This window comes from Amblyraja radiata, chromosome 40 (genome assembly GCF_010909765.2).
Source record: "Amblyraja radiata isolate CabotCenter1 chromosome 40, sAmbRad1.1.pri, whole genome shotgun sequence".
In the NCBI taxonomy this organism is placed as follows: domain Eukaryota; kingdom Metazoa; phylum Chordata; class Chondrichthyes; order Rajiformes; family Rajidae; genus Amblyraja; species Amblyraja radiata.
Window position 1 is genome coordinate 17,541,137 of NC_045995.1, and position 72,089 is coordinate 17,613,225.

General features: G+C 46.8%; 1 protein-coding gene across 1 annotated transcript; it reads left to right on the forward strand.

The window, feature by feature from the left end:
• The first annotated feature begins 20,774 nt into the window (after positions 1 to 20,774).
• LOC116967600 (zinc finger protein 229-like) lies at positions 20,775 to 50,316 on the forward strand. The gene is made up of 5 exons (XM_033014217.1): positions 20,775 to 20,821; positions 22,661 to 22,779; positions 26,817 to 26,957; positions 36,514 to 36,518; positions 49,222 to 50,316. The coding sequence occupies exons 1-5, from the start codon at positions 20,775 to 20,777 to the stop codon at positions 50,314 to 50,316; spliced, it is 1,407 nt and encodes a 468-aa protein (XP_032870108.1).
• Positions 50,317 to 72,089: the final 21,773 nt, after the last annotated feature.

Genomic DNA, 72,089 nt, shown 5'->3' on the forward strand with positions numbered 1-72,089 from the left:
TGTATTTGTTGTAAACTTTCGTCCCACATATCTTTCGTTATAGGGTGACCTATTTCATTTTCCCATTTGTATCTATATGGTTCAGTCGGTGGTACCTCGTTGTTCAGTAGGGTGTTATAAATATAAGCTATTAGTTTTTCAGTATTAGGATGCTTGTTCAAACATTCATCAAGAATTTCTGATTCCTTACTCTTGTAGACTTGTGTATTAGATTTTACATAATCTCTAATTTGTAGATATCTGAAGAAATAATTTGAGTGCAGTCCATAATTCTGTTGTAACTCTTGAAATGAAAGAAAAGTGCCTTTCCCATAAAGATGTCCAATAATTTTGATTCCATAATTTTTCCATTGTGTGAAACCTTTGTCCATAAATGATGATTTGAATAAAGGATTATTTACAATGGGAAGGCATAGTGGTATATTATTCAATTTTAAATCTATTTTTATTTGTTTCCAAATTCGTATTCCACTATGTATTATGGGGTTTTCTTTATAGGTTTTTTTGTGCAGTTTTGTGGGGGCAAATATGATCGGACCTATTTCAAAAGGTAGACAGTCTTCCTTTTCCATCATTAGCCAATCTGGTTGTCGATCCATTTCTTCCAACAAGAAATTCATGTTTTTAATATGGACTGCCCAAAAATAAAACAAGAAATTTGGCAAAGCCAAACCTCCATTTATCTTTGACTTACATAAATGTTTTTTACTTATTCTATGATTCTTATAATCCCAGACAAAACTTGTAACAATGGAGTCGACTTTTCTGAAAAAAGTTTTTGGGATATATATCGGAATTAATTGAAATAGGTACAGCAGTTGCGGTAAAAAAATCATTTTTATAGCATTAATTCTCCGAAGCATAGAAATGGGGAGTGTTTTCCAGTATTGAATATTCTTATGTAGTTTATTCAGTAAGGGTGGGAAATTTAGTTTAAATAAAGAGGTATATGTCTTAGTTACATAGATTCCTAAGTATTTAAATTTATCTTTAACTATTTTAAAAGGGGATTGTTGTATTGTATGTAAATTGAATTTTGTTATTGGCATGATTTCACTTTTATTCCAATTAATTCTATATCCCGAAAACTGACCAAATTGAGTTATTAGATTTAATAAGTTTGGAATACTAGTTTCTAACTTTGTAATATATATTAGTACATCATCTGCATATAAGGAAATTTTAATCCTTGTATCTCTAGTATTGTATCCATATATTCCTGGATGGTTTCTAATGATTTCTGCTAGGGGTTCGATTGCAAGAGCAAATAATAGTGGGGATAGTGAACATCCTTGTCTACAGCCTCTAGAGAGATTAAATTTAGTTGATAGCATTTTGTTTGTTAATATTCTGGCTGTTGGATTAGAATATAACAATTTAACCCATGTACAGTACTTCTCACCTAGTTGAAAAATTTCCATCACCGAAAATAAATATGGCCATTCTACCTGGTCAAATGCTTTTTCAGCATCTAACGAAATAATTGCTAGATCTGCATTAGGAATTCTATTGGAGTATATAATATTAAATAATCTTCTCAGATTATAAAATGAATAACGTTTTGGGATAAACCCTGTTTGGTCGGGATGTACTAAGCTCAATCTATTAGATAGAATTTTAGTTAATATTTTCTGATCAGTATTTAAGAGGGCTATAACTCTGTATGAACCTGGGTCTTCAAGATCCTTGTCCGTTTTTGGTATGAGTATGATTGTAGATTCATTTAGAGTTTCTGGGAGTTTCTGTTGAGTGTAAGCGTATTTGTACATTGTCTGTAGGCGTGGGGAAAGCAAATCATAATTTTTTTTATAAAATTCAAAATTGCAGCCTTTCCGTTTTTAAAAGATTTGATTGACTCTTCGATGTCTTTTATCGTAATTTCAGCCCCTAGTAATTCTCTCTCTTTCTGATCTAGACCCGCAAGCTTACAATTCTGTAAAAATGTTTCCATTCCCGTTGATTGTTCTGTTATTTTAGATGAATACAATTTTTGGTAGTATTGTGGAAATCTATCATTAATATCTTTAGGCAGTGTTAATGTTTCTCCCTTGTCTGTTCTAATTTTGTATATTGTTTTTTCCCCGTCCAATTTACGAAGTTGACGCGCTAGTAGTTTTTGTGGTTTATCACCAAATTCAAAATTTAATTGTTTTGTATGTTGATAAAGTTTTATAACTTGGTCTGAATATATCTTGTTTAATTTATATTGCAGTACTGCAATTTTATTGTGTTTTATCGTGGATGGTGCTGCTGCATTTTCTGTGTCTAATTGCTTTATTTCCATTTCCAGTTTCTGTTGTTTGGCCCTATTTTCTTTATTAAAAAATGATTGGGAAGAAATTAATGCTCCTCGTACAAATGCTTTAAATGTTTCCCAAAGAAGGAAAGCAGAGATTTCAGGGCTATATTTAGCCTGAAAAAAAATTAAATCTGTTTTACTAGGTATTCATTACATAACTTATCTTTTAAGATTTGGGGATTAAATCTCCATTGTGACTGTGTCTCTACCATTCCGTTTAGTTTGATCATAAATGTTAGTGGAGCGTGGTCTGAGATTATGATGTTATGATATTGCGAGTTATAGGTAAATGGGATAAGTTTTGAATCTACTAAAAAATAGTCTATCCTTGAGTAAGTTTTATGTACTGGTGAGTAAAATGAATATTCTCGGCCCGATGGATTTTCAATTCTCCAAACGTCCTTAATATTAGTGGTATTAATGTATGAGTTTAAAAATTCACTTGATCGAGATTTTAGTTTTCATTGAGTTGATGATCTATCCAAACAAGCATCCAATGTACAATTTAAATCTCCACCGATTATTAAGTTTTGTTGTGTACATTCCGGGATATTGTTAAGAATTCTCTTAAAAAACAGAGGGCTATCAAAATTTGGTCCATACACATTGAGGAGAGTCACCTTTTTTAAGTATAACTCCCCTATTATTACAATATATCTGCCTTCAATGTCTTCTATCGTTGATATATGTCTAAAGGGTATACCTTTACGAATTAATATTGCAACACCTCTAGATTTATGTGAGAATGAAGAGTGGTACGCTTTAGCAATCCATTTTGCTTTCAATCTGTGTTGTGCTTCCTTTTTAAGATGTGTCTCCTGGAGAAATATTATATCTGGATGGATGACATGATGAGGAAAATTGTCAAAAGCAGAAATCTTGTATATGAAGGAGACAAGATTAGCGTATTCAGAGATGATCCTGTGGAAGTTCCTAAGAAAAGAGCATTGTTCACAGAAACACGAAGAATACTGAAGAACATAAAGAATTTGAGATATGGACTGTTATATCCCGCAACACTAAGAGTTAGTTACGAAAAGAAGGAACACTTCTTCATCAAGCACACAGAAGCATTTGAATTTGCCAAGAACATCGAGGACAAGATCGAAGATTGAAAAATATTCAACACTCAACACCTACCTGGATACTGCTATCTCGCAGAGAAGATATGGAACTCTAAACTTTAAACTATTATATTTAAGAGTTGCCTAAAATTCGCAATAAGATTTGGGTAAATATCCTGCAACGGATATATAATACTTACATTTTAGTACTAACTTCTAACAACTATTAATAATCATGAATACTAACTAATGCTAATTATTGATAATTAGATTATTTAAATTAACTAAAAGTATGAAACATAAGTAAAGTGTGATTCAGATATTTTACAATGAAAAATGTATGGTGGCTCTCTCTCTGATGTTTTTGATTATTCTTTTATAAATGTTTATATTATACAAAACTAACATTTCAATTTGAGACTACTAATTATATCATTAATGGAATATAATCATTATTTCTTTCCCCCCCACAAATTGTTTGCATCGAATTGGAAACTTTCCTTTCAAGGAAAGTACGGAGCTAGTATTTTTATTAACCAAAAGCTACGGAAGTCCATAGATGCTTAGCCACATTAGGGTGGCTATCACTAACTGCACTAATTGTAGTTGTAGTTGCTTTTTTTTAACTTTCCACACTTTACTTATCCAATTTGCTATCACCTTTTTTAAATCTTATATCATATTATATTTTGTATTTGGAATGGAATTGCATATTTTATTTAAGGAGATATGTTCGGATGGAAAACAGACGTGACCTAAAATTCATCTACCTGATGTTCGAGTATAAGGTAGGGTTGAGTGTGCTGAATCATCTGCTCTACCACTTAATCACAAGATGCAAGACATGAATATAAAAATGGGGGGTGAGGGAATTAAATTCTGTAGTTGGAATGTTAAGTGAATTAATGAACCTATCAAGAGAGGCAAAGTGTTAGCTCATTTAAAATCATTGAAAACCATCCAAGAGTTTGTAGCCGCACTCGCACAATTCCTGACTGTAGATCCCGGGAATATCGTGAAATTCCTGTCTGAAGCCCACAGCACGACAGACGGGCGATTTGAAGTATTTCTCCGTTTTGTCGCTGGTCTCTCCTCCCCACGGGCAGCTTGGATCCTGGAGGAGTTTCTGGGTAAATTCCCTCATCAAACAATCTGCCGAGTGATTGACTGGGTGAAGGAGGAGGTTCAACGCCGAGCTGGAAACACAGAGAGTGAAGCTGATAAACGGAGCCTCCTGAACACGCTGCACTACCTGCTTGAGTCTCAGAATCCTGGACTGGCTCAGCAGACACTGGGATCTGTGGAAACACTTACATTCAGTGGACTGGGACTGACCCCGATTGACTGTGCGGTCCTGTCTCATGTCATCAGGTTCTGTGATACAATCAAACACCTCAATCTGGTGAACTGCCGCATTCAGTGTGAAGGTCTCCAGCGGCTGGGACCAGTTCAGCACAAGTGTCAGCACTTGGGGTAACTGTCCGTTTGACACTAACACTGAACTGTAAAATTGTTCCACTATTTTGTTATTAAGTCCAGCAACTTCTATGGGGCCGAGCGGCCGTCACTGTGCACGGGGGGGGGGGGGGCACCCCTCCTATTTTACCCTCCTCCACCCCCCCTTCCGGGTCACCAGTGGTCGACTCCATCCCTCCCTCGGGCCACCAGTGGTCGACTCCATCCCGCCCTCCCCCGGGTCACCAGTGGTCGACTCCATGCCCCCCTCCCCTGGGCCACCAGTGGTCGACTCCATCCCCACCCCCGGATCACCAGTGGCTGACTCCACCCCCCCTCCCCCGGTCACCAGTGGTCGACTCCGTCCCCCCTACCCAGGGTCACCAGTGGTCGACTCCATCCCCCCCTCCCCCCTCCCCGGGTCACCAGTGGTCGACTCCGTCCCTCCCACCCCCGGGTCACCAGTGGTCGACTCCATCCCCCCTTCCCGGGTCACCAGTGGTTGACTCCATCCCCCCACCCCCGGGTCACCAGTGGTCGACTCCATACACCCCACCCCCGGGTCACCAGTGGTCGACTCCGGCCCCCCCTACCCCGGGTCACCAGTGGTCGACTCCACCCCCCCCCCCCCCGGATCACCAGTGGTCGACTCCACCCCCCCCACCCCCGGGCCACCAGTGGTCGATTCCATCCCCCCCACCCCCGGGCCACCAGTGGTCAACTCCATCCCCACCCCCGGGTCACCAGTGTTGCAGCCGTTCTCTGCACGGGGAACATTTCCCAGTCGTCGTGGAATGAGAACAAATGGTGAAAGTCACCAAACACAACCACAGAGATTTATTCAATCACGTGCTGAGGTGCTTCCATAAATATCCATTTGGGAGTAGTTATCTATCTCAGCCCCGGGGTTTGTATCAGTTTGTTTCTTACTCTGTCTGGTTGTGTTTAGACTGGGAGGCAACGACCTGGGAGATTCCGGAGTGAAACTGGTGTCTGCGGCTCTGAGGATCCCGGACTGTAAAATACAGACACTGGAGTAAGTCCCAGACTGTGAGAGATTGTGTTTACACTCACTGGGTGTCTGGCACTGAACATTAATATGATCAGTAATTGTGTCACTGATAAACACTGGGGATTTGCACCGTCTCCTGTCTCTCTGTGTCCCTCACCCTCACTCTCTCTCATCTCCAGGCTGGACAATGTCGGTCTCACAGATTCTGGAGCCGAGGATCTTGCCTCCGCTCTCAGTACAAGCCCCTCACTGACGGAGCTGGAGCTGAGTGGGAATAAACTGGGAGATTCCGGAGTGAAACTGGTGTCTGCGGCTCTGAGGAATCCGCACTGTAAAATACAGAATCTGAGGTAAGTCCCAGACTGTGAGAGATTGTGTTTACACTCACTGGGTGTCTGAGTTAGATAGAGCTCTAGGGGCTAGTGGAATCAAGGGATATGGGGAGAAGGCTGGCACGGGTTATTGATTGGGGACGATCAGCCATGATCACAATGAATGGCGGTGCTGGCTCAAAGGGCCGAATGGCCTCCTCCTGCACCTGTTGTCTATGTATCTCTGACACAGAACATTAATATGATCAGTAATTGTGTCACTGATAAACACTGGGGATTTGCACCGTCTCCTGTCTCTCTGTGTCCCTCACCCTCTCTCTCTCTCATCTCCAGGCTGGACAATATCGGTCTCACAGATTCTGGAGCCGAGGATCTTGCCTCCGCTCTCAGTACAAGCCCCTCACTGACGGAGCTGTGGCTGGGACACAACTCCCTCACTGACCAATGTGTCCCCGCTCTCCGCCGCCTCATACTGACCCACCCGAGTCTGGAGCTGATCAGGTGAGTGTTTGTGTTAATGTTTAATGTGATCAAATAACAGGGGATCCGCGACCTTCTCCTGTGATTTTGTTCTGTAAGTGTTGTTGAAATAATAACCCCAGTCCCGGTTATTGACACTGTTGTTTCATCTGTTTATTTCCTCTTTATTCCTCAACTTGTTTCAGTCTGGAGATGAATAAGTTCAGTGAAGACGGACAGAACCAGCTGAAGAGTCTGCAGGGAATCAGAACCGGACTGAGTGTGGACATGTGAACATCTCTGGGTGTGAACGTCACCGCCCTGGGGACCGGAATATTGTTGTCCGATTCCCCGCCCTCCCCTTTAAACGGCCGCCCTCCCCTTTAACGGCCGCCCTCCCCTTTAAATGTCAACGCTTCCCGGGCCGGTCGGGCGGTGATGTCAGAGGTGACCCTGCCCACTGTCACATGACCCGGGTACGCGGCGCTGCTGCTGACGCTGGATATCCGGTGCTGCCCCCCAGTGGGGGACGGGGGAATTACAGCGGGACCTGCAGGATCCCGGATATGACTTTATCATCAGCGGCCCCTGCTCCTGCTGTGGATTGATGGTGACAACAGCAGCACGCTGCTTGATGCTGCCGGCGCCGACGGTGGCTGCCACGTTGTACTGCTCCTTGATGTTCATGTTGTCACTTGCGGGCGGAGCACCAAGGTAAATTCCTTGTATGTGAACACTTGGCCAATAAACTTCTTCATTCATTCATTGTTCAAACTGTTCATTCACACAGCAATGTCTGTTACTGCTTTACCGTCTGTAAATGAAACGTAAATAGTTTATTATAGTTTAATACTTGTAAAGTTTCTTGATGTCCACGTTGCTAATATTTGCTGAAATCAATAAACATTTGCCAATTCCAGATTTCCTGTCGGATTGTTGATGATTTGAGCAGAAATAGGCGACATTCCCACCTGTATCCACTCTTTATTCACTCCCTTCTCCCCCTCCACTCCCACACCTTTCTCCTCCCCTTTCTCTGTCCGTTTACCCTCCAGTGTTTTCCCCTACTTCTACCTTATCCTGATCAACCTTGTCCCTGCTCCTGCACCGTCTCGTATCTCCCCCCCCCCCCCGCCTGCTCCCCATCCCACTCCCTCTCATGTTGCCATCCTGCCCCCACTCCTGCACCCTTCCTCGTATCCCCCCCCCGCATGCTCCCCATCCCACTCCCTCATGTTCCCATCCTGCCCCCGCTCCTGCACCCTGCCTCGTATCCCCCCCCCGCCCGCCTGCTCCCCATCCCACTCCCTCTCATGTTCCCATCCTGCCACTGCACCAGCATCCACCCCCTTCCTATTCCTCAGTACTCCCTCCTTCTTGCCGTCCTGCCACCCTCCTGCTTCCATCACCTCCTCCTCCTTCTGCTTTTCCCTTCCTTGTTCCTCCCCCCAACTCCTGCTCCACCTCGTCATCACCTCAGCCCCCCTAGGTCTAACCCCCCCCCCTCCTCTGCCTACTTGCTACCCTGTCATGTTACCCCCTCCTCGCCTGCATTCCGTCCCCCTCATCTACCATCCTCCTTCCCCGCTCCTTCCCACACTCCTTTTCGCTCCACACTCTCCCTCTCCCTCTCTCCTTTAATGGTCCCCGCCTATAATTAGCGGATTGTGCCCCCAATTAATTATTTGTTGGTCAGTGGTGTCCCGCCTCAATGACAGGTTCCCTGTATTTTATCCACAACACCTTTTATTCACGTTCATAAAAGAAAGGAGCCTCCAAATACGAGACCATCTGAAATCATATACCCAAGAATATCATTCTTTGTTGCCAGACACACGAGACAAATGTATGAATAGAAACTCGGAGTCAAACAAGTTAATATCATATCTGTATAACACACTTTTAAATATAGAAACCCCATCGTCAGAAGTAATTAGAAGAGCTTAGGAAGATGAGCTTATCCTAAAACATTTTAAAGACAGATGGGAGGAAAACCTATATATACACAACTGTTTGATCAACATTAGGCATTCGTTAATCAATTTAAAATACTGTACAGACTCTATTATTCAAAGTCCAAACAGAATAAGATCTTTCCAAATGTATCACCTATTTGCGATAAATGTCTTCTTCAGGAAGCAACTATAACCCATTCCTTTGTCTCTTGTATAAAGTTACATAACTTCTGGAAACACTGAAAATAAAATTGGACCCCCACATGGAACTGATCAATCTAGGTACTTCAGAAGCCTGTACTGAGCTATCACTATTTCAAAGACGTTTCCTTCATTATGGCCAATTAAGGGTGAAAAAATTAATACTTAAATGTTGGAAATGTACATCAGTCCCTACTCTTAAGATGTGGATTATAAACATGTCCGAGATGCTACATCTTGATAATATTAGACTTGTCTTGGCAGAAAAACCAGAGCATTTTTCGAAGACATGGACATCATTCATTGATTTATTACAAGGATAGTATGGTGCAACACAACTTTGCATTTAAGTCTAATTATGGGTTAGGTGCGGTGGGTGGGGGAGGCATTTGAGGCAGAGAGAGGGGGAGAGTGTAGGGGATAGATATGGGGAGACAGAGAGGGGAGAGAGGGGGATATTTTGGAGGAGAGAGAGGGGGAGGGGGAGAGAGAGAGAGAGAGAGAGAGAGAGAGAGAGAGAGAGAGAGAGAGAGAGAGAGAGAGAGAGAGAGAGAGAGTGGGAGTAATTAATGGGAAGGAAAGTTCGAGAAGGGATAAGAGAGTAAGGTCAGGGCCAATTGTGAGCGGTGCGAGGGGGAAGGTGAATACGGAGGTCAAAGTGTTGTATATGAATGCGCGAAGTATAAGGAATAAAGTGGTCGAGCTTGAAGCTCAGTTAGAAATTGGCAAGTATGATGTTGTGGGAATTACTGAGACATGGCTGCAAAAGGGCCAGGGCTGGGAACTGAATATTCAAGGGTATACCTCCTATTGAAAAGACAGACAGGTGGGCAGAGGAGGTGGGGTTGCCCTGTTGGTGAGGAATCAAATTCAGTCCCTTGTAAGGGGTGACATTGAAACAGGAGATGTGGAGTCAGTATGGTTAGAACTGCAGAATTGTAAGAGTAAAAATACAATAATGGGACTAATCTACAGGCCCTCAAACAGTAGCCTGGACATAGGGCACAAGTTGAATCAGGAGTTAAAATTGGCATGTAGTAAAAGTAATGCTGTGGTTGTTATGGGAGATTTCAACATGCAGATATACTGGGAAAATCAGGTTGGTACTGGACCCCAAGAAAGGGACTTTGTGGAATGCCTCCGTGATGGATTCTTAGAGCAGCTTGTATTGGAGCCTACCAGGGAGAAGGCAATTCTGGATTTAGTGTTATGTAATGAACCGGATTTGATAAAGGACCACGTGGTTAATGAGCCATTAGGAGGCAGTGACCAGAACATGGTCAGGTTTAATCTACAATTGGAGAGGGAGAAGGGTAGATCGGAGATGTCAGTGTTACAGTTGAATGAAGGGGACCAAGGGGCCATGAGGGAGGAGCTGGCCAAAGTTGACTGGAAAGATACACTAGCAGGGATGACAGTGGAACAACAATGGCAGGTATTTCTAGGAATAATACAGAAGGTGCAGGATCAGTTCATTCCTAGGAGGAAGAAAGATTCCAAGGGGTGAAAGGGACGACCATGACTGACAAGGGACGTCAGGAACAGTATAAAAATTAAAGCAAAGAAGTACAACGTAGCAAAGATCAGCGGGAAGCAAGAGGATTTGGTAATGTTTAAAGAACAACAGAAGATAACTAAAAAGACAATATGGGGAGAAAAGATGAGTTATGAAGGTAAGCTAGCCAAGAATATAAAGCAGGATAGTAAAAGCTTCTTTAGGTATGTGAAGAGGAAAATATTAGTTAAGACCAAATAATCTGCCCCCTTGTTTTTGCCGCCAAAGTGGATAACCTCACATTTATCTGAATGCACTGAGGTCTAGTTTGGGAGAAAACATAGAAACCTAGAAAATAGGTGCAGGAGTAGGCCAATCGGCCATTCAATATGATCATGGCCAAAGCAAATATTGAATTGCTGCTTCGTGTTTAGAAAATATATCTCAATGTTCAAGATTCATCTTTGCTGTAATGAAGGTCAGAGTAGGAAATGTTGAATTTCTTACTCTTCAGTTACCTGTGGTGAGCAACTTCCTCCATTGCCAGGGCAACAGTGGTGCAACAAACATTACACATTGTGTAGGAAGCAACTGCAGATGCTGGTTTAAATCGAAGGTCGACACCAAATGCTGGAGTAACTCAGCGGGGCATCTTTGGAGAGAAGGAATGGGTGACATTTGTGTCCAGATCCTTTTTCAGACCTTACACATTGTTATCTTACTCTGACCGCTGCCTTTAGTAGAGAGAGTTCAGCTTTTGGAGCTGATGCAGTAGAATAATAGTGGGAGAATAACAGGTGTTGCCTTCATCTTCTGTGGAACAGGGTTGTATACAGCTCAATGCAAAAAGTGTGAATGAATTGATGGAGTGAATGTGAATGCTCCATTTAAAAAGAAGGAATGCACTGAGGTCTAGTTTGGGAGAAAGCAAACATTGGAATTGCTGCTTCGTGTTTGGAAAATATATCTCAATGATCTAATGCTTTTTAAATGAAATCATTCCATAGCAGTAATTATGCATTGATTAAAATCAAAAGAAGTGCAAAAGTTTACATTTGTAATGAAAAACAGAAGATGCTGGAAGCACTTGGATCAAGCAGCTTTTGTGGGCCGGACCAGTTCTGATGAATGGTCTGTTTTCTACCTGGAAGGCTAACTGTTTCTTTCCGCAGATGCTGCCTGACGGCCTATTGTTCTTTCATATAAATGTCTTGGTCACTGCTGCTGTGCAAGAAAATGGCAGACTGTTGTGCCTGGCAATGTCCCACATACCAATGGGATCATGAATATGTTATGTGCTTAGTTCAGGAAAGAGGTTTGCTTAAAAGACGTTATTGGGAAACAGCAGGGGATTCCTTTCGTCAACGAGGTGATTTCAGGATAAGAGGTTTACCCATTTAATTCTGACCTAGATTTTTCAGGCATGATATTGGAGGATTAATACATATCCCCAGACGGACTGGATCACTGCCATTCACCTGCCATTGTAACAGGTCCAGGACAAATGCCTTCTCGTTGGAAATGCACTCGCCCATGAAATATATGGATATCAATCATAGAAAATATGTGCTGGGGTAGGCCATTCGGCCCTTTGAGGCAGCATCATGGCTGATCATCTAAAATCAGTATTGTGTTCCTGCTTTCCCCCATATCCCTTTATCCTGTTAGACCTAAGAGCTAAATCTAACTCGCTCTTGAAAACATCCAGTGAATTGGCCTCCACTGCCTCCTGTGGCAGAGAATTCCACAGATTCACATCTCTCTGGGTGAAAACATTTTTCCTCGTCACTGTCCTAAATGGGAGTCATAAACTGTGACCATTGGTCTGGACGCCCTCAACACCGGATTTTTTTCCTGCATCTAGCCTGTCAAATCCCTTAAGAATTGTATATGCTTCTATAAGATCCTTCTAAATGCCAGTCAATATAAGGCAGTGATCCATTCTTTCATCATATGACAGTCCCGCCATCTCAGGAATTAACATTGTGAACCTACGCTGCACACCCTCAACAGCAAGAATGTCCTTCCTCAAATTAAGAGACCAAAACTGCACACAATACTCGAGGTGTGGACTCAGAAGGGCCCTGTACAACTGTAGTAGCACCTTCTTGTTCCTATACTCAAATCCTCTCGCTATGGAGGCCAACGTTCCATTTGTTTTCTTCACTGCCTGTTGTACCTGCATGTTTAACTTCAGTGACTAGTGTACAAGCACGCCCAGGTCTCGTTGCACCTCCCCTTTTCATAATCTGACACCATTCAGACAATAACTCACATATATCCACATTATACTGCATCTGCCATGCATCTGCCCACTCACTCAACCTATCTTTGTCACCCTAAAGCCTCAGAGCATCCCACTCGCAGCTCACTGCCATCCAGCTTTGTGTCATCCACAAACCTGGAGTTGTTACATTTAATTCCTTCTTCTAAATCGTTAATAATGAATTCCTTCCTCTACATAGAAAATAGGTGCAGGAGTAGGCCATTCGGCCCTTTGAGCCTGCACCGCCATTTGATATGATCATGGCTGATCATCCACTCAGTATCCCATCCCTGCCTTCTCTCCATACCCCCTGATCCCTTTAGCCACAAGAGCCACATCTAACTCCCTCTTAAATATAGCCAATGAACTGGCCTCAACTACCTTCTGTGGCAGAGAATTCCACAGATTCACCACTCTCTGTGTAAAAAATGATTTCCTCATCTCGGGCCTAAAAGTCTTCCCTCTTATCCTTAAACTGTAACCCCTAGTTCTGGATTTCCACAACATCAGGAATAATCTTCCTGCATCTAGCCTGTCCAACCCCTTAAGAATTTTGTTCAAGAAGGAACTGCAGATGCTGGAAGATCGAAGGTAGACAAAAATGCTGGAGAAACTCAGCGGGTGCAGCAGCATATATGGAGCGAAGGAAATAGGCGACGTTTTGGGCCGAAACCCTTCTTCAGTTCTTCCCTGAAGAACGAGGACATTTCTGATGCCCTGCTGTGGAACGTCTCATCCTGGGAGCAGATGCGGCGTAGGCGGAGGAATTGGGAGTAGGGGATGGAGTCTTTACAGGGGGCAGGGTGGGAAGACGTGTAGTCCAGATAGCCATGTGAGTCAGTTGGTTTGTAGTGTATGTCGGTCAGATGTCTGTCCCCTGCGATGGAGATGGTGAGGTCAAGGAATGGTAGGGAAGTGTCGGAAATGGTCCAGGTGTATTGGAGTGCCGGATGGAAGTTGGTGGTGAAGTGGATGAAGTCAGTCAGTTGTGTGTGGGTGCAGGAGGTGGCCACAAAGCAGTCGTCAATGTAACGGAGGTAGAGGTTGGGGATGGGGCCCTGGTACGTATTGAACAAGGATTGTTCAACGTACCCGACAAAGAGGCAGGCGTAGCTGGGGCCCATTCCTTGACCTCACCATCTCCATCGCAGGGGAGACTTCTGACCGACATACACTACAAACCAACTGACTCACATGGCTAACCAGCAACGCTACCCTGCCTCCTTTTCCTTTCTGTCTATCCCTCCTGAATATTGAATATCCCTGGATGTTCAGCTCCCAGCCTTGGTCACCCTGGAGCCATGTCTCCGTGATCCCAACTATATCATAGTCATTAATAGCTATCTGCACGTTCAACTCATCCACCTTATTACGAATGCTCCTTGCATTAAGATACAAAGCCTTCAGGCTTGTCTTTACAACACTCTTACCCCTTATACAATTATGTTGAAAAGTGGCCCCTTTTGATTTTTGCCCTGGATTTGTCTGCCTGCCACTTTTACTTTTCACCTTGCTACCTATTGCTTCTACCCTCATTTTACACCCCCCTGCCTCTCTGCTCTTGCACCCATCCCCCTGCCACATTAGTTTAAATCCACCCCGACGGCACTAGCAAACACTCCCCCAAGGACATTGGTTCCATTCCAGCCCAGGTGCAGACCGTCCTGTTTGTACTGGTCCCACCTCCCCCAGAACTGGTTCCAATGCCCTAAAAATTTGAATCCCTCCCCCTTGCACCATTTTTCAATCCACGTATTCATCTGCAATATCCTCCTATTTCTACTCTGACTGGCCTGTGGTACTGGTAGTAATCCAGAGATTATTACCTTTGAGGTCCTACTTTTAAGTTTATCTCCTAGCTCCCTAAATTCACCTTGCAGGACCTCATCCCTTTTTTTACCTATATCGTTGGTGCCAATATGCACCACGACAACTGGCTGTTCACCCTCCCCCTCCAGAATGTTCTGCAGCCGTTCAGTGACATCCCTGACCCTTGCACCAGGGAGGCAACATACCATCCTGGAGTCTCGTGTGCGGTCGCAGAAACGCCCATCTATTCCCCTTACAATTGAAAGCCCTATTACTATTGCCCTTCCACTCTTTTTTCCCCCTTCCTGTGCCGCAGAGCCACCCATGGTGCCATGAACTTGGCTGCTGCTGCCTTCCCCTGATGAGCCATCTCCCGCAACAGTATCCAAAATGGTATACCTGTTTAGGAGGGAGATGACCGCAGGGGACTCCTGCACTACCTGCCTACTGCTAAGCTGGCTAATGGCCACCCGTTCCCTTTCTGTCCTCTTACCTTTTACCTGCGGTGTGACCAACTCACTGTACGTGCTATTCACAACTTTCTCAACATCGTGGATGCTCCAGTATGAATCCAGCCGCAGCTCCAATCGTTCAATGCGGTCTGCAAGGAGCTGCAGCTGTACACACTTCCTGCAAACGTAGTCACCAGGGACACCGACCATATCCCTGATCTTCCACGTGTTGCAGGCTGAGCAAACCACGGGGCCAATCTCCACTAACATAGCTTACTCCCAAATTAACTCTATATTAAATATTTTAAAAAACTTTATCCTTTAAACTGTACCTTTACTAATAAATACTCTACACTTAACTCCCAGAACCCTTAACTTCCAGAATCCTTAACCTGAAAGCAGAAATGTAAACCTGGGGTTGCACCCAATCAGCTGCTTCCTCTGGTCCTCTTCCACCAATCAGAGGCTTCCACCTGACTCCTTCTCTGGAAATGAGATGGAACGTTGCAGATTTGGGTAACTCCTCCTCGCACCAACGGCTTCCCGCGCTGTTTTTATACTCACAGCTCCAGGTAACTCCTCCTCGCACCAACGGTTCCCCGGGCCTCTGTAAAAGCAAGCCCCGCGCTGTTTTTATACTCACAGCTCCAGGTAACTCCTCCTCGCACCAACGGCTCCCCGGGCCTCTGTAAAAGCAAGCCCCGCGCTGTTTTTATACTCACAGCTCCAGGTAACTCCTCCTCGCACCAACGGCTCCCCGGGCCTCAGTAGAAGCAAGCCCCGCGCTGTGTTTATACTCACAGCTCCAGGTAACTCCTCCTCTCACCAACGGCTCCCCGGGCCTCTGTAAAAGCAAGCCCCGCGCTGTTTTTATACTCACAGCTCCAGGTAACTCCTCCTCGCACCAACGGTTTCCCGGGCCTCTGTAAAAGCAAGCCCCGCGCTGTTTTTATACTCACAGTTCCAGGTAACGCCTCCTCGCGCCAACGGTTCCCCGGGCCTCTGTAAAAGCAAGCCCAGCGCTGTTTTTATACTCACAGCTCCAGGTAACGCCTCCTCGCGCCAACGGTTCCCCGGGCCTCTGTAAAAGCAAGCCCAGCGCTGTTTTTATACTCACAGCTCCAGGTAACTCCTCCTCTCACCAACGGCTCCCCGGGCCTCTGTAAAAGCAAGCCCCGCGCTGTTTTTATACTCACAGCTCCAGGTAACTCCTCCTCGCGCCAACGGTTCCCCGGGCCTCTGTAAAAGCAAGCCCCGCGCTGTTTTTATACTCACAGCTCCAGGTAACTCCTCCTAGCGCCAACGCTTCCCTGGGCCTCTGTAAAAGCAAGCCCCGCGCTGTTTTTATACTCACAGCTCCAGGTAACTCCTCCTCTCACCAACGGTTCCCCGGGCCTCTGTAAAAGCAAGCCCCGCGCTGTTTTTATACTCACAGCTCCAAATAACTCCTCCTCTCACCAACGGTTCCCCGGGCCTCTGTAAAAGCAAGCCCCCGCGCTGGATTTTATACTCACAGCCCAGGTAACTCCTCCTCTCACCAACGGCTCCCCGGGCCTCCCTGTCGTTAATAATGAATTAATTTGTCTAAATCGTTAATATAAGGTGAATTTATCAAGGTGATTGAATCAGGTTCCTGTTTATTGACAATAGCATCACATTCAACACCGTTAATCCAAGCAAACTCTTGAAGCAAGACTTCGTATCCCTCTCTGAAACTAGATCATTGACTCCTTGAACCATAGACTGCATTCAGAAAGGATTGGTAACAAAATATCCTCCATGATAATTCTCAATAACAGTGCAGCATAAGGCTGCATTCTCAGCCTCTTACTAAAATTCTGTTCTAACTCAATTTACAAGTCTGCAAATGACACGACTGTACAGGGCCTAATCTCAAACAATATGTTTCTATAACATCCATAGAATCAAATTGGCAGGGGTGCTGAGGAAGATGATTTCTTGGAATGTATGCTGGATAGTTTTATAAAACAACGCTAGTGGGAGTTGTGTACAGGCCACCTAACAGTAGTAGTGGAGTTGGGGATGGCATCAAACAGGAAATTAGAAACGCGTGCAACAAAGGTAAAACCATTATAATGGGTGACTTCAATCTACATATAGATTGGGTGAATCAAATTGGCAGGGGTGCTGAGGAAGAGGATTTCTTGGAATGTATGCGGGATAGTTTTCTAAACCAACATGTAGAGGAACCAACGAGAGAGCAGGCTATTCTAGACTGGGTATTGAGTAATGAGGAAGGGCTAGTTAGCAGTCTTGTTGTGCGTGGCCCCTTGGGCAAGAGTGACCATAATATGGTTGATTTCTTCATTAGGATGGAGAGTGACATAGTTAATCCAGAAACAAGGGTTCTGAACTTATGGAAGGGTAACTTTGAGGGTATGAGACGTGAATTGGCCAAGATAAACTGGCAATTGAATCTTCAAGGGTTGACGGTGGGATATGCAATGGAAGGCATTTAAAGGCTGCATGGATGAACCACAACAATTGTTCATCCCAGTTTGGCAAAATAATAAACCAGGGAAGGTAGTGCATCCACGGATAACAAGGGAAATCAGGGATAGTATCAAAACAAAAGATAGAGCATATAAATTAGCCAGAAAAGCAGCCTAGCGGAGGACTGGGAAAAAAATCAGTCCAGCAGAGGAGGACAAAGGGAGGGGGAGAGACAGAGAGAGGGGCAGAAGAGAGACAGTGGGACCTCTCTCTCTGTCCCCCCCTCTCTCACTCTGTCCATCTCCCTCACTTTTCCCGTTACACATCTAAATAAGCTTTTAGTCCTTTATATTCCTGGCCAGCTTCCATTTGTACTTCATCTTTTCAGCCCGTATTGCCCGTTTTGTTTCCTTCTGTTGTCCTATGAAAGTTTTCCAATCCACTGACTTCCTGCTACTCTTTGCTGTGTTATCCATCTTTTCTTTTAGTTTTATTCTATCCCTAACTTCTCTTGTCAGCCATGGTTGCCTCCTACTCCCCTTAGAATATTTCTTCCTGTTTGGAATGAAATGATCCTGCGTCTTCCGGATTATGCCCAGAAATTCCTGCCATTGCTGTTCCACCGTCATTCCTGCTAGGATCCCTTTACAGTCAACCTTGGCCAGCTCCCCTCTCATGCCTTCATAGTCCCCTGTGTTCTCTCGCTCTCTCTCTCTGTTTCACCCTGTCTGTCTTTCTCTCTCTCTCTCTCTCTCTCTCTCTCTCTCTCTCTCTCTCTCTCTCTCTCTCCTCTCTACATCTCTCTCTCCTCTCTCTCTCCTTCCTCTCTCTCTCCTTCCCTCCTCTCTCTCCTCTCTCTCTCTCTCTCTCTCTCCTCACTCTCCATCTCTCTCTCTCGTCCTCTCTCGTCATCATCTCTCTCTCTCTCTCTCTCTCTCTCTCTCTCTCTCTCTCTCTCTCTCTCTCTTTTTCTCGTTTTCTCTCTCTGTTTCTCTCTATCTTTCTCTATGTCGCTCTCTGTCCCTCTCTCTCTCACTGTCCCCCTCTCTCTCTCCATCCCTCTCAGTCACGGTCTCTCTCTTTCTCTGTCACACCCTCTCTCTGTCTCTCTCTCTGTCCCCGTCTCCCTCTCTGTCCCCCTCTCTCTCTCTGTCCCTGCCCCCCCGTCACTCTCTCTCTCTCGCCCTGTCCCTGTCTCTCTTCTGTCCCTCTCTCTGTATCTCCCCCTCCATGTCCGTCCCTCCCTCTCTCCATCTTTCTGTCCCTGTCCCTCTCTTTCTCTGCCACACCCTCTCTCTGTCCCTCTATCTCTCTGCCCCCCCCCCTCTCTCTCTCTCTCTGTCCCTCTCTCTCTGTTTGTCCCTCCCTCTCCTTCCTTCTCTCTCTCTCTCTCCATCTCACTCTCTGTCCCTGTCCCTCTCTCTTTCTCTGTCCCCCCCTGGCAGATGGAGTTTAATGCTGATAAGTGTGAGGTGCTACATCTTGGCAGGACAAATCAAAATAGAATGTACATGGTAAATGGTAGCGAATTGAGGAATGCAGTTGAACAGAGGGATCTAGGAATAACTGTGCATAGTTCCCTGAAGGTGGAATCTCATGGAGATAGGGTGGTAAGAAAGCCTTTGGTGTGCTGGCCTTTATAAATCAGAGCAGTGAGTATAGAAGTTGGGATGTAATGTTAAAATTGTACAAGGCATTGATGAGGCCAATTCTGCAGTATGGTGTACAATTTTGGTCGCCAAATTATAGGAAAGATATCAATAAAATAGAGAGAAAGTAGAGAGGAGTTTTACTAGAATGTTGCCTGGGTTTCAGCAACTAAGTTACAGAGAAAGGTTGAACAAGTTAGGTCTTTATTCTTTGGAGCGCAGAAGGTTAAGGGGGGGACTTGATAGAGGTCTTTAAAATGATGAGAGGGATAGACAGAGTTGATGTGGATAAGCTTTTCCCATTGAGAGGAGGGAAGATTCAAACAAGAGGACATGACTTCAGAATTAAGGGACAGAAGTTTAGGGGTAACATGAGGGGGAACTTCTTTACTCAGAGAATGGTAGCTGTGTGGAATGAGCTTCCAGTGGAAGTGGTGAAGGCAGGTTCGATTTTATCATTTAAAAATAAATAGGATAGGTATATGGACGGGAAATGAATGAAGGGTTATGGTCTGAGTGCAGGTTGATAGGACTAGGGTAGAATATGTCTTCGGCACGGACTAGAAGGGCAGAGATGGCCTGTTTCCATGCTGTAATTGTAATATGTTATATGTTAAATGTATAGTTATTGGACTTTGCATTTCGGAAAAGTCCCAGCAGAGAGGAAGACAACAAAATACTGAAAATATTGGGGGTGAAAATGATTTCAGGACATTGTTAGGAAAATGAAGGAAATGGTAGCAGAATACTTATACAACTGAGTGAATATAATTTTATGGAAGTGAAATTGTGTTCAACCAATTGATGACTGCTTTGACAAAAGTAACTAGCATGTTAGATAACAAGGAAGCCAATGGGTGTAGTACATTTTGTTACTCTAAATTTGGTCTGTGAATTGTCCCATAAAAGATTACCGCATTAGATAAGCACATGTGGACTTGAACGTAATAGGTTAAGGCCAGGTTGTCAGATATGGGGCTTTATGGTGGTCAATTAGGAAAACAGGAGATGCAAAGAGACCTGGGTGTCATGGTACACCAGTCATTGAAGAAAGCAAATGGTATGTTGGCATTCATAGCAAAAGGATTTGAGTATAGGAGCAGGGAGGTTCTACTGCAGTTGTACAGGGTCTTGGTGACACCACACCTGGAGTATTGCGTACAGTTTTGGCCTCCTAATCTGAGGAAAGACATTCTTGCCATAGAGGGAAGGTTCACCAGACTGATTCCTGGGATGTCAGGACTTTCATATGAAGAAAGACTGGATAGACTCGGCTTGTACTCGCTAGAATTCAGAAGATTGAGGGGGGATCTTATAGAAACTTACAAAATTCTTAAGGGGTTGGACAGGCTAGATGCGGGAAGATTGTTCCCGATGTTGGGGAAGTCCAGAACAAGGGGGTCACAGTTTAAGGATAAAGGGGGAATCTTTTAGGATTGAGATGGGAAAAACATTTTTCACACAGAGAGTGGTGAATCTGTGGAATTCTCTGCCACAGAAGGTAGTTGAGGCCAGTTCATTGGCTATATTTCAGAGGGAGTTAGATGTGGCCCTTGTGGCTAAAGTGATCAGGGGGTATGGAGAGAAGGCAGGTACAGGATACTGAGTTGGATGATCAGCCATGATCATATTGAATGGCGGTGCAGGCTCGAAGGGCCGAATGGCCTCGACTACTGCATCTATTTTCTGTTTCTATGTTCATGCGTGGGCCAGATATATTGTCAGTGCAGAGGGGCTAGGAGCAAGACAATGTTTGCATCCAGAGTCAAGGTCTGGAATAGTACTAGGTGTGCAGTCAAGGCTGGGACCAGGGGTGTGTTCAGCACTGGGAACCTAAGCAGGTAAGGGTTGTAAAGGGGGCCAGGTGTAAGGATGCATTCAGGGTCAGGAATGAGTACCAGCTGTGCAGTGAGACTCAGGTTGGTCAACATGGGCCAAGTGTTTGATTATAATCTGATTTCCGTACATGAATATACTAAGATCCTTCGTGTGCTGCACCTGTTGATTGGAGCTTGACTCTCATACGGAATGCAATTTAGCCTAACCTTATTCATAGTTAATCCATTTTAAAGCATATATATTGCATTAAAGTGTAAAAGATTTGCTACAGTATGCACCATATTGCAGTTTCAAGCTGAAGAATGCATCAGCTCCATACCTATGTGAGGGGGGGGGGATGACGACGACACCCTCCTCCAACACCCATTTCCCCCCCCCCCCAGTCATTACCCTCCTTCAGGCTTGGTCTCTCGCAATTTCTCACTCCCAACTCTCACCCAATGTTGGCAGCCCTGCTCTCCCCACTCTATGATCACTCTATGTAGGTACGTTACAAAACTTACCTTCAGCGGCGCTGCAGTTCCGTCACTGCCCGTGTCCACGATCACAGCTTCAATGGAAAAGCAACAGGGAACAAGATGCTAATTTCCGAATATGAAAATGGCCATAACATTTTTAATACTGAAGATATGAAAGTGAAATAGGTGTCAAATTAAACTTCTTTTTATGCTTTATCTGATGGGATAAATTGCAGACTTGATTTTTAAAATCTCAAAATGTTGTAACATTGCTACTCTATAACCAAGTGAGTGCAGCATTGTGTGTGTGTGTTTACCTTCAGTGTGAAGCAGCAGCAGCAGGGAGTGGATGTGAAACCATACATATTTAAAATGCATTAGTATAAATACAAGTCTACAGTGCATGGATAGATATGTCCGTCTCTCTCTCTCTGTCTGTCTATCTCTTTCTCTCCCTCTCTCGCTGTGTGTCTTTCTCTCTCTCCGTCTCTCTCTCGCCCCCCCCTTCTCTCTCTCTCTGACTTTTCTTTTGTTCTCTCCGTCTCCCTCATTACTGTCTCTCTTTCTCTGAATCTCGTTTTCTCTCTCTCCGTTCTCTGTATCCCTCTGTCTCTCTATCCCTCTGTCTCTCTCTCTCTCTAGCCCTCTGTCTCTCTATCCCTCTCTGTCTGTCTCTCTCTGTCTGTCTCTCTGTCCCTCGCTATCTCTCTCTCTCTCTCTCTCTGTCCCTCTCTCTCTCTCTGTCCCTCTCTACCCTCTATCCATCTCTCTCTCTCTATCCGTCTCTCTCTATCCCTCTCTCTCTCCACCCATCTCTCTCTATCTCTTTGTCTCTCTCTACCCCTCTCTCTCCCTGTTCCTCTCTGTCTCTCTCTATCCCTCTCTATCTCTCGCTCTGTCTGTCTGTCTCTCTCTATCCCTCTATGTCTCTCTCTCTATATCTACCCCTCTCTGTCTCTCTCTCTATCCCTGTATCTCTTTCTCTGTCCCTCTCTACCCCTCTCTCTCTGTCCCTCCCTCTCTGTCTCTCTCTATCTCTCTCTATCCCTCCCTCTCCATCCCTCTCTCTCTATCTCTCTCTGTCCCTCTCTGTCTCCACACTCTATGACCAAGTGAGTGCAGCATTGTGTGTGTGTGTGTGTGTTTACCTTCAGTGTGAAGCAGCAGCATCAGTGGATATGAAACCATCCATATTTAAAATGCATCAGTATAAATACGAGTCTACAGTGCAGGATAGATATGTCTCTGTCTCTGACTGTGTTTTCGTTCTCTCTGTCTCATTCTCTTTCTCTGACTCGTTTTGTCTCTGTGTCTCTGTGTCTCTCCCCCACATTATCTATCTATCTTTATATTTATTACTGTGTGTATTTATTTCATTCTTACGTTCTCTCTTTTTCCACATTCGCTGCCATTTTGTGTCCGTCCCGTCTTCACATTTGAAAATAAACCGTCATTTTGCAGCTTCCGGCTGAAACAACGGCCTCGCACTGGCGGCCACGACACGGCGCAGGGGGGACAGGGCGGGGTCAGTAACGGCTTCATCATCATCGTCCCCCTCACCCAGGATCTTATAGCAGAAGGTACACAAAATTGCTGGGGAAACTCAGCGGGTGCAGCAGCATCTATGGAGCGAAGGAAATAGGCGACGTTTCGGGCCGAAACCCTTCCTCAGACTGGTCGGCGACGTTTCGGGCCGAAACCCTTCCTCAGACTGCGGGGTTATAGCAGACACGTGGTTACGGTCATGGGCAGATTCATGGACGATTATAGGAGCCATTTTAGCAACCAGCCGCCGCCATTTTAGCAACCAACCTCCGCCATTTTAGCAACCAGCCTCGGCATTCGCCGGGGAGAAGGGGAGAGGGGGTGCTGGGTGAGGGGGTGCGCGGCCCGTTGCAGCGGGGACAGGGGAAGGGAGTAGTGCAAGTGGGGTAGTGGTGGCGCAGGAGGGTTGGGTGGGGCCGGGGGAGAGAGAGAGCAAAGATCTTATAGCGGAGCTGTGCTATAGGGTGATTTCACGAAAGGTCACTGGAGCATAGATCCTCACCCACGTGACCGCAAAATCCAACTGGGGTACACGCGTCACTTCCGGTACATGTTAGTGATGCTGAAAACACGCACTTTCACACCCGTTAAAAACCGCGAAAACGGCCCGTTTTTGAGCTGTAAATTACTGTGCCAGTCGGGGTGACCGTGAGGCACGGCTACCTAACTTTACAGTCCAGAAGAAAGATAAAAACTAAGGTAAATTCAAGAGGGAGCTGAAGGTGCAAAAACAGCGGAAGTGCTTAGCGGACATTTGCCGTAGAGATATAAAGATCGAAAATATCGGGAATTATCGCGTTTGCTCGCTGCATTTCATCAAAAGTAAGGCATTATTGACGTTTTATCTTTATTCATTTGTTATATGAAAAGATTAAAAAGTGAAAAATCCGTCAGTAAAATTGCAAAATCGCCCATGGTTCTCAGGTGGGGTTTAGCAAATGAAAACGCTTCTGAAGCTACATTTACCATTTAAATAATCGTAAACTATCAATGCGTTTTGAAATAAATGTTAGTCAGATGCAAGCTAAGGAATGGGATAATTGTCAGCTGTTAATTGGACAAAATCAGGACATTTTATTATTTGCCAAAATATATTTCTCAATGTTTCTTGTTTAAAGCCTGCACAATCACCCAAACTACTTATTTATTTGTCATCTAATAACAGACAAGCCTGCAGCATGGAATGATGTCAACAATCCTGATTGGGTACCCACTGTGAGCATTGAGAAATATATTTTGGCCTTGAGTTGAATTTACCTTCGTTTTTATCTTTCTTCTGGACTGTAAAGTTAGGTAGCTGTGCCTCACGGTCACCCCGACTGGCTCAATAGTTTACAGCTCAAAAACGGGCCGTTTTCGCGGTTTGTAACGGGTGTGAAAGTGCGTGTTTTCAGCATTACTAACATGTACCGGAAGTGACGTTTGTACCCCAGTTGGATTTTGTGGTCACGTGGGTGAGGATCTATGCTCCAGTGACCTTTCGTGAAATCACCCTATAAGATCTTTGGGAGAGAGAGGTGGGGGAGGGGCTGGGTTGCAGATAGCATGGGGAGAGATGTGGGGTTGGGGGTTGGTGGGTAAAGATACTACAGCATAGGAGGGGGGGAGACATTGTAGCATGGGGGGAGGCGAGGGAGTGCCGGGTGGGGGGAGAGTTGAGAGGTGGGATAGGGCCTAGTGCGTGTGAAGTAGCGGGGAGGTTTACAATGTTTATTATTTAATGTCCCTTGTCTAGTCTGAAATAAAGTTCATCATTGGATATAAAAATCAGAAGATATATAATTGTGTGTGGCAGATGAAATTTAATACTAATAAATGTGAAGTCATTCACTTTGGGAAAAAAAATGATAGGGCAAGTTATTTTCTAAATGAGGAGGAGCTGCGTTGTAATGCAACGCAAAGGGATCTAGGGGTATTAGTACATGAATCACTGAAAGTTAGTATGCAGGTGCAGCAAGCAATCAGGAAGGCCAATGGAGTTTTGGCCTTTATTGCTAGGGGGATTGAGTATAAAAACACGGAGGTCTTGCTGCAGCTGTACACAGTATTAGTGAGACCACATTTGGAATACTGTGTACAGTTCTGGGGTCCATACTTAAGAAAGGATGTACTAGCCCTGGAGGCAGTGCAGCGAAGGTTTACAAGATTAATTCCTGCAATGAGGGGATTGACATATGAGGAAAGGTTAAGTAGGCTGGAACTCTACTCTTTGGAGTTTAGAAGAATGAGAGGCGATCTCATTGAAACATATAAGATCGTGAGGGGCCTTGATCGGGTGGATGCACCGAGGATGTTCCCAATGATCGGGGAAACTAGAACTAGGGGACATAGTTGCAGAATAAGGGGGGGCTCTTTTAAAACTGAGATGAGGAAGAACTTCTTCACCCAGAGGGTGGTTAATTTATGGAATTCACTGCCCCAGGGAGCAGTGGAAGCAGAAACTTTAAATATATTTAAGACTAAAATAGATGGTTTTTTAGCTGCCAAGGGGATAAGGGGCTACGGGGAGAGGGCTGGGATATGGACCTAGGTATGGTTAGTATAGTAAGACCTGAGTGATCTCCTGGACAAGTGTCGATCGCCTGGATTGGGGTCGGAGAGGAATTTCCCGGATTTTTTTCCCGAATTGGACCTGGGTTTTTATCCGTTTTTTTGCCTCCCCCAGGAGATCACGAGGTTCTTGGGGTGGAGAGGGGTGATAGCGGTATAAAGGGGAGGGTAGTGTCTTGTGTTCTGTGTCTTGTGTCTACTGTTTGTGGGTAAGTGTGTCTGTTTAGTGTTAAGCCATGAGCGAATGGCGGTGCGGGCTCGACGGACCTGGTGGTCTACTCTCGCACCTACTTTCTATGTTTCTATGTTTCTATGTGTGTTATATGATTATATACATATATATCACATTCATGTATGTGTGTTCTTTCCAGCACAATCTAGTCAGTTGTGTGCTCATGGAATAAAACCATCCTTAAGTTATACATCTTTTGTAAATCTTGCTCAAAACAAATTTAATTTTGTGAAATTCTTCAATTAGATAACCCCACAGGCAGATCTCATTCCACACTCTGGCTATTGGGAAGACCAGACCCCTTTTTATTTGTGGAGAAAGAACTCCATAGAACATAGAAAATAAGCATAAAAACATTAAGTAACATTCCAGGGCTAGAGCAAGTGGAATCTTCATATTGCTATTATTTTCCCAAATACTGCAGATGTGAACAGTGTGATTACATTAATGTGATTGTTTGAATGAATTACTGTTCCCCCGCTCCGCGCCGACCAGAGATCACCCCGTACGTACACTAGCACTATCCAATGCACATTAGGGACAACTTAACTATTTTGCGAAGGCCGATTAATCTACAACCCTGAACGTCTTTGAAATTTTGGATGAAACTGGAGCACTCGGAGTAAAAACCCACGCAGGTCAAGGGGAGAATGTACAAACTCCGCACAGACAGCACTCGTAGTCAGGATCGAATCCGGGTCTCTGGCGGTGAGGCAGCAACTGTACCGCTGCGCCGCTGTGCCGCTCAGAATTATATAATGGTTTCCTCCGCCATAAACGCACCCGATATGTGCTAGTAATGTCCTGTTTGCCAGCTTGTTGACCTTCTGTGTTCCCCTCCTGCAGGGTTTAGGAGTCATTGGTGTGGACGGGGACGTGAGTGGCCATTGAGGGCGGCCAGGGTGCAGATGAGCCAACCCCCCCCCCCCCCCCATCTGCTCGGTGTGCGGGCTGAGCTTCGAGGGGCAGAGCTTCGAGGGGCTGAGCTTCGATGGAGGACCACATGACGGGGCACAACAAGGAGAAGCGTTATGAGTGCGACATGTGTGGCAAGGTCTGGCAGGGCCCGAGCAATCTGGAGATCCACCGGCGGGTGCACACGGGAGAACGCCCCTTCAACTGCTCGGAGTGCGGCAAGAGCTTAAGACGGCGAATGTCCTGAAAACCCACCTGCTGGTGCACACGAACGAGATGCCCTAAGGCTGCTCTACCTGCAGTAAGAGCTTTGCCCAGTTGTCGGGGCTGAGTAACTACCTGCGGGTGCACTGGAGTGAGCGACCTGCTCCGAAGGCGGCAAAGGCTTCAAGTCGTCACCAGAGCTGAAGCAGCACCGGTACATCCACACCGGGGAGCGCCCCTACACCTGCACCCAGTGCGGCAACGGCTTCACCCAGTCCTGCAGCCTGCTGCAACACCAGCGCACCCACACCGGTGAGGGCCTCTTCACCTGCGCCCAGTGCGACAAGGGCTTCACCTCCTCCGGCAACCTATTGTTCCACCAGCGCATCCACACCGGCGAGCGCCCCTTACCTGCGCCCAGTGCGGCAAGGGCTTCACCTGCTCCTCCAAGCTGCTGTCCCACCAGCGGGTGCACACCGGTGACCGTCCCGTCCCATCCCCAACCCGGTATGTGGAGAGCGTTTTGCCATTGTAGTGGCCATTTGGCCTGTTTTGCATGTCATTGTGGATGGCACGTTCCTTTAAATTTTAGACTGCCCGTTATAATGTGGGTGGGATTTATGACGTGTCTTTGGGCGTGTTTATGCAGCTTAACTGCTTGCGTGGTAGTTTAGTTGGTTAGATTCGTTTTGGAGTGAAGAGGGAGAAGGTTAATCCTTCGACCATGTCAAGCCACATGTCGAGCATGTCGAGGCACATGTCAAGATCATGTGAAGCATGGAGACACGAGGGGTTTTCTAGTATCTGAAGTAATGAGCTGGAGTTCGAAGAAGATTGCCGGAACAAGTCGGAAAAACCTTGGATGTATCTTACTGTTTTATATCTACAATAAAGAAAATATTTATTAAAAGATTGTGTGCTGAAGCTTTATGAAAGGAGAAGCTCTGAAGGTCTCTGAGGCAGCTTGCATGCGTACCGAAGATATTCCCCTTATCCCGTCTCACCCAATTAGTTGCTAGGGAGTTAATTTCCTGAAAGATTTGAAAAATCTGCCGCTACATTAAGTCGAAGGATACCTCTGGCAGGGGTGTAATTGCCAGTCCCAGAGAGTGGGACAGAAGATAAGTAGTAGCAAACCTCCGGCGGGGGTAAATACCAGTCCCTGAGATAGGGACAGAAGATCGAAGTGCGAAGGCTAAGACCTCGGAGAGGCGCAGCCAGAGCAGGACGAAGGCTAAGACCTCGGAGAGGCGCAGCCATAGAAGATTGGCTCCAGTCGTGGAACTGAAGAATAAATACCAGTCCCAGAGAGTGGGACAGAAGATTTAATTGAAGACGGCAGGGCTAAGACCTTGGAGAGGCATAGCCAAAGAAATAAGATTGGTTCCAATCGTGGAACTGAAGAAGATCTCTGCCAGGAAGAGCCTTGAGGTCTATCATCAGCTTCGGAACGTATCTGAAGACGTATCACTGGATTTGTGAGTACGAATCGATTATTACCTTTTGAATTAAAATCACGGTTTTAATTAAAAGAATTCTGTTACAGAGCTCAAGAAGCTGTTTTCTCCAGCGTGTCTGGGAAAGGCAGACCGACCTTGGATTGTTTTGAATCTCTTATGATAAGGCACATTCCATTTGAATTAGCATCATTTAGTTTGCACCTGGAATTAGAGAGAGGTTCTCTACATTATCGGCATGTTTTAGTTTTGGAAGATATTGTTGATAATAACAAAGTCACTTAGAAGCAGAGACTTTTCCGACTAATTTACAGACTTGGCAATCTGCCAAGACCTCTTTTTAATCATGAATAAAGATGAAGATGAGGGCAGAGCTATGCCAGAAGTGCCACGTGGTGGTGAAGAAGGACCCAGACAACTTGAAGAAACAGATATTTCACATGCTGCCTGTCTGAGGGAAACCGAGAAAGAGAAGCAGGACACACTGCTGGAAGCAGAGCGGTCTCAAGAGGAACGTGAAAGACATTATAAGTGGGATTCCGAAAATACGGAGTATTATGATGAATCCAACGATGCTGCAGAACCATGGTTAGAGCAAGTTGACAAAAGTAAATGTAGCAGAAAAGAAGATACTAAGCATGAAGAAGAAGGTGATGAAATAGAACCGGGAGACAGTATCTCAAATGTATCTTCACGAAGATCAGGCCGTAAATCTGGTAGGTCAGCCAGTTCGGTTTCGAGGGCTTCTGCTCGTTTGGGAGCCAAGGCTGCGTTAGCAGCGCTGTCAATAGAAGCGGATGCTATGAAGAAAAAACATGAGATGGCCCGACAGCAAGATGAGATGGCCCGACAGCAAGAAGATAAGATGCGACAGATAAAGCGACAGCAAGAAGAGATGGTGCGATGTCAGGAACAACTGGAATTAGATACAAAGTTGAAGGTGGCTAAAGCCAGAAAGGACATACTGGAAAGTGAAGGGTCTAGATGCAGCTCTAGATCGTCAAAGACGATGAGCTCTAGACAGAGAGCCAAAACTGCACAGAGTGAATTGGCAGTTGAATCGATTCCACGGTCAAAGTCCACAGGATACCTTGGATTGGAAAACCTAAATAGGTTGAGTGAACCTTCAGCTCAGCAAATGGGTGCTAGACCGAAACTAGCTACTATGGGAACATCCGTACAAACTCGAGATGGACCAGTGGACCAAGGAGAAGGGAATCAGGTTGCCCTATTATACAAACCCACTGACTCACATGGCTATCTGGACAACACGTCTTCCCACCCTGCCCCCTGTAAAGACTCCATCCCCTACTCCCAATTCCTCCGCCTACGCCGCATCTGTTCCCAGGATGAGACATTTCATACCAGGGCATCGGAAATGTCCTCGTTCTTCAGGGAACGGGGATTCCCCTCCGCCACCATAGATGAGGCTCACACCAGGGTCTCATCCATACCCCGTAACACTGCTCTCTCTCCCCATCCCCGCACACGCAATAAGGGCAGAGTCCCTCTGGTCCTCACCTTTCACCCCACCAGCCGGCAAATACAACACATAATCCTCCGCCATTTCCGCCACCTCCAACGTGACCCCACCACTCGCCACATCTTCCCATCTCCCCCCATGTCTGCCTTCCGCAAAGAACGCTCCCTCCGCAACTCCCTCGTCAATTCTTCCCTTCCCTCCCGCACCACCCCCTCCCCGGGCACTTTCCGTTGCAACCGCAAGAAATGCAACACCTGTCCCTTCACCTCCCCCCTCGACTCCATTCAAGGTCCCAAGCAGTCGTTCCAGGTGCGACAAAGGTTCACCTGTATCTCCTCCAACCTCATCTACTGCATCCGCTGCTCTAGATGTCAGCTGATGTACATCGGTGAGACCAAGCGTAGGTTGGGCGATCGTTTCGCCGAACACCTCCGCTCAGTCCGCAATAACCTACCTGAACTCCCGGTGGCTCAGCACTTCAACTCCCCCTCCCATTCCCAATCCTACCTCTCTGTCCTGGGTCTCCTCCATTGCCAGAGTGAGCAACAGCGGAAATTGGAGGAACAGCACCTCATATTCCGTCTGGGGACCTTGCGTCCTTATGGCATTAACATTGAATTCTCCCAATTTGGCTAGCCCGTGCTGTCTCCTCCCCTTCCTTAACCCTCTAGCTGTCTCCTCCCACCCTCCCATCCGCCCGCCCTCGGGCTCCTCCTCTTCCTCCCCTTTTCCTTCTTTCTTTCCCCACCCCCCATCAGTCTGAAGAAGGGTTTCGGCCCGAAACGTCGCCTATTTCCTTCGCTCCATAGATGCTGCTGCACCCGCTGAGTTTCCCCAGCAATTTTGTGTACCCTGGTCTATTGGCACTGTTGAATAAACAATCTGAATTCAACGAGATTATAGCTCGACAAAATACCTCTCTCATTCAGCAACCAGTTGAAATTCTTATGTATGGTGGAGATCCTTTGGGGTATGAAACTTTCATAAGAGCCATAGAAGAGGTATTAGAGACGAAAGTTAAGGATGAAAAGGAGCGCTTACAGTTTTTGGTGAAGTACACAAAAGGAAGTGTGAAGGTGCTTGTGGAAAGTTGTCAGATGGAGCCAGGCAACCAGGGCTATAATAAGGCGAGAAGAAACGTTTTGATGATAGAATAGATTAGTAAGATTAAACGAGAACTTACCAGTTTGAAGTTTGATCCTTATTTTATGAGGAGGAACGTTGAGGGACTACGTGAAGAACCCGCTTACGATGCATGCGTGTCATTCTTCAAAGCAGCGGTGTGGAATCACAGATAACTATAATGACTAAACATAGTAAGATTAGACAACAGATACCAGTTCAGACTATGATCAAGGGTGGGAGCGGAGGGCACGTAGTCCCTCAACGTTCCTCCTCATAAAATAAGGATCATACTTCAAACTGGTAAGTTCTCGTTTAATCTTACTATTTTACTTCGGAGTCACGTGAGTGACTACGTGAAGATTTTAAAGCTCTGTGATTTCATGCCGTGGAACGAGTCCATGCATCACATCTGCCTTGATTTTTGGGGAGAGTAGAGTTAACAACATTAGACATCAATACGATATTGAAATCCAACAGTAAAATTATGAACACCAATTATTGCCCCTATTTATGGGTCTATTATATTACAGAACTTAAATTTGTTTCTGTAAATGTTTCAGGTTCAATGACTGGTTTGTTATAAAGTCATTGGAAAATTCCTCCGTTGGCCATCCTGCTGCCTTGAGGATTTGGTCCATTGGTACGTCCAACTTCATAGCTGCTAATGTAGCTGCAGCCCTGGTGGAGTGAGATTTGAAATGCTAGTTCCCACTCCAGCCTATTTAAGACTTGTTTTAGCCATCCAGAGATGGTCTGGACTGTCACTGTTTTAAATGGCTGTTAGTAGCTGATTAAAGTGACATTCCTCCCCTCTGATGATCTTAGTATAGTTCAAGTATGATAGTAAGTGTGTTATAATACAGAGACGACCATCTGTAGGGTAGGCCCTGAATTCTGTTTTTTAGGCCTGCTGACCCCTGTCTGTTCTGTATGACTATTACACTGATGTAAACCTTAAATTCCAGATGAATTAATCATGTTGTCCAACCTTGTTTTCTGTGGTGACTGGACCCTTATGGCGTGACCAGGACCATCAGCATGACTGTTTTCATAGTCAGTTTCCGTAGGAACAGAGCTGTAGCTGGAGACCAGTTTCTTAACATGGTCAGTACAATGCTCACATCCCATATTTGGGAGTACCTGGTTCTTGGGGACTAATTTTAAAAATGCCCCTCATGAGTTTGTTTACCAGGGTTTGTCCCAACAGAATGCCGCTCTGTACCTTCGACAGGTATATTGACAGAGCACCTCTGGCGCAGTTGATGGCACTATGACTGAGCCTCTCATCGTAATGGAGGCTTGCCAGGAATTCCAGAACAGACGGGATGTTCATAGATCTGTGGGTGATGATTATTGTTGTGACAGTACTTCCCATTACTAGATGATACCAAGTACTGATGTTTAGATGGACAGTCTGTGACCCGCTGAAATAATTCCGCATTCGGTCCTTCAGTCCCAGGTGTAGAAGAGGTGCTTTCAACTCGAAATAAATAGGTTAATATATAATAGTGACGGGTAACTCCCCTTGTTGCGGGAAGACCCAGTAAGTTAGGTCTATGATGGATGGTGATGTATGGTTCTGACCCATGTTGATATCACCAGTACCCCGATTGCGTAGGGCAATCAGGTATATCAAGATTCGAGACGTGAAGTCTATAGTTTCTTCCTAAATAACCGGCTGATGAGGCAAAGGGAGGGATGCATAAATGATCCCCCAATCAACGAAGATACATCTGAACCACTGCCCCAGGTTCTGGCTCCCAAGAACATAATTTGATAACTGGTAAGAGCATGGATGTGAATAGGTCGTTATCTGGTGTTCAATACCAGCTGTTCCAGCAATACATATTTTATCCAACATCCATACAGAGTTTTTAGACTTAGCATGACCTGTTGTCTGCCACTAAATTCAGTTTCCCTGGTAGTTGGAAGCTGATATCCAATCTCTATCTGGATACGCTATTAATCCAGATTAATAGAGACAGTGACTCTAAGACTATTGCCTGCATCACAGTGTGGAGGTACCCGGTGAACTCACCGCGGCGGATGCCAGCCCGTGTCCATTGTGTGCTGCTAGTATTACATGTATGGCTGCAGGCAACAACATCTCGTTCAGACCGAAAGGTCTGATTGACAAGAAGGATTCAATTCAATTCAATTCACAAATAGTGTTGGCCAGATAGTCACATGGTGTCGATGTGTTTCTACCCATATTGTTGACATATGCTACCCCGGTGGTGTTGTCAATTTGTAGATTAACATACTGGTGTTATAACCCAAAACAATTTGACTTAAAGCCATGACTAGCTCTCACTTCCCCAGGTATATATGCCCAACGTTAGTAGTGATGCCTCCTGAGCATTCCATCTCCCCCACAGCTGGAGATGGAATTAGTAGCATCCCAATCCAAGGCCCATCAGTATGTGGTTCCATAGACGGGTAACTGTGTTTGGATGTTTCATAAGTCTGTCAGAATGACCCCCACATAATTTCTTGAGTGACGCGTGTTGCGCTCTGTACTATGATTATGTAAAGGTCCGATATCATGTGGCTGTCACACAGCCCCTAATGCCAATTATTCTACTACCAGTCTGATGGCTGGTTAAGTTCCCTGGAAGCCTCCATAAAGGCTGTACCCTTTCTTACGGCAAAGTACTGCCATGTGAAGTGTGTTAACGGTGGACCGCAGACGATCTGTTGAGTTAAATACATCTGTGGGCACCTTCAATGAGTCCTATATAGCAAGCGTATTTTAATACCATGCTTGCCATGTAGTACCCTAGGATCAATCCCTTAGTTGCACCAAAGGTTCCCATCTGAAATGAATATAAAGTACGAAGTATTCAAATTAGTCAATCTAAGATGAAGTGGCAACCACCTCTAAATTATGATAAGGATATTTAGGACACGAATTCCTGTGATTCGTGTGGATGTCCTCCATAACTCCTATAATATATGGGCACTGTAGTTCAGTGTGCGCTTTAGTTGTTTCTTTCCCTGTGAGCATGAACATTCAGTTCGGTACATGCTGAACTGGAGGATAATGGAATGAAGAATTCTAAGGTATTCCCCTGTACTTCTGAATTTTAAGTGTCAGTAGAATAATTCTATGCAGAGATAGATCTGTTATCCCCCACCAACCTCCCTGGTTCCTATTAGTAGGTTAGTTACTATTTCGGCATCCTCCGTGGTCGTTAAGGTGCCGGTGTCTGATGAGGGTAGCACATTTCTCAGGAAGTAGTTTTTAAGACGTTCCTTAATGTGTCCCAAAGTTCCATGTGAGGATCTTTCCCTGTTAAGATAGGATGCCTCCAAATTTTAATATAGGAGGTTGGGAGGTTCCAGGTTATCATCTGTTAGGACTTAGAACATTCTTTCGTTGCAATTCCCTGCCCTACCATGTTTTGGTTGATATGGGAACATTCAGGTTTTGCAGTTCCCTGATGGTAAGTGTTTTCCCCATAGGTTTTCCGCACCCTAAGTGTACTAGGGGTATGTTCTGCTCCCCTGTTCAAGTGGAGCCCAAACTTGACCCCCTATACTCCCCTCTGATGAGGGAGAACACTGTGCAGCCCTACAAGAGGTACTGCTGTAGGACTTACTAGCTGCCCCTCTGTGACTAGTCTCCATCTCATGGAGCCTGCCACTTACCTGCTCCAACAGCCGCTCCAGCTGGTCCCGATGCTCTCGGGAACCCAACCGGCTCCAATGCACATGGTCACTGGCCACCGCGGCTGCTCCTGAAGCCGTTACTCCTGAGGCTGCTCCTGCTGCAGTTCCTGCAGCCACTCCATCCGGCTCCAATGCTCACGGGCAATGGCCGTCACGGCTGCTCCTGAAGCTGCTCCTGTTCCAGCTCCTGCAGCCAGCCCCGGATTAACTCTCGGTGTTCCCCTCTGATGAGTGAGAAACTCTGTGCCGCCCCACAAGGAGTACTGCTGTGGGGCTTATTGAGGTACGTTGGAGGTAACTCGAATGGATTGAGGGGAGGGGGGAGTTGATGATCCTGGAGGCCTTGGAGACAATGCGTTGTATTCTGTGTAGTGAGTGACTATCGGTGTTACCGTACCAGACTGTGATTGAGGAGGTGATGATGCTTTCAATGATTGATTGATAGAAACGGACCAGGAGGTGTTTATCGACTCTGAACTTTTTGAGCTGTCTGAGGAAATATAGGCGTTGTTGACCTTTCTTTATGACGTGGTCTGCATTGATGTGCCATTTTAGATTATTGGAGATATAGGTGCCTAGAAACTTAAATGAGTTCGTGGAGGTTATGGGGTGAGAGTTGACATGGACCGGGGGTTTGTGGTTTTGATTGCGTCTGAAATCTATGATGATTTCTAAGGTTTTTTAAGTATTAAGCTGGAGGTTGTTGTCTGCGCACCATTTGACTGCGCTATCGACTGTTAGATGGTATTGTGATTCTTTGTTGTCTGAGATAAGGCCAATTATCGTTGTGGCGTCTGCATATTTAAAATTTTTAACTGAGCTGCATTGGGATGTGAGGTTGTTGGTGTAAAGTGAGAAGATCTGGGGTGACAGAACGCACCCTTGGGGGGCTCCTATGTTGAGAGTCAAAGGGCTGGAGAGTTTTTCACCCACCTTGACTCTTTGCTGTCTGTTTGTTAGAAAGTGTAGAATCCAATGGCACATGGCTGGGTGGATGCTCATGTCCAACATTTTATTGTAGAGTTTAATCGGGTGTATAGTATTAAAGGCCGAGCTAAAATCTATAAACAGGATGCGTGCATAGGTGTTTGGTGATTCCAGATGTTGAAGGGAATAGTGAAGAGTTAAGTTGATAGCATCCTCAACAGACCGGTTGGCCCTATATGCAAATTGGAAAGGGTCCATGATGGGGGCAGTGTGAGTTTTCAGATGGGTGAGGACTATGTGCTCAAAGGCCTTCATGGCGACTGATGTTAATGCCACAGGTCTATAATCGTTCAGGCAGCTCACCTTGGAGGACTTGGGCACAGGGATGATAATGGATGATTTAAAACACTGCGGGACTCTACATTGGCTGAGGGAGGTGTTAAAGATGGAGGTGAACACAGGGGCCAGCTGAGCTGCACAGTGGTTGAGAGCAGCGGGGCTGAGGTTGTCAGGCCCTGCCGCTTTTCTTTTATTAAGAATTTTGAAGGCCGCCCTAACCACCTCCTCAGAGATGGTGAATGGTGCTGAGTTAGGTGGGGGGGGAGGCATGGATGGCGGGGTGGCATTATCAAAACGTGCATAAAAAGTGTTCAGTTTTTCCGGTAAATCCGGATCCTCGTCTGGGATGGGAACAGGACGTTTTTTGTAGTCCGTCATCTTCTGTAGATGTTTCCAGACTTCTCTTGAATTGTGGGTTTTGAGTTGTTGTTCCAATTTGTTTGAATAAGCTAATTTTGCTTTCCGAATTGCAGACCTGAGTTCATATTTTGCTGATTTATACTGAACCTTGTTACCGTTGGTGTAGGCTGCATTTTTCTTTTTGCGAATAAGTTGTATGTGCTTGTTGAACCAGGGTTTACCATTGCTGGGTATTGTGACAGTTTTGTAGGGGACGCACAGTTCTTCACAGTAGCGGACGTATGACGTCACCACGTCAGTGTACACGTCGATGTTGTTGCCGGATACGTCGAGGAAGAGGTCCCAGTCAGTACATTCAAAACATCCCCTTAACGTTTCGATGACATCCTCTGACCAGGACTTAACGGTTATTGTTTTGGGCTTGATGGATTTCAGTTTTTGTTTGTATGCGGGGATGAGCAGCAGCATTACATGATCGGATCTACCCAGTGGAGCACGAGGAAAGGCACGGTAAGTGCCAGTGATGTTAGTGTAACAATGATCCAATGTATTGTTTTCTCTGCTCGGGCATGTAACTTGCTGAGTGTAGTTAGGGAGTTCTTTTGTTAGACAGCTGTGGTTGAAATCGCCCAAGGCTATAATGATGGAGTCCGGATGCGAGCTTTCCATGGAGGAAATGTGATGTGATAAAATATCCATAGCCGTGTTAGCATTAGCATCGGGTGGAACGTAGACGCCAATTAACACAACAGATGAGAATTCTCTTGGTAAGTAGAATGGTCTGATGATCAAACAGAGGAATTCAATCTCAGGGGAGCAGTGTTGTGATTGAACTGTGATGTTATTGCACCAGCGTTGATTGACAAGGAAGCAGATACCTCCTCCCTTGGACTTGAGTGACAGCGCTGCCGACCTATCGGCTCTGTAGATGGTAAAGCCGGGTGGGGTTACTGCTGAGTCGGGAACAGATTGATCCAGCCAGGTTTCCGTGAAGCAGATTGCAGAAGATTCATTGTACTCTCTCCTTGAGTGGATCAAAAGCTGGAGTTCGTCCATCTTATTCCGGAGTGAACGGACGTTGGAGAGAAGTAGTGCCGGTAGTGGAGGCCGGTAGGGCCGCTTCCTGAACCGAGCCAGGACTCCTGCTCGCCGTCGGACAAGCCGTCGATCAGGCCTAGGAGAGGTCCCGGGGTATGGTCCAGGTGTGGTGTTCCTGGCATGTAATTCCACCGGAAGGGTTTGTATAAGGGTCGGAGATCCAAAAACTCCGTTCGATCTTGCCCTTATAGTGAGCAACTCAATTCGGTTGTAATTGAGTATGCAGCAGGAGGAGTTTTTAACATAGAAGGACAAAAGGGCGTAACATATCAGCAGGGACTGTACCGGCGCGCGCCTCAAGGCCGCCATCTTGATGAACAGAAGATTGCGAATGCATACATTGAAAAGGCCCATGCTTGGAAAGAAATCAAGCCAGAAGATGTGGATAAATTGCGTGAATATGCAATATTTCTGAGAAGATGTTGCAGCTCGATGAAAAATCTTGGCTACATGGAGGAAATTAATCTTTCAAGTAATATGAGAATCATCATTAACAAGTTTCCCAGAAGAATAAGAGAAAAGTGGAGAGATAGGGCTGGTAAATTACGAGATAAGAGCAAACAAGTAGCCAGACTACCAGATCTGGTGGAATTTTTAGAAAGAGAAGTACGGTACATATCAGATTCATGCCACGGGATTATTGAAGAAGCCAAGCCACTTGCAATTTATAAGGGTTCTACCTATGTCAAAACTAAACAAAAGACAGGGCCTAAGAAAAGCAATTTAGCCACCAATATAATACCTGAGAAGGTGTTGGGTGGTGCCAAAGAGGATGCACCGACCAGAAAGAACGAATTTTGTCCATTTTGTGATGAAGTAGGTCACACCATAAGATGGTGTCGTAAATTTAAAGACAAGAAATATGAAAAAAAGATGGACTTTATAAAAAGGAATGGAATCTGTTATGGATGTTTAAAGAAGGGGCACATGGTAAAAGACTGTAAGTGTCCAATAATTTGTGACAAATGTAAGCAGAATCATCCTGATGTGCTTCATACTGTAAAGAAAGAGCCAGATCTTACTGAGCAGAAAAAGGAGTCAGCGGATGTTAATGCTATCACCTCGCTTCAAGTAACTGCACATATTGGGGCCGGAGAGAAAGCATGCATTTTCTCTATTTTACCAGTACAAGTGAGAAATAGGGAAACTAATGTAGTGTTGCAAACATATGCATTTCTGGATCATGGAAGTTCAGCTACTTTTTGCACAGAGAATTTGATGAGAAGGTTGGACATTACTGGAGAGAAAGTTAAAATTCAAATGCGTACCATGAATAAAGAAAAGGTTTTCCATAGTTATTATATAACAAATATGGAGATATCCAGTTTGGATGAAGATAATTTTATTCCAATTTCAGAGGTTTTCACACATGAAACAATGCCTGTTGGTCGTCAAAATGTACCCAGATGTGAAGACTTACAGCAATGGCCTTACCTGAAAGATGTCAAAATATCAAAGATAAATTCAGATATTGACTTACTTATTGGAACGAATGCTCTGAGAGCATTAGAACCTGTACAGATAATTAGGAGCCAAGGGGATGGACCGTATGCTATGAAGACCCTACTAGGATGGGTTATCTATGGCTCCTTGTGTAAGAATAAGGAAAGCACCAGCAAAATGAATTGCCGTGCTGTTGCTGTTAACCAAGTATCGACAGGTAAATTGGAAAAGCTGTTAATGAAGCAATATAACCATGACTTCAATGAAAGTACCAGCCAGGAACATGAAGAAATGTCTAAAGAAGAATTAAAATTCTTAGATATTATGAACCATTCAGTTAAGATGAAAAATGGACATTATTGTTTGGATTTACCTTTCAAGCAAGAAAGTGTTAATTTACCGAATAATCGCTATATGGCTGAACAGCGTATTCAAGGTTTGAAACGTAAGTTTGTTAAGAACACGAAATTTCAAGAGGAATATGCATCCTTCTTACAGAATATGATTAATAATGATTATGCCGAAAGGATACCAACGAATCAACTATATCGAGATGATGGAGAGATCTGGTATATTCCGCACCATGGGGTGTACCACTCGAAGAAAGGGACATTGAGGGTGGTCTTTGACTGCGCGGCAGTCTTTAAAGGGACATCACTTAACAGTGAACTACTGCAAGGTCCAGACCTTACTAACTCGCTCATTGGAGTTCTCATCAAATTTAGGCAAGAACCGATAGCTTTGATGGCTGATATCAGATCAATGTTTCATCAAGTGAAAGTAACTGGTAAACATATTGATTATCTGCGATTCTTATGGTGGCCTGAAGGGGATGTGCAACAAGACCTTGTTGATTACCGAATGAAAGTACATCTTTTCGGAGCAGTGTCATCTCCAAGTTGTGCGAATTTCGCTTTGAGGAAACCCGCAGAGGATAATAAAGATTATTTCCCAGAGGAGGTAATTTCCACTTTGATAAATAATTTTTACGTGGACGATTGCCTAAAATCCATATCTACTGAGTTAGAGGCAATTCAAATGGTGAAACACCTAACCTCTCTCTGCAATAAGGGAGGATTTGTACTTACCAAGTGGGTCAGCAACAGTCGTGCTGTTTTGGAAAGCATTCCACCAGATGACAGAGCCGAAGAAACCAAGGAGTTGGATTGAGACAAAGACAACTTGCCAATGGAAAGGGCACTGGGACTGCACTGGTGCGTGGAAACGGATGTGTTTAAGTTTAAATTGTCGATTCAGGAACGACCATGCACAAGAAGGGGTATCTTATCTGTGATTGGTTCAGTATACGATCCTTTGGGATTTCTTGCACCATTTACACTGCTAGCCAAGTTAATTTTACAGAATCTGTGTAGAGAAAAACTTGGTTGGGATGAGAGTATAACTCAAACATCCTCGCACAGTTGGACAGAATGGTTAAAAGACCTCCACAAAATGTCAAAGTTTAAGGTAGATCGGTGTATAAAGCCTAAAACCTTTGGTAAAATCGTAAATGCACAACTGCATCACTTTTCGGATGCCAGCGAAAGTGGTTATGGGACTGTTTCATACTTAAGACTACAAAATGTAAACAAAAGAGTGCATGTTGCATTCTTAATGGGAAAAGCCAGAGTAGCACCATTGAAGCAAATGACGATTCCCAGAATGGAACTTACAGCAGCAGTCTTAGCTGTTAAAATTGACATAATGCTGAGAAAGGAACTGCAATTTCAACTGGAAGAATCTACCTTCTGGACCGATAGCACTACGGTTCTGAAATACATTAACAATGAAAACAAACGTTTTATGACATTTGTTGCAAATAGTTTCCTTTGTACTAGGAGCTACTAATGTTTCTCAATGGAGATATGTTAATACAAAGGAAAATCCTGCGGATGAAGCCTCTAGGGGACAAACAGCAAATTGCTTTCTTAATAACAAGAGATGGATCAATGGGCTAAAGTTTCTTAGTAAGCCAAGTAGTGAATGGCCAAAGCTTGAACTCGGATTTGAAATCTCTACAAAAGATCCGGAAATTAAACAAAACATTTCGGTGAATGTGATTGAAAAAAACTCATATGACACCGTGAATAATTTAATTACCCACTTTTCATCATGGAATAAATTGATAACATCGGTAGCCTGGTTTCTTAAAATAAAAACAAGATTGTTGATGAAGATTCGGGAAAAGAAACAAATAACAGAAAGTATCTTGGAGGAGAATCCTGAGGAAAGGGAAAAGGAGATCAAAGTCCAGATGCAAGTTTTTGAAGCTTCACATAGCCAAGTGCCTATGTCTTGATGATCTCCTCAAAGCAGAAAATGCTTCTTTTTGTCAAAGACAGAAATACAAAGAAGAGATATTAACATTGCAAGCTGGAGAAGAGAGGGGGTAAAAAGAAGTAGTCAATTGTATAAGCTCGACCCAATCTGGGAAGATCTTCTGCGGATGGGTGGGCGCCTAAACACATTGGCAATGTCTGAAGAAATGAAACGTCCTATCATTCTCGCTAAGGACTTTACATAACGACATTATTATTACGGCATATTCATGAACAAATTGGGCATGGAGGAAGAAATGACATGCTATCCCAACTTCGTCAAAAATATTGGGTTACCAAGGCTAATTCAGCAGCAAGAAAGATAATAAAAAATTGCATCATATGCACGCGAGAGCGTGGGAAACTTGGTATACAGAAGATGGCAGACTTGCCTGTGGAGAGGATCACTCCAGACAAACCTCCATTCACGGATGTGGGGGTGGATTATTTTGGTCCTATGGAGGTTAAGAGAGGACGTAGCCTTGTGAAAAGATATGGTGTGATCTTCACTTGTCTGGCAAGTAGAGCGGTACATCTTGAAGTTGCATCTACACTCCACACGGACTCATGTATTCAAGCATTAAGGAGATTTATTTGTCGACGGGGTCAAGTTACTTCGTTAAGATCGGATAATGGTTCGAATTTCGTTGGAGCGGATAGGGAACTAAAAAAGGCACTCAAAGACTTAAATCAGGATAAAATCCAATATACTATGCTTCAACAAGGCATAAAATAGAACTTTAATCCTCCAATGGGTTCCCATCATGGCGGTATTTGGGAACGATTAATTCGTATAGTACGATATGTGCTGCGCTCCGTTCTTAGACAACAAATTTTGGATGATGAAGGGTTACAAACACTGTTTTGTGAAATTGAGGCGATTTTAAACGATCGACCTATTACGAAAAGTTCTGATGATCCTAATGACCTGGAAGTACTCACACCAAATTATATTCTTCTGCTGAAAACCAATCCAACACTTCCACCTGGGCTTTTTGTAAAAGAGGATTTCTATATGAAACGTAGATGGAAGCAAGTACAATATATGGCAAATCTTTTTTGGAGGAGATGGATACAAGAGTATTTGCCTTTAATCCAAGAACGACAACGATGGCTAAGGATTAAAAGGAACTGTTCCAGGCGACATTGTGTTGGTGGCTGACTACAGCATCTCGAGGTTCTTGGTTAATGGGAAGAATACTAGAAATCATGCCTGATGTTCAGGGTTTGGTGCGTATGGTGCGACTGAAAACAAAAAACAATGTTTTAATAAGACCAATAACTAAGTTGTGCTTGCTTCTAGAAGGCGAAAGCGAAGATGGAAGAGTCGATAAAGAATTGTGATTGCAGATATATAGTGCATGCTATTTTTACCTCGTTAGTATAGTGGTTAGTATCCACGCCTAGCACGCGGGAGATCGCGGTTTGATTTCCCGACGAGGAGCTACAGGGTTCTATTTCCTGATATTTTGATTTTGATGTATGTTAAACCTTTATGGCCACTTTTTTGATGTTTATTGGTAATTGCCTCATTATGTATTCGGAACAATTAGGGGCCAGTATGAAGTGGCCATTTGGCCTGTTTTGCATGCCATTGTGGATGGCACGTTCCTTTAAATTTTAGACTGCCCGTTATAATGTGGGTGGGATTTATGACGTGTCTTTGGGCGTGTTTATGCAGCTTAACTGCTTGCGTGGTAGTTTAGTTGGTTAGATTCGTTTTGGAGTGAAGAGGGAGAAGGTTAATCCTTCGACCATGTCAAGCCACATGTCGAGCATGTCGAGGCACATGTCAAGATCATGTGAAGCATGGAGACACGAGGAGTTTTCTAGTATCTGAAGTAATGAGCTGGAGTTCGAAGAAGATTGCCGGAACAAGTCGGAAAAACCTTGGATGTATCTTACTGTTTTATATCTACAATAAAGAAAATATTTATTAAAAGACTGTGTGCTGAAGCTTTATGAAAGGAGAAGCTCTGAAGGTAGAGACAGCTTGCATGCGTACCGAAGATATTCCCCTTATCCCGTCTCACCCAATTAGTGGCTAGGGAGTTAATTTCCTGAAAGATTTGAAAAATCTGCCGCTACAGCCATGGCCTTCCATGCCCTGCTTCACCAGCGCGTGGACACCAGTGGCCAGCCCTACGACTGCCCGTACTGCGGTGAGGAGTTTGACAGCTCGCGGGCGTTGCGGCAGCACCGGTGGACCCACGTCAGCGAGCAGCTGTTCCCACTGTGACAAGAGAGCACGGGGGCTGCGGGAGCACCAGTGGATACACACCAGAAAGGGACCCTTTGTGTGCGCTGAGTGTGACAAGGGTTACAGCCGCATGTTCAGCCTGTGGCAGCGCCGGCGTACCCACAGCGGTGAGCGTCCCTTCACCTGCCCGGCCTGTGGGAAGGGCTTCACCCGCCTTGACCACCTGCTGGAGCACCGGCGAGTCCAAACCGGCCAGTTCCCCTTCACCTGCCGACTCTGTGGCAAGGCCTTTGCCCGCTCCTCCAGCCTGCTGGCACACCGCCACGTGGATAGATAGGCGCTGTTTATGTAGACGCAAAATGCTGGAAGGAATGGGTAACGTTTACGGTCATTTCTTCAATCACCTATTCCTGCTCTCGAGATGCTACCTGTCACGCTGAGTTACTCCAGCATTTTGTGTTTTGTTGTAAACCAATGGAATGACCAGAACTGTATGCAATACTCCAAATGCTACCTGACCAATGTCCCTTAAAGTGCACATATACATTCCTCTCTCTCCCCTCTCCCCACACTTTCCTCCCCCGGTACACAAATTCTCTCCACTTCACCCTCTCGTGCCACACTCCTCTCTCTCACATTCCCTCTCTCACACTCCCTCTCTCTCTCCCTCTCTCGCTCTCTATCTCACACTCCTTCTCTTGTTCCCTCACATGCACACACACCCTCTTGTGCCCCCCTCCTCTCTCTCACGCTCCCTCTCTCTCACTCCCTCTCTCTCTCCCTCTCTCTCACTCCCTCTCTCGCTCCCTATCTCACACACTCCCTCTACCACATGCACACACATCCTCTCTCTTGCTCTCTCACACACACTTTCTCTCTCACGCACACACACATCCTCTCTCTCTTGCTCTCTCACACACACTATCTCTCTCACGCACACGCACACACACCAAACACCTCCGCTCGGTCCGCATTAACCACCCAGATCTCCCGGTGGCTCAGCACTTCAACTCCCCCTCCCATTCTGAATCCTACCTTTCTGTCCTGGGCCTCCTCCATGGCCAGAGTGAGGCCCACCATAAATTGGAGGAGCAGCACCTCATATTTCGCTTGGGCAGTTTGCAACTCAGCGGTATGAACATTGACTTCTCTAATTTCAGGTAATCCCTACCAAAGATCCTATAGCGGAGCAAGATATGCCACTCCTGCGAAATGCAATGGGCTGACGTGTAGTAGCAATGGAGCGGAACCTGGGCATTTTGTTGTCCATTTCGGTAACCGGACCCAACCTGACTCGCAGTGTAATCAACTTTGCGGGGGAACAGTTTGTGTGTGTGATATAGGGTTAGTTCATAATTCTGTTCCTTCATAATTTGGTTAATTCGTCTTAAAGGATAAAATGTTTATAAATTTTGACCCTGGTAATTTTCTTTTTTAATGTTTTTTAAATCATTTCTTTTTAAATGGCTCATAAGCTGTGTTTGAGTTGATTTTGTATTACACTTGCACTCTGTAATTAATTAATCTAATCGCACTGTTCACAACTGCAGTATTTGGGAAAATAATAGCAATATGAAGATTCCAGTTCTTATCGCCCTGGAATGTTACTTAATGTTTTTGTGTCTATAGAGTTGTTTCTCAACAATAAAATGGGTCTGGTCTTCCCATTAGCCAGAGAATGGAATGAGATCTGTCTGTAATGGTGGGGTTATCTAAATTAAGTATTTCACATAATTAAATTTGTTTTGAGCAAGATTTACAAATGATGTATAACTTAAGGATGTCAAGTCAAGTCAAGTCACATTTATTTATATAGCACATTTAAAAAACAACTCTCGTTGGACAAAGTGCTTTACATTTGTTATAAGATTAGCACAACAAAACAAACTACATACATATATACATGTAGATCTCACTCAGAGGACGTCAGGAAAGGCTTGGGAGTATAGATGTCTTTAGTCTTGACATAAACGAATCGATGGAGGGGGCAGTTCTGATGGGAAAGGGGATGCTGTTCCACAGTCTAGGGGCTGCAACATCTGAAATTGCAGAAAATATCATGCAGTCAATATGTTCTTATTCTGCATTAAATAACAGAGAGGTAAAAAGAAAATGCTCTCGAGAAGATTTTTACAAGGATGTTCCCATGAGGCGATTAATACTCCTGCACCTATTCCAGCACTATCTAAATGGCGTCAAGTTGGGAAAAGGGGAAGTACAACGGGATCTGGGGTTTGTTGTTCATCAGTCTATGAAAGTAAGCAAGGTACACAAAATTGCTGGGGAAACTCAGCGGGTGCAGCAGCATCTATGGAGCGAAGGAAATAGGCGACGTTTCGGGTCGAAACCCTTCTTCAGGCAAGTAAGCATGCAGGTACAGCAGGCAGTGAAGAAAGCGACTGGCATGTCGGCCTTTATAACAAGAGTAATCGAATATCGAAGCAAAGAGGTCCTTCTGCAGTTGTACAGAGTCCTGGTGAGACCACACCTGGAGTATTGTGTTCAATTTTGGTCCCCTAATATGCGGAAGGGCATTCTTACTAATGAGGGAGTGCAGCGTAGGTTTACAAGGTTAATTCTCGGGATGGCGGGACTGACATGCTGAGAGAATAGAGCAGCTGGGCTTGTACACTCTGGAGTTTAGAAGGATGAGAGGGTATCTTATTGAAACATATAAGATTGTTAAGGGCTTGGACACACTACAGGCAGTAAACATGTTCCTGATGTTGGGGGATTCCAGAACCAGGAGCCACACACACAGTTTAAGAATAAGGGGTCGGCCATTTAGAACGGAGACGAGGAAACACTTTTTCTCACAGAGAGTGGTGAGTCTGTGGAATTCTCTGTCTCAGAGGGCGGTGGAGGCCAGTTCTCTGGATGCTTTAAAGAGAGAGCTAGATAGGGCTCTTGAAAATAGCGGAGTCAGGGGATATGGGGAGAAGTCAGGAACGGGGAACTGATTGTGGATGAGCAGCCGTGATCACATTGAATGGCGGTGCTGGCTCGAAGGGCTGAATGGCCTCCTCCTGCACCTGTTGTCTATGTTTCTATGTTCAATCTGTCCACATGTCACAGCCCCTCCATCCCAGGGATCAACCTGGTGCCTCAATCACAAGGATGTCCAAAACTGTAACACTCCAGATGTCCCTCTAACCCTCCGCCCATTGGCCGGACCGTCTGTCCGTCTCCCTCCTCCTCCAATGAGCAACGACAGGAGGCGGGACAACCTCCAGTTCCTCCGCTCATTGGCCGAGACCGATGTCCGTCGCCGTTTCTTCCTCCAATCACTGCCTGTGAGAGGCGGGACAACCACCAAGTCCTCCCCCCATTGGATGATCTAGCTGTCCATCTCCATCCAATCAGCCACGTCTAGAGGCCGGACCGTCACCAACTCCCCCGCCCATTGGCCCTTCCATCCCTCAGTCTCCCATCCTCCTCCAATGAACGCGGTCGGCACAACCCTCAGACCCTCCCCCCTCCTCATTGGATGATCCGTCCGCCCCTCTCCCGTCTCCATCCAACCAGCAACGACAGGGGGCGGGACAACCTCCAACCGCCGCCCGCCCATTGGCCGGTCCTTCCGCCCGTCACCCCGTCTCCAGCCCATCAGCCCGCCCATTGGATGATCCGTCCGACCATCACTCAGTTCACATCCAATCAGAGACTATGGGAGGCGGGATGACCCTCTAACCCTCCGCCCATTGGCCGGGTCGGCCGTCAGTCTCCGCCTCCTCGTCCAATCAGCGCGGTCGGGGGCGGGACCTGGCGACGGTTGGTGCCCGGAGCTGCCGCCATCCTGATCGCCATCAGCGTCTCCCCTCAGTGAGTCTCTCACTCTCTCTCCCCCCCAGCGGCCCCGCCCCGTTACCTTGGTGCCCGCCGTCCATGTCCGCCATCTTGGCGCGGCGGCGCTCGCTCGCTCACGCACTCGGGTTCCGGCGCGTCGGATGTCGGGTTTGACCAGCCCGTCCATGTCCGCCATCTTGGCGCGGCGGCGCTCGCTCACTCACGCACTCGGGTGTTTCCGGCGGCGTCGCTCACGCACTCGGGCGTTTCCGGACTCGGCGCGTGGATGTCGGGGCCAGATCGAGTGTTCACACAGAGACAGAGAGAATGAGCTGGTTCTTGCTTCTTCTTGGTTTCTTGCTCCTCCAAAATATTCCAAATGGAATTTCAACTGTGGAGGTGATGAAGGGAGGACTGAAGCCAGGAAGGGTGATTGGGAAGAAAGAGCTATTTTAAATGTAGTTGCATCTGGTTGGGTGACTATAGAAGGGTGGAGATTATTCCATGCTTTAATTGTGTGTGTGTGTAAGCGGGGGAAGAACGAATTGCTGTACCAACACATCTGGCTTTGTAGCTGGGATCACAAATTGGATCGAATACCCTCGTCTGCTCCTAATCGGTTTGGGTTTGGTGTAGGTCTTGTAATCTATGTTGTGTAATCTATGGGTGACATTTTGGGTCAAGTCACATTTAAAAAACAACTCTCGTTGGCCAAAGTGCTTTACATTTGTTATAAGAATAGTATAAACAAACAAACTACATACATATACATATATGTCAGGGCAAGATTCAGTATTTCAGACAGAGAGAGAGACAGAGAGAATGAGCTGGGTGACATTTTGGGTCGAGATCCTTCTTTGGTTTAGTTTAGTTTAGAGATGCAGCGCGGAAACATGACTTTCGGCCCGCGGAGTCCGCGCCGACCAGCGATCACCCCGTACGTTCACTAGCACTGTCCTACGCACATCAGGGACAATTTAACAATGTTGCAGAGGCCGATTAATCTACTACCCTGAACGTCTTTGAAATGTTGGAGGAAATTTCATAGCAAAAGGATTTGAGTATAAGAACAGGGAGGTTCCACTGCAGTTGTACAGGGTATTGGTGAGACCACACCTGGAGAATTGCGTACAGTTTTGGTCTCCTAATCTGAGGAAAGACAGAAGGTTCACCAGACTGATTCCTGGGATGTCAGGACTTTCATCTGAAGAAAGACTGGATAGACTCGGCTTGTACACGGTAGAATTTAGAAGATTGTGGGGGGATCTTATAGAAACTTACAAAATTCTTAAGGGATTGGACAGGCTAGATGCAGGAAGATTATTCCCGATGTTGGGGAAGTCCAGAACTAGGGGTCACAGTTTAAGGATAAGAGGGAAGTCTTTTAGGACCGAGATGAGAAAATCATTTTTTACACAGAGAGTGGTGAATCTGTGGAATTCTCTGCCGCAGAAGGTAGTTGAGGCCAGTACATTGGCTATATTTAAGAGGGAGTTAGATGTGGCCCTTGTGGATTAAGGGATCAGGGGGTATGGAGAAAAGGCAGGGATGGGATACTGAGTTGGATGATCAGCCATGATCATATCGAATGGCGGTGCAGGCTCAAAGGGCCGAATGGCCTACTCCTGCACCTATTTTCTATGTTTCTATGAAGAGTAAAAACCCACGCAAGTCAAGGGGGGAAGGTGCAAACTCCTCACAGACAGCACGCGTAATCAGGATCGAACCCGGGTCTCTGGCGTTGAGGCAGCAACTGTACCGCTGCGCCACTGTGCCGCACAGAATTGTATAATGGTTTCCTCTGCCATAAACGCACCCGATATGTGCTTGGAATGTCCTGTTTGCCAGTTTGTTGACCTTCTGTGTTCCCCTCCTGCAGGGTTTAGTAGCCGCTGCTGTGGACGGAGAGGCCGGGACATCAGCGGCCATTGAGGGCGTCTAGGCCCCCCCCCCCCCAACTGCTCGGTGTGTGAGCAGAGCTTCAAGGGGCTGAGCTTCAATGGAGGACCACATGACGGGGCACAACAAGGAGAAGCGTTATGAGTGTGACGTGTGTGGCAAGGCCTGCCAGAGCCCGAGCTATCTGGAGATTCACCGGCGGGTGCACACGGGAGAACGCCCCTTCGACTGCTCAGACTGCGGCAAGAGCTTCAAGACGGCGAATCATCTGGAGATCCACCGGTGGGTGCACACGGGCGAGAAGCCCTATGGCTGCTCCACATGCGGCAAGAGCTTTGCCCTGTTGTCGAGGCTGCGGGATCACCAGCGGGTGCACAACAGTGAGCAGCCGTTCAACTGCTCCGACAGCGGCAAAGGCTTCAAGTCATCGCCAGAGCTGAAGCAGCACAGGCTCGTGCACACCGGGGAGCGGCCCTACACCTGCGCCCAGTACGGCAAGGGCTTCACCTCCTCCAGCAACCTGATGAAGCACCAGAGCACCCGCACCGGCGAGCGTCCCTACACCTGTGCCCAGTGCGGCAAGGGCTTCACCTCCTCCGCCAGACTGCTGGAGCACCAGCGCACCCACATTGGCGAGCGCCCCTACACCTGCGCCCAGTGCGGCAAGGGCTTCAAGCAGTCTAGTCACGTGCTGCAGCACCAGCGCACCCACACCGGCGAGCGTCCCTACACCTGCGCCCAGTGCGGCAAGAGCTACACCTCCTCCAGCGGCATGCTGGATCACCAGCGAACCCACACCGGCGAGCGACCCTACACCTGTGCCCATTGCGGCAAGGGCTTCATCCGCTCGGACAGCCTGATTAAGCACCAGCGGACCCACACCGGCGAGCGCCCCTTCATCTGCGCCCAGTGCGGCAAAGACTTCACCCAGTCTAGTCACGTGCTGGAGCACCAGCGAACCCACACCGCCGAGCGCCCCTACATCTGCGCCCAGTGTGGCAAGGGCTTCACCCAGTCCAGCAGCCTACTGAGGCACCAGCGAACCCACACCGGCGAGCGCCCCTACACCTGCGCCCAGTGCGGCAAGGGCTTCATCCAGTCCAGCAACATGATGAAGCACCAGCGCACCCACACCGGCGAGCGCCCCTACACCTGCGCCCAGTGCGGCAAGGGCTTCGCCCAGTCCTACAGCCTGCTGTTACACCAGCGCACCCACACCAGCGAGCGCACCTACACCTGCGCCCAGTGCGGCAACGGCTTCACCCAGTCTAGCACCCTGATGAAGCACCAGCGCACCCACACCGGCGAGCGCCCCTTCACCTGCGCCCTGTGCGGAAAGGGTTTTACCCGTTCCTCCAACCTGCTGTCCCACCAGCGGGTGCACACCGGCGTCCATCCCGTCACCAGCCCAGTGTGTGAAGAGCACTTTGTCCTGTCTCACCGGTGTGTGCACACCAGTGGCCAGCCCTACGACTGTCCATACTGCGGTGAGGAGTTTGACAGCTCGCGGGGGTTGCGGCAGCACCGGCGGACCCACGCCGGCGAGCAGCTGCTCCCACTGTGACAAGAACGCATGGGGGTTGCGGGAGCACCAGCGGATGCACACCGGAGAGAGACCCTTTGTGTGCGCTGAATGTGGCAAGTGTTTCACTTGCATGTCCAGCCTGTGGCAGCACTGGCGTACCCACAGTGGTGAGCATCCCTTCCCCTGCCCGTCCTGTGGTAAGGGCTTCACACGCCTTGACCAGCTGCTGGAGCACCGGCGAGTCCACACCGGCCAACTTCGGTGGGCCCCTTCACCTACCCGCTCTGTGGCAAGGCCTTTGCCCACTCCTCCAGCCAGCTGGCACACTGCCACGTGGATAGATAGGAGCTGTTTATGTAGACACAAAATGCTGGAAGGAATGGGTAACGTTTAGGGTCATTTTTTCATTCACCCATTCCTTCTCTCCAGAGATGCTGCCTGGCCCGCTGAGTTACTCCAGCATTTTGTGTCTTTTTTTAAACAAGCATCTGCAGTTCCTTGTTCTTAATCCATTCTGGTTAACCATCTCTGCACCTTCCCCAAAGCCTCCACATTAGTCCTGTAATGGAATGACCAAAACTGTATGCAATACTCCAAATGCTAACTGACCAATGTCCCTTAAAGCTGCACATATACATTCCTCTCTCTCCCCTCTCCCCACACTTTCCCCCCACTCGTACACAAATTCTCTCCACTTCACCCTCTCGTGCCCCCCTCCTCTCTCTCACACTCCCTCTCTCGCTCCCTAACTCACACACTCCCTCTCTCGCTCCCTAGCTCACACACCCTCTCTCCCTCTCTTACACACTCCCTCTCTCGCTCCATCCCTCTCACACTCCCTCTCTCACATGCACACACACACACCCTCTCTCTCTCTTGCTCTCTCTCACACACACTTTCTCACACACACACACTTTCTCTCACGCACACTCACGCACACACACACTCACACCAAACACCTCTGCTCGGTTTGAAATAACCAACCTGATCTCCTGGTGGCTCAGCACTTCAACTCCCCCTCCCATTCTGAATCCTACATTTCTGTCCTGGGCCTCCTCCATGGCCAGAGTGAGGCCCACCGTAACTTGGAGGAGCAGCACCTCATATTTCGCTTGGGCAGTTTGCAACTCGGCGGTATGAACATTGACTTCTCTAATTTCAGGTAATCCCTACCAAATATCCTATAGCGGAGCAAGATAGGCCACTCCTGCGAAATGCAATGGGCTGACGTGTAGTAGCAATGGAGCGGAACCTGGGCCTTTTGTTGTCCATTTCAGTAACCGGACCCGACCTGACCCGCAGTGTAATCAACGTTGCGGGAGAACAGTTTGTGTGTGTGATATAGAGTTAGTTCATAATTCTGTTTGTTCATAATTCGGTTAATTCCATCCCTCTCTTCACAGAGAGGGGAGTGAAAGAGAAGTGGAGAGAAAGAGGGGGAGAGAGAGGGGGGGAGAGGGAGAGGGGGATTGAGAGGCAGGGCTGCCAACTCCCATGCATTGAGCATGAGAATTACGCATTTCACCAAATTCTCACGCTGATCACAAATTTCTCTCGCTCTGTTGTGAGAAATTCTGTGATCAACGAAAATTTAAAAACTCATATCAACTGCATGGGCCGCGGGTGTTGGAAGCAGAAGCAGCGGCGGGGACAGATGCAGACGGGGAGCGGGGCTGGCGAGTGTTTGCCGGGCTGGCGAGTCGCTCACTGCAGCTCCGGCCATGGAGCAGCCTCAGTGAAAGATTCCCGGGCCGTCGGAGGCGTCGAAGCGTTGCGCCGCTGCCGTGAGAGTCTCTGTGCCGAATTTGCCCAGGTGACCGGCATGGATCAGGCTGCGGCTCGGTGCATCCTGGAGGACAACCAGTGGCTGCTGGAAGTAAGTACCAAGCACTGGGTAGATACGGTGGAAGATAGTGGACTTCAAATGGGGGTGGTTGGTGAAAGCATCCTGCTTGCCTGCTAGATTTTCACTTAATGTAACTGCAGGAAAAATGTTGCCGATGTTGGGGGCGTTCAGAACCATGGGTCACAGTTTAAGAATAAAGAGGGGTCCAGTTAGGACTCAGATGAAAACAAACTTTCTTCACGCAGAGAGTTGTGAATCTGTGGCATTCTCTGCCACAGAAGGCAGTGCAGGCCAATTCACTGGATGTTTTCAATAGAGAATTACATTTAATTCTTGGGGCTAACGTCATCAAGGGATGTGGGGAAAAAACAGGAAAGAGGTACTGATTTTAAATGAATAGCCATGATCATATTGAATGGCAGTGCTGGCTCGAAGGGCCGATGGGCCATTCAGCCCTTCGAGCCTGCACCGCCATTCAATATGATCATGGCTGATCATCCAACTCAATATCCTGTACCTGACTTCTCTCCATACCCCCTGATCCCTTTAGCCACAAGGGCCACATCTAACTCCCTTTTAAATATAGCCAACGAACTGGCCTCAACTACCTTCTGTGGCAGAGAATTCCAGAGATTCACCACTGTGTGAAAAATGTTTTCCTCATCTCGGTCCTAAAAGATTTCCCCCTTATCCTTAAATTGTGACCCCTTGTTCTGGACTTCCCCAACATCGGAAACAATCTTCCTGCATCTAGCCTATCCAACCCCTTAAGAATTTTGTAAGTTTTACAAACCGAGTCTATCCAGTCTTTCTTCATATGAAAATCCTGACATCCCAGGATTCAGTTTGGTGAACCTTCTCTGTACTCCCTCTATGGCAAGAATGTCTTTCCTCAGACCAAAACTGTACGCAATACTCCAGGTGTGGTCTCACCAAGACCCTGTACAACTGCAGTAGAACCTCCCTGCTCCTATACTCAAATCCCTTTGCTATGAATGTTAACATACCATTCGCCTTCTTCACTGCCTGCTGCACCTGCATGCCTACTTTTAATGACTGCTGTACCATGACACCCAGGTCTCATTGCATCTCCCCCTTTCCTAATCGGCCACCATTCAGATAACAGTCTACCTTCCTGTTTTTGCCACCAAAGTGGATAACCTCACATTTATCCACATTATACTGCATCTGCCATGCATTTTCCTACTCACGCAGCCTATCCAAGTCACCTTGCAGCCTCCTAGCATCCTCCTCACAACTAACACTGCCCCCCAGCTCGTGTCATCCTCAAACTTGGAGATGGTGCATTCAATTCCCTCGTCCAAATCATTAAAATATATCGTCCATAGCTGGGGTCCCAGCACTGAGCCTTGCGGTACCGCACTAGTCACTGCCTGCCATTGTGAAAAGGACCCGTTTACTCCTACTCTTTGCTTCTTGTCTGCCAGCCAGTTCTCTATCCACATCAATACTGAACCCCCAATACCATGTGCTTTAAGTTTGTATACTAATCTCTTATGTGGGTCCTTGTCGAAAGCCTTCTGAAAGTCCAGATATAACACATCCACTGGTTATCCCTTATCCACTCTACTAGTTACATCCTCGAAAAATTCAGTAAGATTTGTCGGACATGATTTACCTTTCATAAATCCATGCTGACTTTGTCCAATGATTTCACCACTTTTCAAATGTGCTGCTATTCCGTCTTTAATAACTGATTCTAGCAGTTTCCCCACTACCGACGTTAGACTAATTGGTCTGTAATTCCCCGTTTTCTCTCTCCCTCCCTTTTTAAAAAGTGGGGTTACATTAGCTACCCTCCAATCCTCAGGAACTACTCCAGAATCTAAAGAATTTTGAAAAATTATCACTAATGCATCCACTATTTCTGGGGCTACTTCCTTAAGTACTCTGGGATGCAGCCTAACTGGCCCTGGGGATTTATCGGCCTTTAATCCATTCAATTTACCTAACACCACTTCCCGGCTAACCTGGATTTCACTCCGTCCTCCATCTCATTTGACCCCCAGTCCCCTGCTAGTTCCGGCGGATTAGTTTATGTCTTCCTTAGCGAAGACAGAACCAACGTAGTTATTCAATTGGTCTGCCATGTCCTTGTTCCCCATGATCAATTAATCTGTTTCTGACTGCAAGGGACCTACATTTGTTTTAACTAATCTTTTTCTCTTCACATATCTATAAAAGCTTTTGCAGTCAGTTTTTATCTTCCCTGCCAGTTTTCTTTCATAATCTATTTTCCCTTTCCTAATTAAGCCCCTTGTCCTCCTCTGCTGGTCTCTGAATTTCTCCCAGTCTTCTGGTAGGCTGCTTTTTCTGGCTAATTTGTACACTTCATCTTTTCTTTTGATACTATCCCTGATTTCCCTTGTTATCCACGGTTGCACTACCTTCCCTGATTTATTTTTTTGCCAAACTGGGATGAACAATTGTTGTAGTTCATCCATGCAGTCTTTTAATGCCTTCTATTGCATATCCACCGTCAACCCATTAAGAATCAATTGCCAGTCTATCTTGGCCAATTCACATCTCATACCCTCAAAGTTACCTTTCTTTAAGTTCAGGACCCTTGTTTCTGAATTAACTGTCACACTCCATCCTAATGAAAAACTCAACCATATTATGGTCACTCTTGCCCAAGGGGCCACGCACAACAAGACTGCTAACTAACCCTTCCTCATTACTCAATACCCAATCTAGAATAGCCTGCTCTCTCGTTGGTTCCTCCACATGTTGGTTTAGAAAACTATCCCGCATACATTCTAAGAAATCCTCTTCCTCAGCACCCTTGCCAATTTGATTCACCCAATCAATATGTAGATTGAAGTCACCCATTATAACTGTTTTACCTTTGTTGCACGCATTTCTAATTTCCTGTTTGAAGCCATCCCCAACTCCACTACTACTGTTAGGTGGCCTGTACACAACTCCCACTAGAGTTTTCTGCCCCTTAGTGTTTCGCAGCTCTACCCATATCGATTCCACATCCTCCAAGCTAATGTCCTTCCTTTCTATTGCGTTAATCTGCTCTCTAACCAGCAACGCTACCCCACCTCCTTTCCCTTTCTGTCTATCCCTCCTGAATATTGGATATCCCTGGATGTTCAGCATCAGCCTTGGTCACCCTTGAGCCATGTCTCCGTGATCTATGCTTGAGTATATGGCAATAAAACTCGATCACTTGATTTTGAAGCATTCATGCATGGTGGAGGTATAATGTAGTCATAGAGTGATACAGTGTGAAAACAGGCCCTTCGGCGCAACTTGCCCACACCCACCAACATGTCCCAGCTATGCCACCTGCTTTTGGTCCATACCTCCAAACCTGTCCTATCCATGTATCAGTCTAACTTTTTCTTAAAAGTTGGGATGGTCCCTGCCTCAACTACCTCCTCTGGTAGCTTGTTCCATAAACCCATCACCCTTTGTGTGGATAAAGGTACCCTTTAAAAAGTTACCTCTTAAAAATACTTCATACAAAAAACATTGAAATCATACTTCTACAGTGCACTAAAACATGATTTTAATACATCAAATTTCAAAAGGTTCATACCCTGGGAGGGGGGACACCCTTCTTCCACACCCTCTCCCCACTCGGTTGCTCCACTCCCTCACCGGATACCCCAATGCCAGTGATCAGTGATCAACTCTAACCCAATGTTGGCAGCCCTGATATATGGCAGGGCAAGATTCAGTATTTTAGACAGAGACAGAGAGAATGAGCTGGAGGGACATTTTAGGTCAAGTCAAGTCACGCTAGAATTTTGAAGATTGAGGGGGATCTCAAGTTTATTGTCATGTGTCCCTGATAGGACAATTAAATTATTGCTTTGCTTCAGCACAACAGAACATAATCGGCATTGACTACAAAACACATGAATAAATAAACTGATAATGTGCAAATAACAAATAATGGGTTATTAATATTGTCGAGTGTTGTCCGAGCCATGTTTAATATCCTGATGGCTGTGGGGAAGTAGCTATAGGGAGGTTTCACGGCAGTGGGGTCACGACCTATGACCCGTACTGTTGCTACGCTACTCCAAATGGATTACACGCGATGAACTGCAGGTGGGCACTTACCATTGTTTCCAGCGTAGCGGGCCCGTTAAAACCCGCTGAAATTGTCAATTTTTGCGCTGTAAATATATATGGAAATCGGGATAAGCGTGTGAGACATTTAGCCTACTTCAGAATTCCAAAAGTGAGGAGAAATGACGGTAGATAGAAGCGAAAGCTGAAGGGACAACAACAGACAGAGTGCTTGGCGAACATTGGCCGTTTGCTCACTGCATTTCATCAACTAAGGTGTTTTTTCTTGATTCCTTTGGCATCTTAAAAAGTTTCAGAAGTGATAAATCTGGCTGTAATTTTTTTAAATCGGTCATGGTTCCCGTGGGTTTTTACATACAAAATGAAAACGCATCTGAAGAAAAATTTACAGCCAGATGTATCACTTCTGAGAATGTTTAGATACCAAAGGAATCAAGAAAAAACGCAAATAATGCCTGACTTAATACCATCATTATTAAGTATGCGGATGATACCACCATCCTGGGCCTCATCAAGGGGGGGGGGGGGGGACGAGTCGGGCTACAGGAGTCTGGTGAACGACATTCTTGCCTATGGTGAGGTGAACGACCTAAGCCTCAACACAGACAAGACAAGAGAAATAATAATGGACTTCAGAAAAAATCCACCCCCCCTGCAGCCCCTTATCATCAAGGGGGCTGTGGTGGAGAGGGCTGACAGTTACAGATACCTGGGATTACGTAACATCAGATCTGAACTGGACTTTGAACACTGCAGCCACAGTGAAAAAAGCCCAGCAGAGACTGTACTTCATCAGGCTGCTCAGAAAAGCTGGTCTGCACTGTCGCCCTCTCACCCAGGTCCACAAAGGACTGATAGAGAGCATCCTCACCACAGGCATCACGGTGTGGTATGGAAACACCACACAGACAGAGAGGAAGGCTCTGCAAAGAGTCATAAAGACTGCAGAGAGGATTATCAGAACGGAACTCCCCTCCATGGACACAATCTACACACCCCTGTCAAAAAAGAGCAGAGAGAATCATCAGAGACACACTACATCCAGCTCACTACCTGCTCAAACACAAAAACTGCACATACAACCTCAGGCACAGATGAGCGGACAGCATCGCCACTAACAGAACACGCTTTTTTAAGAGCTTATTCCCTGCCACAGTGAGACTCTTGGCCAAAACAAAATGAACTGATGTCCTGATATAGGGTTTGTGCAAGTTACAATGCTCTCACTTTCCCCTTTATATAGGGTTTTAGGCACTTTTTTTTTTCTAGAGAAGTATATGTTTTTATAGATTATGTGTCTTTCTGTGTGTCTTTAATTTTTAATTTGACTTGACTCTGAACAACCGCACAAGAGTTCCTATGCGTGTAAGCACAAATGGCAAATAAAGTTTTTTGACCTTTGACTTGATGAAATGCAATGAGCAAACGCGATAATTCCCAATATTTACAATTCCGATATCTGCACTGCCAATGTATACCAAGCACTTTAGCTGCTGTTGTCCCTTCAGTTCTCGCTTCTCTATACCTTAATTTCGCTTCACTTTTGGAATTCTAAAGTTGGGTACGAGTCTCTCACACTTACCCCGACTCCCACAATTTTTTTCAGGGCAAAAATTTAACATTTTGGCGGTTTTTAACAGGTAAGAAAGTACGCGTTTTTCGCATTAATAACATATACCGGAAGTGACGGATGTCCTCCAGATGGATTTAGCGGCTCCGTGCGTCGACCCTTCTGACCCAGTGACCTCTCGTGTAACCCCCCCCCCCCCCCTATTCCTGAACCTGGTCGTTGCAATCTTCAGGCTCCTGTACCTTCCACCTGAATGTAGCAGGGAGATGAGTGTGTGGCCAGGATGGTTATAGAAACTTACAAAAATCTTAAGGGGTTGGACAGGCTAGGTGCAGGACGATTGTTCCCGATCTTGGGGAAGTCCCGAACTAGGGGTCACAGATTAAGGATAAGGGGAAAATCTTTTAGGACCTAGATGAGAAAATCATTTTTTTTACACAGAGAGTTGTGAATCTGGAATTCTCTGCTACAGAAGGTAGTTGAGGCCACAGTTCATTGGCTATATTTAAGAGGGAGTTAGATTTAGCCCTTGTGGCTAAAGGGATGAGGGGGTATGGAGAGAAGGCAGGTACAGGATACTGAGTTGGATAATCAGCCATGATCATATTGAATGGCTCGAATGGCCTCTACTCCTGCACCTATTTTCTATGTCTATGTTTCTATGTAAGTCACATTTAAAAAACAACTCTCATTGGCCAAAGTGCTTTACATTTCAGATTCAGATTCAGATTCAACTTTGTTGTCATTGTGCAGTGTACAGCACAGAGACAACGAAATGCAGTTTGCATCTCCCTAGAAGAGCGACATAAATGTGAGCATAAATAAATCTATTTACGTGCATATAGTCATAGTACTTTCTTTCCTGGTGGGAGGAGTGTCCGGGCGGGGGGGTGATTGGCAATCACCGAGGTACAGTGTTGAGTAATGTAACAGCCGCCAGGAAGAAGCAGTTCGTGGATCTGCTGGTCCGGCAACGGAGAGACCCACGCCGGCGAGCGCCCGTTCACCAGCGCCCAGTGCAGCAAGGGCTTCACCCACTCCTGCAAGCTGCTGTCCCACCAGTGGAAGCACACCGGCGACCGTCCCGTCCCCAACCCAGTGTGTGGACAGCGTTTTGCCATGGCCTTCCATGCCCTGTCTCACCAGCGCGTGCACACCAGTGGCCAGCCCTACGACTGCTCGTACTGCGGTGAGGAGTTCGACAGCTCACGGGGGTTGCGGCAGCACCGGTGGGCCCACGCCGGCGTGCAGCTGCTCCCACTGTGACGAGAGCACGGGGGCTTCGGGAGCACCAGCGGATACACACTGGAGAGAGACCTTTTGTGTGCGCTGAGTGTAGCAAGGGTTTTACCCGCTTGTCCAGCCTGTGGCAGCACCGGCGTACCCACAGCGGTGAGCGTCCTTTCACTTGCCCATCCTGTGGTAAGGGCTTCACCTGCCGAGTCCACACTGGCCAGCGCCCCTTCACTTGCCCGCTCTGTGGCAAGGCCTTTGCCCGCGCCTCCAGGCACACCGCCATGTGGATAGATAGGCGCTGTTTATGTAGACGCAAAATGCTGGTAGGAATGGGTAATGTTTAGGGTCATTTCTTCAATCACCTATTCCTGCTCTCCAGAGATGCTGCCTGTCCCGCTGAGTTACTCCAACATTGTGTGTCCTTTTTTATAAACCAGCATCTGCAGTTCCTTGTTTTTAATCCATTCTGGTTAACCATCTCTGCACCTTCCCCAAAGCCTCCACATCAGTCCTGTAATGGAATGACCAGAACTGTATGCAATACTCCAAATGCTACCTGACCAATGTCCCTTAAAGCTGCACATATACATTCCTCTCTCTCCCCTCTCCACACACTTTCCCCCCACTCGTGCACGCATTCTCTCCACTTCACCCTCTCGTGCCCCACTCCTCTCTCTCACACTCCCTCTTTCCCTCTCTCACACTCCCTCTCACACACTTCCTCTCTCGCTCTCTCTCACACACTCCCTCTCTCACATGCACACACACACCCTATCGTGTCCCCCTCCTCTCTCTCACACTCCCTGCCTCGCTCCCTATCTCACACACTCCCTCTATCACATGCACACACACATCCTCTCTCTCTTGCTCTCTCTCACACACACTTTCTCGCTCACGCGCACACACATCCTCTCTCTTGCTCTCTCTCACACACACTTTCCCTCACACGCACACACACCAAACACCTCCGCTCGGTCCGCTTTAACCAACCTGATCTCCCGGTGGCTCAGTACTTCAACTCCCCCTCCCATTCTGAATCCTACCTTTCTGTCCTGGCCCTCCTCCATGGTCAGAGTGAGACCCACCGTAAATTGGACGAGCAGCACCTCATATTTCGCTTGGGCAGTTTGCAACCCAGCGGTATGAACATTGACTTCTCTAATTTCAGGTAATCCCTACCAAAGATCCTATAGCGGAGCAAGATAGGCCACTCCTGCGAAATGCAATGGGCTGACGTGTAGTAGCAATGGAGCGGTACCTGGGTCTTTTGTTGTCCATTTCAGTAACCGGACCCGACCTGACTCGCAGTGTAATCAACGTTGTGGGGGAACAGTTTGTGTGTGATATAGCGTTAGTTCATAATTCTGTTCGTTCATAATTCTGTTAATTCAGATTCAGATTCAAACTTTATTGTAGTGTACAGTACAGAGACAGCGAAATGCAGTTAGCATCTCCCTAGAAGAGCAACATAATATATGGGCAATAAATAAATGTATTTACATGCATACAGTCATAGAAGTGCAATTATTTTTTTCCTGGTGGGTGGAGTGTCTCCGGGGGGGGGGGGGGGGGGGGGGGGTCATTGGCAGTCACCAAGGTACATTGTTGAGTAGTGTGACAGCCGCAGGGAAGAAACTGTTCCTGGACCTGCTGGTCCGGCAACGGAGTGACCTGTAGCGCCTCCCGGATGGTAGGAGGGTAAACAGTCCATGGTTGGGGTGAGAGCAGTCCTTGGCTAAGCTGAGCGCCCTCCGCAGACAACGCCTGCTTTGGACAGACTCAGTGGAGGAGAGCGAGGAACCGGTGATGCTTTGGGCAATTTTCACCACCCTCTGCAGTGCTTTCCAGTCGGAGACAGAGCAGTTGCCATACCATACTGTGATACAGTTGGTAAGGATGCTCTCGATGGTGCAGCGGTAGAGGTTCACCGGGATCTGGGGAGACAGATGGACCTTTCGTCTCCTCAGGAAGAAGAGACGCTGGTGAGCCTTCTTGATCAGAGTTGAGGTATTGTGGGTCCAAGAGAGGTCATCGGAGATGTTGACCCCCAGAAACCTGAAGCTGGAAACACGTTCTACCTCCGTCCCGTTAATGTGGATGGGGTGTGCGTGCCGCCCCTAGACTTCCTGAAGTCTACAATGAGCTCCTTGGTCTTCTTGGAGTTAAGGGCCAGGTTGTTGTCAGCGCACCATGCTGCTAGGAGCTGGACCTCCTCCCTATAGGCCGACCAATCGTTGTCGCTGATGAGGCCAATCACCGTTGTATCATCTCCATACTTGATCATGGTGTTAGTACCATGTACAGGTGTGCAGTCGTAGGTGAAGAGGGAGTAGAGGAGGGGGCTCAGCACACAGCCCAGCGGATCGCCGGTGTTCAGGGTGAGGGTTGAAGAGGTGTGCTTGTCTAACCTAACAGACTGGGGTCTGTTGGTTAGAAAGTCCAGTATCCAGTTACAGAGGGAGGGGTCGATGCCCAGGTTACCAAGTTTGGTGATCAGTTTAGAGGGTATAATGGTGTTGAATGCTGAGCTGCAATCGATGAACAGCATTCTTATGTAAGTGTCTCTGTTGTCGAGGTGGGAGAGGGCGGAGTGAAGTGCCGTTGAGATGGCATCCTCCGTACTCCTGTTCTTGCGGTAGGCAAACTGATAGGGGTCCAGTGTGGGAGGTAGGCAGCCTTAGAGGTGTGCCAGGACCAGCCTCTCGAAGCACTCGGTGATGATGGGAGTAAGTGCAACTGGGCGGAAGTCATTGAGGCTTGCCGCAGTGGAGTGTTTTGGCACTGGCACGATGGAGGTGGTTTTAAGGCACGTGTGGCAAATGCTTGGGCAAGTGACAGGTTGAAGATGTCAGTCCAGACGTCTGTCAGCTGCGCAGCACAGGCCCTGAGGATGCGCCCGGGGATGCTGTCTTGTTAATTCTTGTTAACGAATAAAATGTTCATAAAATTTGACTGGTAATTTTTGATGTTTTTTAAATCATTTCTTTTTAAATGGCTCATATGCTATGTTTGAGGTGATGTTTGTATTATACTTGCACTCTGCAATTCATTCATCTAATCACACTGTTCACAACTGCAGTATTTGGGGAAATAATAGCAATAAGAAGATTGCAGTTCCTCTCGCCCTGGAATGTTACGTAATGGTTTTGTGTCTATGGAGTTGTTTCTCAACAATAAAATGGGTCTGGTCTTCCTAATAGCCAGAGAGTGGAATGAGATCTGTCTGTAATGGTGGGGTTATCTAAATTAAGTATTTCACAAAATTGAATTTGTTTTTTAGCAAGATTTACAAATGATATATAACTTAAGGATGGTTTTATTCAGCGAGCATACAACCGATTAGATTGTGCTGGAAAGAACACACATACATGAATGTGATATATATGTATATAATAATTTAACTCACACATTTACATTTCTTCCGATTTTTATATTCAATGATGAACTTTATTTCAGACTAGACAAGGGACAACATTAAATAAAAAACATTGTAAACCTCCCCGCAACTTCACTCTGGTGTCTCACCCGTGCTGATCCAGGCCAGACTCCCCGCACGCTATGGAAGGAACATCTTTTCGCTTTTATTGTGATTCATTTCTCTTTTTAACAAATGTGACGTTTTTAACGTAATGTGTCGTTACCTGATAACGACACATTAGCAGCATATGGCACCAATATTGCATCAACCCACTCAATTTTAAATAATTCATAATAGAAATCCATTAACATGGTTAACACTTTATTTCTGACATGCATAGTAATATTTACATAATTCACATTATTCTGTGCGCGAGATATACAGGGTAGCTGTGTTCAGTATATCAGCTAAACTGCAGTTGTTTAAAGTGCTTCATAAATAAAGTTATTATTATTATTATAACCAGTGAAAGTGATGTACAATTCAACGTATGTAACACAATGATAGCCCCACCCCTGCTACACCAAAGAGCAAAACGTCCAACGTAGATACAATAATAAAGAAATCGCCATTTGCCTTGTTTTGCGCAGCTAACAAATCACAATTTCACACAATGTACATAAGATGGCAGTTATTTGACAAATACTCCACATTTCAGTGTAGGAGATCATGCCGGCGAGTATTCTGGACACACTGTCGACATCTGAAATTACAGAAAATATCATGCAGTCAATATGTTCTTATTCTGCATTAAATAGCAGAGGTAGAAAGAAAATGCCCTCGAGAAGATTTTTACAAGGATGTTGCCATGAGGCAACTAGTAATCCTGCACCTATTCCAGCACCATCGAAATGGCGTCAAGTTGGGAAAAGGGGAAGTACAACTGGATCTGCGGTTCCTTGTACATCAGTCTATGAAAGTAAGCATGCAGGTACAGCAGGCAGTGAAGAAAGCGACTGGCATTTTGGCCTTTATATCAAGAGGAATCGAATATTGGAGCAAAGAGGTAATTCTGCAGTTGTACAAAGCCCTAGTGAGACCACACCTGGAGTATTGTGTACAGTTTTGGTCCCTTAATATGAGGAAGGACATTCTTGCTATTGAGAGAGTGCAGCGTAGGTTAACGTGGTTAATTCTCGGGATGGTGGGACTATCATGCTGAGAGAATGGAGCAGCTGGCATTGTACACTCTGGAGTTTAGAAGGATTAGTGGGCATCTTATTGAAACATATAAGATTGTTAAGGGCTTGGACACACTAGAGGCAGTAAACATGTTCCTGATGTTGGGGGAGTCCAGAACCAGGGGCCACACACACAGTTTAAGAATAAGGGGTCGGGCATTTAGAACGGAGACGAGGAAACACTTTTTCTCACAGAGAGTGGTGAGTCTTGGTTCTTGGTTTCTTGGTCCTCTAAAATATTTCAAATGGAATTTAAACTGGAGGTGGAATTCTCTGTCTCAGAGGGCGGTGGAGGTAGGTTCTTTGGATGCTTTCAAGAGAGAGCTAGATAGGGCTCTTAAAGATAGCGGAGTCAAGGGATATGGGGAGAAGGCAGGAACGGGGAACTGATTGTGGATGATCAGCCATGATCACATTGAATGGCGGTGCTGTCTCGAAGGGCCAAATGGCCTACTCCTGCACCTATTTTCTATGTGTCTATACAATCGACATCCCGGCAACCGTGTGCCTGTAGTCACCTAATTGCCTGTAGTCGCCTGAAAAATTGCCTAAGTGGGACAGGCCGTTTATAGTTGATGACTACAGTTACCATGGAAGAGTGATGGAGAGTGCTCAAGGCTAGAGTTTGGGTATCAGTTGTGCTGACTGCTTCATTTTCCTTGGATGTTGGTGGAAGGTCACTCGTATTTTACTCGGCTTGCTTAACTTCTGAACTCTTGCTTTCCACAGAGGAGGAGATCAATAACTTGAAAACTGAGTTGGACAAATATGGAATACAGATGCCCTCCTTTAGTAAGATCGGTGGAATCTTGGCCAATGAACTTTCAGTCGATGAAGCAGCAGGTAATGTACAGCACAGAACAGTACAGGGCGGTATGGGTCGGCGCAGTGGTAGAGTTGCTGCATCAGAGCGCCAGAGACCCGGGTTCGATCCTGACTGCAGGTGCTGTCTGTACGGAGTTTGTATGTTCTCCCTGTGACCTGTGTGGGTTTCTCCAGGATCTCCGGTTTCCTCCCAAATTCCACAGATGTGCTGTTTTATATGAGGATTGGCTTCGGTAAAGATGGCCCAGTGTGTGGGATCGTGCTAGTGTACATGGTGATCGCTGGCCGGCGTGGACAGAAGGGGCTGTTTCCATGCTGCATCTAAACAAAAGTAGAGGCACCTCACATTTGACACGTGCTTGATTTACATGCATTTAGAATAAACCGCTTGTCTAATCACTACCGAAGTTTCATTTACTCGCTCATATTTTCTGAATAACGCTCAAATTTCTGCCTGGCGCGTGTGGCAGCATTGGAGCTTGTGTGGCAGCGTTGGAGCTTCTGTGGCAGCATTGGAGCTTGTGGGGCAGCGTTAGAGTGTGTGGCAGCATTGGAGCTTGTGTGGCAGCATTGGCGCTTGTGGCAGCATTGGAGCTTGTGTGGCAGCATTGGCGCTTGTGGCAGCATTGGCGCTTGTGTGGCAGCATTGGCGCGTGTGTGGCAGCGTTGGCGCGTGTGTAGCAGCGTTGGCGCGTGTGTAGCAGCGTTGGCGCTGTGTGGCAGCGTTGGAGTGTGTGGCAGCATTGGCGCTTGTGTGGCAGCGTTGGACTGTGTGGCAGCATTGGAGCTTGTGGCAGCATTGGCGCTTGTGGCAGCGTTGGAGCTTGTGTCAGCATTGGAGCTTGTGGCAGCGTTGGAGCTGTGTGGCAGCATTGATGCTTGTGGCAGCATTGGAGCTTGTGGCAGCATTGGAGCTTGTGTGACAGCATTGGCACGTGTGTAGCAGCGTTGGCGCTGTGTGGCCGCATTGGAGCTTGTGGCAGCATTGGAGCTTGTGGCAGCATTGGACCTTGTGTGGCAGCATTGGCGCTGTGTAGCAGCATTGGCGCGTGTGTGGCAGCGTTGGAGTGTGTAGCAGCGTTGGCCCTGTGTGGCCGCATTGGAGCTTGTGTGGCATCATTGGCGCTTGTGTGGCAGCGTTGGAGTGTGTGGCAGCATTGGAGCTTGTGGCAGCGTTGGCGCTTGTGGCAGCATTGGAGCTTGTGTGGCAGCATTGGAGCTTGTGGCAGCATTGGCGCTTGTGTGGCAGCGTTGGAGTGTGTGGCAGCGTTGGCCCTGTGTGGCCGCATTGGAGCTTGTGTGGCATCATTGGCGCTTGTGTGGCAGCGTTGGAGTGTGTGGCAGCATTGGAGCTTGTGTGGCAGCATTGGAGCTTGTGGCAGCATTGGAGCTTGTGTGGCAGCATTGGAGCTTGTGGCAGCATTGGCGCTTGTGTGGCAGCGTTGGCGCTTGTGGCAGCATTGGAGCTTGTGTGGCAGCATTGGAGCTTGTGGCAGCATTGGCGCTTGTGTGGCAGCGTTGGAGTGTGTGGCAGCGTTGGCATTGTGTGGCAGCATTGGCGCTTGTGGCAGCGTTGGCGCTTGTGGCAGCATTGGAGCTTGTGGTAACATTGGAGCATCGGTTTGATTTGTGCGTTGTTTGATTTGCACGCTGCTTTTCAAGCACGTAACCCCGGCATAAAATGCTTGTTTCTCGTACAGCACAGGCCCTTCGGCCCACAATGTCCGTCCTGAACACAATGTCCTGTTAAAAGATTTGGGTAGGTTGATGAATGTTGTTTTATTTCTAAATCTTAAAGCAAAATACAAACCGGCAGGAATATTCTCCGAAGATGGACTTCCGTTTATTCAATGGAGTTGTCAGTGAAATGCTTTGTTTTTTGTACAACTTGGAAAAAAACATAAAGCAGACCTCACTGACACGGTGGCACAGCGGTAGAGTTGCTGCCTCGCAGCGCCAGAAACCCGGGTTCAGTCCTGACTGCTGGTACTATCTGTATGGAGTTTGCACGTTCTCCCCATGATCTGTGTGGGTTTTCACCGGGTGCTCCGGTTTCCTCCTGCACTCCAAAGACTTGTAGGCTAATTTTCTAGGTGGGATCTCTGGAGAAGGAATGGCATTCCATCTCTCCAAAGATGCCGTCTGTCCCGCTGAGTTACTCCAGTATTTTGTGTCTCTCATCGTGCTCAGTGGATGCGGCTGTGATCGCCATTAACGAGGCCATCGATCGAGGGCTTGTGGAGAAAACGCTGGTGGCTCTGCGTAACCCCAGTACCATGCTGGTGAACCTTGTCGATAGTCTTGCCCAGGAAATTCTGTGCCGCTGTGGCCCACCGTGTCCGCGCTGACCAGCGATCACCGCACCCTTACACTATCCTACACCCACTAGGGGCAGTTTACGATTATACCATGCCAATCAACCTACAAACCTGTGCATCTTTGGAGTGTGGGAGGAAACCGGAGATCCTGGAGAAAACCCATGCAGGTCACGGGGAGAACGTGCAAACTCCGTACGGACAGCACCCAATCCAGCCAGTAGTCAGGATTGAGCCGCGGGTCACTGGTACAGGATACTGAGTTGGATGATCAGCCATGATCATATTGAATGGCGGTGCAGGCTCGAAGGGCCGAATGGCCTCTACTCCTGCACCTATTGTCTATGTTGATGTCACCGTGGCAACTATACAGCTATGCCGTCACGCTGCCCTTCTTTTCCTGGGCTCTTCTCCTGAGCAAATTATTCAGTGTCCGTTCTTGATGTAGAACGGTCAAGAAGCACCGAGCGCACGGGCGGCATGGTGGCATAACAGTCGAGTTGCTGCCTCTCAGCACCACAGACCCGGCTTCCATCCTACATACGGGTGGACACAAAATGCTGCCGTAACTCAGTGGGTGAGGCAACATCTCTTGACCAAGGGAAAAGGATGGAGAGAGAGAGAAAGCAAGGGCTAAGGGAAAGTTAGGGAAGTTAATGTTCGTACCGCTGGGGTGCAAATTACACAAGCGAAATATGAGGTGCTGTTAGATTAGATTAGATTAGATATAATTTATTGCCACACAGCCAGGCTGGTGGAAATTTGGGTTGTCTGCAGCGATACAATAATAAAGAACACACAACCACAATAAAACTGTAACACAAACATCCACCACAGCATTCATCACTGTGGTGGAAGGCACAAAATTTGGCCAGTCCTCCTCCATTTCGCCCCCGTGGTCAGGACCAGAATCCAGAGTCAGTCCAGGATCGGCTCTTCCTCACCGGAGACCGCGGCTTTAAGTTGTTGTAGGCCGCAGGCCGGCGGTCAAGATTTAAAGTCCCCGCCGCAGCCAGAAGCACCGCAGTCTGCAGGGCCGGCGGTCGAAGCTCCCCTCCAGGGGTGATGGTAAGTCCATGCCGGACCCGCGGTAGAAGTCGGCCGCGGGCCGGCAGTGATGGCTTCTTCTTCCCCCGGGTCCCCAACGTGAGATCCCGGGCTGTAGACGCCGCACCAGCTGGAGCTCTGCAGACCGCGGCTTCAGGCTGCGACTTCAGGCTGCCGGCTGCCCCGGGCCAGCGAAACGGAGCGCTCCCCTCCAGCGAGCCCCAGCGAGGGCTCACCCGCTCCATGCCGAGAGTCCACGATGCACCCGCCGCTGAAGCCCCGGGCGCGTCTCCGGGAAAGGCCGCGTCGATCCTTGATGTTAGGCCACGGGGGAGGCGACCTGGAAAAACTCGCCTCTCCGTGGAGGAGGCGACCGAAGCGGTTCCCCCCTCACCCCCCCACACCACCCCCCACACAAAACACACGAAGAAACATTAAATACACACTTTAAAACATACTAAAAAAAAAAAAAAGGTTGAAAAACTGACGAGCTGCATGACATGGCTGCTGCCAGAGCAGCGCACCCTACAGAATTGTTCCTCCAATTTGCGCTGGGCCTCACTCTGACAATGGAGGAGGCCCAGGACAGAAAGGTCAGATTGGGAATGGGAGGGGGAGTTGAAGTACTGAGCCACCAGGAGATCAGGTAGGTAACCCGACTATGGGTGTTGTCTGTTTGGAGTTTGCATGTGCTCCCCGTGAACAAGTGGGGTTTCTCCAGGCGTTCTGCTTTCCTCCCACATCTCAAAGATGTCCAGGTTTGTAGGTTCTTTGTCTGGTAAAATACTAAATTGTCCTTAGTGTGTAGAATAGTGCTTTTGTACAGGGATCTCTGGTCGCTGAGGGCTCAGTGGTCTGATGGGTTGTTTCCGCACTGTATCTCTAAAGTCAAGTCTAAAGTCAATAAGTGAAAACATCTTCACTGTAGTGGAGCTTCAGTCTTCCTCTTGTCCTCCGTGTACTGGTGTCCTCTTTGGAGATGCGTCCATTTTCCATCCTGTGTGCATGGCCAGGCCGTGTAGAGACTCTGCTTGAGGTTCACAGGGAACCCATTAAATCACCACAGGGTAGCACAGCGGTAGAGTTGCTGCCTCACAGAGATCCAGGTTCCATCCTAATTACGGGTGCTGTCTGTACCGTGTTTGGATGTTTGTCCCCGTGACCTGCGTGGGTTCTCTCTGGGTGCTCCGGTTTCCTCCCATATCCCAAAGACGTGCAAGTTTGTAGATTAATTGGCTTCAGTATATTGTCTCTAGTGTGTGTGTGCACCTGCAGTTCCCTGTGCCTCATAGAGTCATAGAGTGATACAGTGTGGAAACAGGCCCTTTGGCCCAACTCGCCCACACCGGCCAACAATGTCCCGGCTACCCTAGTCCCACTTGCCTGCGCTTGGTCCATAACCCTCCAAATCTGTCCAACTGTTTCTTAAACGATGGGATAGTCCCAGCCTCAACTACCTCCTCTGGCAGCTTGTTCCATACACCCACCACCCTCTCGGAATCCTATTAAATCTTTTCCCCCTCACCTTGAACCTTTGTTCCCTGGTCCTTGATTCCCCAACTCTGGGTAAAAGACTCTGTGCTGTACTGACTTGCCTGTTTGTTTATTCTTCAGTATAAAGCGGAGCTGACCGAGGGGAAGGACGTGTACGAGGAGCTCTTGACTCACGCTGAAATTCAAGGCAATATTAACAAAGTCAATGGTAAGTACAGTGCTCTTTGTTGCCTGGCGATAGGTACTCGCGTGAGGGTGAATGTTCATTGTGTAGAGAGGGGCAATGTTCTGGATCTCTGCCTGCAACACCCAACTGAGCTTTCAAAGGGGAGTTTAGTTTAGAGATACAGGGCAGAAACAGGTCCTTAAGCCCACCGTGTCCGCGCCGACCAGCGATCGTCCCACACACTAGCGCACCATCCAAAAATGTTGGAGTAACTCAGCGGGTCAGGCAGCATCTCTGGATCGCTGCTTTTGAGTCGGGACCCTTCTTCAGACCCAAAGCGAACCGAATCTTGACCAGAAATGTCACCCATTCCTTTTCTCAGGATCTGCTGAGTTACTCCAGCATTCTATGTCTGTCTTCATTTTAAACCAGCATCTTCAGTTCCTTCCTACCTAACTCTAATAATAATAATACATTTTATTTATGGGCGCCTTTCAAGAGTCTCAAGGACACCTTACAAAAATTTAGCAGGTAGAGGAAAACCATGTAAGGGGAATGAAATAAATAGTAGAGACATGACTAGTACACAAAGTAAAGACAGAATTCAATACAAAACACAATATGAGGTAATTCATGCACAGATGAAAAGGGAGGGGGACGTGGGGCTAAGGATAGGCAGAGAGGAAGAGATGGGTCTTGAGGTGGGACTGGAAGATGGTGAGGGACACGGAATTGCGGATCAGTTGGGGGAGGGAGTTCCAGAGCCTGGAAGCTGCCCTGGAGAAGGCTCTGTTCCCAAAACTGCGGAGGTTGGACTTGTGGATGGAGAGGAGACCGGCTGATGTGGATCTGAGGGACCGTGAGGGTTGGTAGGGGGAGAGGAGGTCAGTGAGATATGGGGGGGGCAGATGGTGGAGGGCTTTGTAGGTGAGGATCAGGATTTTGTAGGTGATCCGGTGGGAGATGGGAAGTCAGTGAAGTTGTTTGAGGACTGGAGTGATGTGATGCCAGGATTTGGTGTGGGTGATGAGTCGGGCGGCTGCGTTCTGGACCAGTTGGAGTCGGTTGATATAGGTGGAGAAGAGAAGGAGAAGAGAGTTGCAATAGTCAAGTCGGGAGGAGATGAAGGCATGGATGAGTCTTTCAGCAGCGGGAGGTGTGAGAGAGGGTCTGAGTTTGGCGATGTTGCGGAGATGAAAGAAGGAGGTTTTAATGACATAGGTACAGAACAAGGGGTCACAGTTTAAGGATAAGGGGGAAATCTTTTAGGACCGAGATGAGGAAAACATTTTTCACACAGAGAGTGGTGAATCTCTGGAATTCTCTGCCGCAGAAGGCAGTTGAGGCCAGTTCATTGGCTATATTTAGGAGGGAGTTAGATGTGGCCCTTGTGGCTAAAGGGATCAGGGGGTATGGAGAGAAGGCAGGTACAGGATACTGAGTTGGATGATCAGCCATGATCATATTGAATGGGGTGGGCCATTCGGCTCGAAGAGCCGAATGGCCTACTCCTGCACCTATTTTCTATGTTTCTATGAATTCTGTCTTATCGCTGTTGAGTTTGAGGAAGTTATGTTGCATCCAGGTTTTTATAGCTGACAAACAGGAGTTGATATGGGAGAGGGGGGGCGGGGGGGGGGGCGGTTGTGGGGGGATTTGGTGCCGAGGTAGATCTGGGTGTCATCAGCGTAACAGTGGAAGTCCAGGTTGAAGTGGCGGAGTATCTGACCAAGGGGGAGGATGTAGATGATGAAGAGGAGGGGGCCGATTACGGAGCCTTGGGGAACACCTTGAGTGACTGTGGCTGTAGCAGAGGTGTGAGATTCAAAATCCAAGTTGTGAGATTCAAAATCACAAACGCTTTTGAGACAAACTCAGGCAAAGAAGTGTTTTTATTAAGTTCATATTCTGCAGAATAGGTGCCTCTCCTTTGATGTCCCCTAGAGGCACACCGAGGATCGGGATGTCTTCTATCTTTATACATTTCTTTTCACTATTTTCAAACCCATTGAGCTTCTTCCAATCATAACATAAAACCCAGATTCCCACGAGAACTCTGGTCCATGCAGGACAATGCAAGGCCTTTAATGTATCGACTAGTTACTCTGTGCTGACAAATTCAATGACTAGGAGTTTCAGAAAAATCGGAGTGGACACCGGTGGCCAAGGAAAGATGCAGCCCACAATAGTCCATTGGTGACAAAGTTACAAAAGTATCGAACAGTCCTATCTGCACCCCCCCCGCCCCCCCCCCCCCCCCCCCCCCCCCCCCCCCCGCCCATTGCTCTCACCGGTCCACCTCTCTCTCAGTCCCTCCTTGCTATGGGTTGACAGGTGGCACCATAACCCTACCATTAATGTTGTGTGGTACTTGCCTAGCCTGCAGCGCGCTCAATGTAACAAGTGACTTTTCCATTCTCAGTGCAAGCGGCTTTGGAGTATGTGGACGAGGCGCTGGAGAAGAGCGATGTGCAGGCACTCTACTCGGCTCTGCAGAGCCCAGCGCTGAACGTACACCAGGTGAACCGAGAGATCACGGAATGGTAAATGGACCAGCTCCTCATCGACCGCGAGCAGAAAGCACTGGTATTAAACCTTGCATTTTATTCATGTATTTGTCATGGACTCAGCACTTATCGGTAG

What these genes read in the sequence shown, in the direction of transcription:
- LOC116967600 (XM_033014217.1), top strand. Translation starts at nt 20,775, where the DNA reads ATGCATTCAGGGTCAGGAATGAGTACCAGCTGTGCAGTGAGACTCAG. An exon ending in AGCTGTGCAGTGAGACTCAG is followed by an intron (nt 20,822 to 22,660) that starts GTTGGTCAACAT and finishes GTCATTTTGCAG; the next exon opens with CTTCCGGCTGAAACAACGGC. An exon ending in CCAGGATCTTATAGCAGAAG is followed by an intron (nt 22,780 to 26,816) that starts GTACACAAAATT and finishes CCTGCTCCGAAG; the next exon opens with GCGGCAAAGGCTTCAAGTCG.